This window comes from Pogona vitticeps, chromosome 3, assembly GCF_051106095.1.
Source record: "Pogona vitticeps strain Pit_001003342236 chromosome 3, PviZW2.1, whole genome shotgun sequence".
Classification (NCBI taxonomy): domain Eukaryota; kingdom Metazoa; phylum Chordata; class Lepidosauria; order Squamata; family Agamidae; genus Pogona; species Pogona vitticeps.
In genome coordinates this window covers 75,156,385-75,228,473 of record NC_135785.1, presented here as the reverse complement: position 1 = coordinate 75,228,473, position 72,089 = coordinate 75,156,385, and the positions used below count along the sequence as shown (strand labels likewise).

The 72,089-nt window shown below is 39.8% G+C and overlaps 1 long non-coding RNA gene across 1 annotated transcript; it reads left to right on the top strand.

The window, feature by feature from the left end:
* The first annotated feature begins 27,529 nt into the window (after positions 1 to 27,529).
* On the top strand, positions 27,530 to 46,397 carry LOC140705495 (uncharacterized). The gene is made up of 4 exons (XR_012084889.2): positions 27,530 to 27,594; positions 37,589 to 37,703; positions 40,195 to 40,249; positions 42,457 to 46,397. It is a non-coding gene; the product is annotated as an uncharacterized LOC140705495 (long non-coding RNA).
* The last annotated feature ends 25,692 nt before the right edge of the window (positions 46,398 to 72,089 follow it).

Genomic DNA, 72,089 nt, shown 5'->3' with positions numbered 1-72,089 from the left:
TGCCATCAGCCTAATGTGGTGTAGCTGTGTGGACAGCATTTCAGCCAGTGTGCAGAAAGACAAGAATTCTGTGTTAGTTGGGATTTTACATTGTTAGTTTTCAAAATTATCACAATGGAAAAAATCAAGAGATGGGATTGCTGCCGATGCCCCTGGAAGGCCCATCTGCCATCTCCCCAGACCCCCTCCCCAGAAGGCCTGTTGGCAGATACACTCCCCAGGTCTGAGGTGGACACAGAGGAGAGACAGCAGACCTTGGGATCTGGGGAAAATGTATTAGGAGATGAGCATCAGTCAGGCAGGGAGGTGGGCTTGGGTTAGCAGGCAGCTGTAAGAGATAAAAGGAGAGGATGAGGAAGGATGGACTCAGACCCACTTTTAGCCTTCCGGCATCCCTCCCCTCCCCTCATAAACCCTTGAGGCCTCAAATGTCCAGGGGGGCTCCCAACCTCCACCCCAATCCAGTGGTGCTGCTGGAAGTGCAAGCATCAAAAGGACCAGAAGCAGTATCTGGGAGGGACCAGGAAGACACACTGCCTTCCCGCCAGCTAGCTTTACAAGTGGTCCTTAAGAGGTGTCAGGTGGCTAGGGATGGTTTTGAAGCCTCAACACCACTCAGATACTTTGGACTCTCTGATGCCAATGGTAGCACCATGGGATTGAGCTGAAGGAGGCTTACCTGTGGGGCTAGTAATGACAACTCAGACCCCACCGCCATGACTGAAGGGGCAAGGAGGGGGAAGTTGAGCCTACTATGTTTGTACCCCATTCCCTGATTTCAATAAATTCAGGTTCAAACAGCAGAGATAATCTCAGGTTTATAAGGACCTAGGCTGCAGGCGTGGTGGTGCTGCGGGCTAAACCGCAGAAGCCTGTGCTGCAGGGTCAGAAGACCAGCAGTCGTAAGATCGAATCCACGTGACGGAGTGAGCTCCCGTCGCTTGTCCCAGCTCCTGCCAACCTAGCAGTTCGAAAGCATGCAAATGCAAGTAGATAAATAGGGACCAACTCGGTGGGAAGGTAACTGTGTTCCGTGTCTAAGTCGCACTGGCCATGTGAAGATTGTCTTCGGACAAACGCTGGCTCTATGGCTTGGAAACGGGGATGAGCACCACCCCCTAGAGTTGAACACGACTGGACAACAAAAATTGTTAAGGGGAACCTTTACCTTTACCTTTACCTAGGCTGCAGACACTTTGCCTGCCAGCAACAAGGGGAGGTTGTGGGTGGGAGTTGCCTCTTTTTTTTTTTTTTAAAGGTAAGGTTAAGGGAGAATGTGTAACTGACAAATCATAAGTGTAGTTCTAGGGCTTTATGTCTTTGTATATTCAGTCATGTCACTGCTCATCTAGAATTGCTGTTTCTTTTATTTTCTTTCCTTTTCATAAGAGGCTTCTCACCTTTGAAACAAATATGCCAGACAGGTACAACATGGCCCTTTTCATGGTGTGAACAGCTGTACCTACTGAATGTTGTCAAGACCTATGGGTGAAAATGTTGCTTCAGTTAAGTTTTTGAAGAATTTGCCAACATCCTCAAACCACATAATTGGGACAGAACCCACTTTACATGTTTTATAAAACGTGAATATGGGAAAAAGCAACAATGATAGATTTCCTTAATATAAGGGATTCGTATCCAACTGCTAAAACATGGAGCAGAAGGACAATCACATTTGCATCCCACTGACTCTTGACAGGCTTTCTGTCAGATGACCAGCTGCATGACTCATCTCACAACTCGTTCAAGAATGGACAAGCGCTGGGAGGCTTCCAATCAGCATTTAGACAATATGACACTGGCCAGGATAGTTTACCTAATATTTAATACAGAGCAAAATGTTCTGTTATTTAATTCTAGCTTGCTTTTCATCGTTATCACTATTGTTCCCTCAGCAGTGGTTCCAGTGCAACACACTAAACCCTAGTTTGACTTTTATGTTAAAAAAAAAGGAATTCAAGATCTTTAAAATCAACAAGGAAGAAAAAGTCTTAGCATTTTTTTCCGTCCCTATTCCTTCTTTGTGCAATTATTTCCCTTAATTTTTTTCTTTAAATCCCTTGCTGTTTCACTAAAACCAGCAAACAATGATTTGCTCTCGCTGTGCAAATTACAGTCAAATCCTGCTCTGCATATTTGCTGTACGAGGCAATGATGAACCATATTGGTAAGGTGAGAGTGGGGGAAATGGCATTTACCTCCAAGGGGGCTTAGAAGAGAGGAGTCACAGTGCATGGGGGTGGGGAGAGAAGGATGTACAGTGCCAAGGCTTCATACGATCCCTAGTCAGCTCTTTTAAACATAAGCCTGTGGCTTCGTTTAGAGAGTCAATCCATCTCATCCTGCTGCCTTTACCCTTTCCCAGCATTATTTCCTTCTCACAGTGTGCTCAAAGTAGGACAGTCTCAGTTTTGTCATTTTTGCCTTTGGAAACAGTTTAGGGTTGATTTGCTCTAGGACCCATTTGTTCATCTTTCTGGCAGCCCAGGGTATCTGCAAAGCTCTCCTAAAGCACCATATTTCAAACAAATCATTTATTCCCCCCTCCCGCCCGACAGCATTCTTTTATACTTTTAAAATCACCCTGCTTATCTTTCAATAAATATTTTGAAGATAACGATATTTGTCTCAACATTTTAACAGCCTTTTCATTTTTAGATATATTAAAGTTTCTCATTAACACAAATTTAACTAGATAGGTTAAGAGACACACACCCTGTGTAAAAGTAAACAGCTGTGTTTTTAAGCGGGTGTCGGTGGGTGCTTAGGTACAGGATTGTATCTATTTCAGTGTTGACTTTCCTTTCTGAAAATACAGTGGGAATGACAGTGTCAGGAGATATAAAGGTATTTTAAAGAAAAAATGTTGAGCGTTGTATAGGAAAAGTTCCTTAAGTAGAGGGGAGTAGATTTAAATCTATCCATTTGAGCCTTTCATTACATATCAATATATACTGTTAATATACCTAAATCTAACAACAGAAGCTTAACAACCCATGTAGGGCAGGAAAAGTAGAACTACCTCCCTTTATCTCTATGCCTATCTGTGCATTCTACATAGGCATGGAAGGAATGGCAGCTACCTGGCTGTTCAAGACCAATCTGACTGGTGACTACCACTGACCATTTATGAAAAGGCAGATATATATATATTCATTAGAGATGCCACCCAAAGTTATGCATTTCAAAAATATGCACTACGTGTTTAAAAAGATTCTTGTTGTGGTATTATTTTAAAAGCCTTCCTATTAGCTCTGTTTCTTTTGTTTTAATATCTACATTCCAAAAGATTTCCCATTAGCAATCAGCATATATCTTTTTAAAAAAAGAAAACAAAAGGATGAATGGACAGAGAGCTGTCAGAAGGTTATTAAAAATATTCTGACTGTTGGGTATTGACTGGCTTTTTAACGCACAGTTCTCTAATTCTTAATTAGCATGCCATAGCTAATTAATAAGTTTTTTCCAATTATAAATTAACTTAGGATCAGAACTCTGGCTTTGCATGTAATTTCCTATAATCGCTAAAGCTACTGCAAAAACATGTCTCCTACCAACCATAACTTTTTTATTTAACACAGGCAGACAAGTTCTCACTAGGTTTAAATTTTGCAGCAAATTATATCTTTTGGGATTTATGGTAGAATTTTTTTTTTTTTTAAAATAAAATTGTAAATGGGGTTTTCTTTCTTTTCTTCTTCTTCTCCTTTTGTGTCCCAACCTTTTCCATTCTCTAACAAAACAGCATCCTGAGTGGACTATTTCTTTTTTGAGTTTTTTTTTAAAAGAGAAAAAGAATTCATCTTAATATTTTAATGTTATTACAGAGAAGGAAGAAAGGGAGCAGGTGATAATTCGTGTGTGTGTGTGTGTGTGTGTGTGTGTGTGTGTGTGTGTGTGTGTGTGTGTGTGTGTGTGTTTTTCCTTTCATAGCCGTTACCACCTTTTCATGGTTTCTTCAGAAATGATTTGGGAGGTACCCTTGTGCTGTTCATTTATAGAATCTTAACTGGAGAGACACTTATCTCTTTAGTAATGAACCAGTATAATTAAAGGTGGAATGTGGAAGAGTGCAGGCTCTGGCAACATGTCACATAGTTGGCTGCTGCAATTCCTCCGTGGTTTATCAAAGACTACTCCTTTAATATGGAGATTACACTTATGTACTTGTCTGAACTTGAAAGGCATTTGCCTAATTTACTTATTAATGAGATGTAAATCTATTTGTACGGCACGTCACAAGTTTCCTGAAATCGCTGCTACTTAACTGGTGATAAACCCTATGATTTAAACGAAAAATAATACATTTAGCTTCCACATTCATTCTGTTAAAAATTGATATAGTCTATGTTAAATTTATTAATATTGCTTGCTGTCATTCAGTTTGCAGCTCTTACTGAAATATGACTTGACAGCGGCCGCATTAAAGATGTATGCCATTGTATTCAACAAAGATTAATGAAGCCCGGTAAAAATAGCTGTAAAAGAGAAAGTGATCCGAATGTAAAATCAGTGAATTAAATGAGGCCTTGCATACCATTTGTTAATATGCATGAGGAGGGAGGCAGCGAATGAAAATGTCTCACTGCAAAGTTCATTTGGGAATGTTTCAATATTGTCGGAATACCTCCAAACTACTGAACAGTAGCCTAATAGTACCCATGTAGCAGTAAGGTCTGACCATCTGCCCTGGGAAACAGAGGCAGACAGATATGCACCTCTGCATGCCAGGTTGCTTGTGTGTGTGTATGCACAGGCTCACACACAAGCACATATAACTTGTTCCTAAACAGATTTGGAACTGAAATCTTAATAATATGATCCATACCAAAGAAAATCCATTTAATATATATGCAAGCATAGATGTCTCTTCTCCCCCACACAGACTTCTCAGGCTGTCTGTAAGTGTTGGCTTTCAGTAATAAAGCTACTTGTGATATAAAGCTTTAATGTTATATGCCTCTTTTATGGGAGAATTGTATGAAGTAATACTTAAAGGGATTAGATGCCAAGGATTTATAAAAGGTTAATATGTCTGTCTGTCTTGGCTGTCATGCCTTTTCATACACTGAGGTCTATGAAGTGATTTCTTTCCCTCGTCCCAGAATTCTTCAGAATATTTTTCCCAGGTACTGATTTATTCCAACACCACTCATTATCAAATGCTAGTGAATTTATAGCCTAACAAGTTGAGACATTCAAATAAATTAGCAGGGGCATAAAATACTACACCGTAATCACAGGGTAAATATTGCATATTTATCAATCAGGATGATGGTGTGTTTGTATAGAGCTTGAGCTACTACTGGCAGTCTTGCTATAAAATTAGAATACATTCTGCAAGGTCAAAGGTTCTTCACAATAGGCTGTGCTGAAGGTTTTGTTTCCTTTTCTTTGGGGATTATTTTTAATTTGTCTGGGTAGATCTTTGGCAGCAAAGTCATAATGCACCAAAAATATGAAGTCAGTCTGGAGGTATAATATGCAACATACAGTGTCAAATCTTATACAAAAGCTCTGCCTAAAGTATAAAGTGTTCCAAAAGGATGAAAACAGTGTTTAAATTGAGAACAACATAGATGGGTTTTTCTTCTATCTCTTCTTTTATGTCATGAACCTCATCTGCAGTACCCATATTTTACATTTGCCCCAGTAAGTATTCTTATTGTGCCGTACTATGTATTAAATAGAGGGACATGGTGGTGCTGCAGGTTAAACTTCAGAAGCCTCTGTGCTGCAGGGTCAGAAGACCAGCAGTTGTAAGACTGAATCCACGTGACAGAGTGAGCGCCCGTCACTTGTCCCAGCTCCTGCCAACCTAGCAGTTTGAAAGCATGTAAAAATGCAAGTAGATAAATAAATACCACCTTGGTGGGAAGGCAATGGCGTTCTGTGTCTAGTCGCACTGGCCATGTGACCACCGAACAGGCTATGGACAAACGCTGACTCTACAGCTTGGAGATGGAGATGAGCACAGCGCCCTAGAGTCGGACACGACTGGACTAAATGTCAAAGGGAAACTTTACCTATGTATTAAATGGTCTGAGGGTTAAAGCTGGCATTCACACAACAAATCACCTGCAAGGGCCTGAACAATCATGAGAATGGTGGTATAATCTGCACTGGTTTCACCTAAAGAAACAAAAAAAATCTTGTGCAGTCAGTCACCCATTCCGAAATCCCAACTGGCCAATCAGGAACAGATAATTTAAGATCTACCATTTATTCCATCATACCTAATATAATAGATCCTGTATCAAAGCACACATAGAAGCAAACTGTATGAGTTCCACTGACATCAATGACCAAACCTACTGGGATATTTCTAGATACATGGCAATAGAGAAGGCTTTAACCTGCTGGAGACTAAGCGTGTTCAGATGGCTCTCATGGGCAGGGATTAGGACTTGAGTCAAATGACTCACTGTTCAGTTGGACTTAAGTTGCACCCACAACCGGACGCCAACTCGACTCAGGGGTTTTCTCCAATGATTTGGACTCAACTTGCAACTTGGATGCAGCTTTCTGAGTGATGTTTTTGAGTCCCTATTATTTAATGAAGGACACCACAAGTCCGAAAGAAGCTTTGCAACGCTCAGCTAGAGAGGCAGGCAAACAGTGGGGGGAGGAGGTATTGACAGAGAGGGAGAGTTCTCCAGAAGGTGGGGGAATGGAGGGATTAAAGAAGGCGAGGCAGGCAGGGCAGATGGGATCAAAAGTAGGTGGTTCACAAGCCTCAGATCTCCACACACACACCACAGAACCCCACACACCCCTAACCTTTTTCGGGGGGGGGAGCTTATTTTTAATAGGGACTCAGACCTGGGACTTGGGACTCAGGACTTAGTACCTGAAGGCTTGCCAAAATTCCTGCCTATAGGCAAGGTTGCTGCTGGCCAGAGATGAGCATTGTACATGCATCCTAAGAGTTTACATGCTTTTCTCTTGTTGACCTTTGCAATAAATTGGAGTCCTACTGACAACTGCTGGCACAGGGGATATTTGTAGAGATCCAGTTGGAGGATGGATCTTTGGAAGGTGTAGTAAGTGCAGCACAGCAGAGCTCAACAGGGTGTTCGGAGAATGGTTGGAAGGGTTGGAATCTTGGCTGCCCATATTTCTGTGGGAACAAATATATAGGGATAGGTGAACAACGGGTCAGCTGATCCTGTGGCAGATGAACTATTCTTCCTTTGCACTTGCTCTGGGACTGTGATTCCAATTCTCAATGCAAGCATATCACAGAACTGGTTTGTACCTACTTTTGTATGTACATTAACTTTAGTGGTTTATGGACTGATCTGTATAACTCAAGTCACTTGGGCTGCATTTCACACACCTGTAACTCAATGGTTACACAGTATAACTTATGAGCAACAACAACAACAGAAAGTCTTAGGGCTTGATCCTGACAATCACTGGGAATCTACAGAGTGCAATATTATTTTTGAATCTTAACTGCCATTACCTTGTTGAGTATCCATCCATCAAAATTCAAATACATAAATGGGAAATGAGAATGTATTGCTGTTATTGAAACAAATAATCATGCATCTGGTCTGTTTCTGTTCTTCTTTCTTTCTCTTCAGAGTCTAATACAGATTGTTGCTAGTGGTGTACATTAGTAGGTATATAAGAGGGAAATACACTAAACTTGCAAAATACTAATAGTTCCCCTTGAACTCACCACCTTGTTAATCAGTACTCTTTCAGCATTGACACCTTCTGTTCCTTTAATTCTTTAACACTGTAGTCCCTTATGCACAATGCAATGCATCTTTCCAGAGAACTGGCTGGTTTCCAGTTGTCAAGTTGCTTTCCTCTAGCTTTCTAAGATGTCCATCTGGGCAATCAGAGGTAGGGAGGCAGGCTAATTTCTTAGTAACATACTGCCAGATAGCATTTGGAAGGAATAAGATAGCAGAGGAAAATACAACGCTGGCAAGAAGCAGAGCTGTCAAATTGCCTGTAAAAGAGCAGACACAACTGGCATGGTCTTATCCACATTTTAAGATCAGAAGCATTTTTGGCCATTAATTGAGGGGAAACAGATTCTGACAACAAAACAATGAAGAACTAAGTCAACATGGTCTCCTTTGTTTAAAAATAAACACAGCTTTAAAAAAAAAATCACTGGAAGCAACTCCTTTAAAATCAGCCAGCCACTGGAAAGATAAATGCATGCCTCTTGTGAGGACTAGATTGATTAACATGCTAAATATGTTACAGAGGGAAATCTTAACTCAGTTAGGAGATTTTTGTCTGTGTGTTCTGTGTTGTCAAGTTGGAACTGACTTATAGTCACCGTAATAAAGGTAAATGAGATATTTAAGGAGTGGCTTTACCAGTTCCACTCCCCCATTGAGTTTCCATGGCCAAGTCCTAAATCTGTCACTTTGTCCACTACACCACACCGTGAATCACAATGGATTTTGTAGCATCACAATTATGTGTCAGTGCTCTTTCTTGAAAAGTTCTCTCACAGCTAGAGAATGGTTATTATTCTTCTTTTGGCAAATACTGTAAAAGGAAACAGCCATACTCTTGGTTTTATGGAAATATAACACTGACAAGGTGAACAAAATATATATCACTAAGAATGTGATGAATAATCACAACATTTCTTACTTGGCAACCTTCTGAAAATTGGAATGTGAGACTCTCCATCATGAGCTACACCTCTATTAGCCAAGTTTCCTGGATTCCTGCAAAAATGAGACCCTGATTTCTCCTCCACACCCCCAAGGCTGGCCTTTTGTTCTGCACAGGAAACCCTTGAATTCTGTACCATTTAATGCCTTTTCCAGTGAATCCTGCACAGGAAAAATGTTGCAGAAATTGTAACAATCCTGCATAGCTTGGAGTTGCTTTTGCCCTCTTCAGCTGAATCCTGGACAGGAGAGATGCCATTTTGTACAGAAATTTCAACGCTGCTACCCATTTTTGCATTTCTTCTTGCCCTTCCAGGTGAGTTCTATGAAGGAAAGTTGCCATCCTGTGAAAGAATTTAATAATCCTGCACAGCTTGACATTTCTTTCAGAAAAAAAATATGATAAAATTGAAAGAAAATTTCAAGGTAATCCTGTTAGGCTTCTTGTGAGATTTCACAAGGAACAGAAAATTCACACAGAAATACCTTGCAGGATGGAGAAAAGAGGGATTTCCCCTTCTTAATTTCTTTTCAAGCACAGGAACCTATAAAGTCACATTTGTGTCAGAGGGACCAGATACAGTACATTTCAGTCTTTGATTTATAAGAGCAATCTTCACTTTATCTCTTTGTGGAAAATACCAATTTTGGTACTACTTTGAAGTTTGACAGAGAAAATTTTCTTGTTCTGTTGTTTTGACAATCAACAACAGGTTTCTTTCGGAATATTTAATTCTGCAAGAATTTGGCAAAACAGGTTATGCACAGGGAGATTGCTAGTATGGACATATTTCATGTAAAGAGACGATAATGATACAATTTAGTGTTTATCAAACTGAAACACCAAATTCTGAAGCTTAAGGAACTGAAATTTAACAGTACAAAGTCATGAATGAACACCTAATTGAGCAGTCTGATTTTATTCTTTCTTATTTCCCTAAAATCGTGGCAAGACTGTTGTAGGATACTGTGTGTTGCTAAATGAATGAATGAATGAATGAATGAATGAATGAATGAATGAATGAATGAATGAATGAATGAATGAATGAATAACTAAATAAATAAAAGTGAACACTAGTATTGTGGCATGAAATACTGAACATTTCCTTGATAATAATTTGCAGCCTAAGTAATAAAATAAAATAATAAAAATTGAATAAATAAATAAATAATATATTTCTGTGAAGAAATGTATATCCTGAGGAAATGGAGATTGCCCTTCTTTCATCACAAACCAGTTGAATCTTCCCACCACATACTCAAGATCAAAACAGGTATTTCCTATTTTTACAATGCTTTCCTTCTAGCACCACATCTCCCTTCTTACATGCTTCCATTCACATACTTCATTTCACAGACTTACAAAGGAAGCTAGATTTACATTCCAATGAACAGTCACAATTGCTCTTAATGTGGATTAACAATTTGATGTCTTTCTCCATTTGAGGGAGCACTGCTTCTAACTATGTAATCAGCAGTTGTTCTGGGTTTTTCGGGCTCTTTGGCCGTGTTCTGAAGGTTGTTCTTCCTGACGTTTCGCCAGTCTCTGTGGCCGGCATCTTCAGAGGACAGCAACCTGTGCTCTGGTGCACAGGTTGAGGTCCTCTGAAGATGCCGGCCACAGAGACTGGCGAAACGTCAGGAAGAACAACCTTCAGAACACGGCCAAAGAGCCAAAAAACCCAGAACAACCATTAGATCCTGGCTGTGAAAGCCTTCATGGTGAAGGCCATGAAAGCCTTATTTGGTAAGGTCTTTGGTGTTATAGAGTTTCTATAAGGTTTTGTGTGTGTCTGTTATTGATATAAGATATGAGACAGAATTACTTCCCCTACACTCATGGACTGGAGAACACAGTGTATTCTTATTTTGTTTAGAAAACAAATAGGATATATTTACAGACTATTGTTAAACTTAAACATGTATAGAACCTAAACAGAACTGCATAGAAATCCAAGCTATGCAGGATTGTTTTATATATATATATATATATATATAAAACAATCCTGCATAGCTTGGATTTCTATGCAGTTCTGTTTAGGTTCTATACATGTTTAAGTTTAACAATATATATAAAAAAATGAAATTTTATATAAAATTTTAAATGAAGATTTAGTAAAATGATGAGATAGATTTTTTGTATTCAGCTGTGTTTGTTTGCTCACAAAACTACTCTGTGGGCATCAGTAAAGAAAATGCTATGTTAGCTAAGTTCCAATAGTTTCTTCACACTTACTTTCAGACATGCTGCTAGTTGTGCAACCAGTAGTGCTACTTGTTCAGGCAACTGATTGTGCAATCAATTGCACAGTAGGAGACTGTGCTGGATGACCTCTTTACACATAAGATCTAGCTCTCCATCTGGGAAACCTGATTTACATGTGAAGAATAAAACCACTGAATACGGGCCATCAATTGTAGGTCACCCCCACAGCCCCCCCCCCAATTATGGGGTTTATAACATCCTGCAATTCCTTAGAGGCTCCCTTCTCTTTTCATGTTTCAGAGCCACTAATCCCTTTGTTAAACAGTGGTACAAGCAAAGAAATGAACAAGAGAAGGGAGCAGTCATAGTTGTATCAAGGTGAAATATGTGGCACTGAATGAGGGAAGGGGAAAATGAGCATCAAATTATTATGGCAGAGACTGAGAAATGAAATAGCTATAGAAAGAGATGCAGCAGGACTGCAAATTTGCACATGAGTTCTCAGTACCGACTTTACTGGGAGAAAGCCAAATTCAGAGTGCCCTCCATCATCCTCCTGTAGCATTTTATAGTCACTAATGACATTTTATTGCTCAAAGAGTCGTTCAGTCATATATAGGTGGGAATTTTCCTTGACTTATTTTACTGTATCTCTGGTCTGATCTGGTATGGAGTCTTTTAGCTTCTGCAAGTTCTGCAGAAGGTGTTATGAGCTGTAAAGGAAGTAAAGTGGCCAAAGGCTTTGATTTCTGATGGTTAAATAAGAATAATGCATGGCCTTTTTTTCTTCTTCAGAGCTTGTGGCTTTTATAGCCCAGTGTTTACCCAAGAAATCATGAACGATCAGCTTAAGGGAGTGTGCAAAACATGCAATCTGAACATTTTTTTCCTACTCTTGATGGTACAGTGGCCACAACCTTTGAACCATTATTTGAGGCAGTAATACCAAGGTTGAAAGAACAAGCAAACTCAATGCTTGAAAATCTGGCATGCACTACTTGTCTGCTTTTTTGAGATTTTAACTTTGAACAATACTTAATTGCCATTCAGAGAAAGGCTGGTGTTTCAGATTGCTCTTCAGATTTTTTTAAAGAGGAGGGGGGGGGGGGAGGAAAAAAATTCATTTTTGCAACCAGGAAATGAAAATTTGGCTGCCTGATTATCCAATTATATGAACTGTAGAATTGTGTTTCATGTGTTTAATGCATTCCAGATGCAAATCTCAAGGGTTGTGTCTGTTTATTTGGGAGGATTTAAATTCTTTTACTCAGAGATCCGTACAGGGTGGTGAAAAGATAGCAAGGGCACATAAGAACAATATACATCAGGAAAGGATTAAAGGTCTAGGAGACATTGGGAAGGACAGGACGATACAGACAGTTGAGAAGACCTGTCCTCTCATTATTACAACTGTTTTCACAATTCAAATATGATTGGGGGGGGAATCACAGGATGTAATAATTATTCCCTAGTAAGTCTGAAAATTTGTCTTGTAAGCCAGATAGAGTTTGGAATGGTTACTTGTCGAGGCTACATCTCCAAAAACTTTTCCAGCCTGCTTGGGCACATTCTTAACTCACTAGGGAATTGTAGGAGTTTTCATTGAAAAAGCAGTTTCCAGATGCTAGTTCTAGATACTACCACTCACATGTGGAAACAGACTGCAGTTCTTATGCAAAGATATATATGTGTTGCATTGCAAACAAAAGAGATTGGCCTGTTTCAAAGCCACAAAAATGGTACTGCTTCCTGCATGAGGAATAGTATGCATTAAATGAATCAAAGCTGCTTCCTCAATGCTTATGGTCACTAGGTCTCAATGGTAATAGTTTTAAATCTGTGTCATCTCTGGATGGATTTGCTTACTTACAAGACACTCCTGTGCACAAATACTGAGAGATTTTGCTTCCCCCTTAAGGGTTCTTTGTGAAATGAAAGCCGATAAACAGAACCAAGCAAATGGAACTTCGGGGTCCAATTGATTTGTGTTTCTGAACCTCACTGTACATTTCATCTGTCATTGCTATGAATTCCAAATATGTTCCTCTGTTATTTAAGGCTGTAGAAGCCAACTGCATGAGTCATGAGAGGAAAATATGGAGTTGTTAAGACTGTGGGATACAAGATGAGAAAATACAGTAGGCCTTTCTAGTCCACCATTCTTCTCCAAAATGGACAATGTCTCTGGGAAGGCCAGGATAGAGGCAATGGCACCTTCTCACTTAGAAAATGACATATTTGTGACTTTCAAATGTTGAGTGATACACTGATAAATCAATAACGTTCCACCCCAGTTTGTAGTTAATTGATTTAAGGCTTCATCAAAGAATAATTTTTACCAATCATGGTGGTCTGTGTTGAATTCCACTGCCTGTATTCTACTTCAATGTAGCATATAATAAGGGAGGAAGAAGTTTGCTGAATACTGTCACCACCACATAAAGGAGAAAACTAAGTTTCAAAAGAGCTCTGAGACTTACCACTACTTTAATTTTGCCTCTATAGAACAAAGTAAAATCTACTTTTTAAATCCTCCAGTGAGCAGCAATAAAACTAATTTTTACACCTTTTTTCCCTTCCTGTTTTTAGTCAGTGTGAGAGGCTCTGGCAGACGTTGGTGTATCAGAGCATCAAACAACTCTCCATTTTACTGTTGCTGTTTTTATTTTACTTTATTTTTATTTTTTATATCTCAGGATGTTTTCACTACAGAATGCACCATCCAGAAAGCAAGGGTATAGTTGTCTGTGCTAAACCATGAACATAACTGCAACCATAGTTACCTCTTCTGTTTATTTTGTTCCAGCAATTTCATTAATTGTAAACCTGTTCACTGTTTGCCAGTGAGCTATCACTCTGTGTTGTTTACTAATAGATTTAGCTCTGAGGATTTCTGAGTACACATGAAGGGTCTTTTGATATAAAAGGGGGGCGGGGGAGTGGAAATCTTCCAGGGAGGAAAAAAAAAGGAATGCAATTTTTCAATATGTGGCACATTTACTATAAATAGCAGAAATCCGTCAACTCAGCTAAGCATTTCATGGGAGCGTCCATATCAAAGGAGACCATTTGGAAAACAGCCTTTGTCTTAAATGTGTCTATAGACACTACATTTGTTGGTTTTTGAGTAAATCCAAGCCTATTTATAAGCTCATCTGTTACATGAAGGGATATGGAAATAGCTCCCTGTTGCATGAAAATTATCTATATTCTACTAGAGACAATACACTTAGCCCACTGAAAGCAATAGAGTGAAGTCAGCTTCATAGTTTATTTTAATGGGCAAAGCCTCTGCACATCATAATATCAAATAAACTCCCCAGAAAACATCATCCTTATATAATTGTATTATACAAGAGGAGTGTCACATTTTCTTTGGAAGAGCACCATTACACTTTTATGATATACGTTAAGAGGAATCTAGATGGTACCATTGATTCTTGCTCTAGTATTTTTACATCAAAAAACCTATGTCTGCCGTCCAGGTCACTGATATCACAAATGAAGGGAATTTAATGGTCTAAGTTTGGTCCCTGGAGAACAACAGAATAGTTAGTACCATCATAAAGTCTGACAATGTAGCCCCTTTGGCAGGTTTTTGTTGATAATAGGCTTGAACTGCAATCTTTTTGCCTTGGTATAAGGGATCTTTTACAGGAGGCTTGAGATGCATTAGGAGAATAAAGCTGGGGAAAGGAAAAGCTGCTGAGTACATGAGGCTGTGTTTTCACCTGCACCATACCTAGGGTAAGGTTAATGCAGTGCTATCTGTGTGGAAACTGCCTCACCCTCGCATTAAAAGGAGCTTATCATTAGGGATTACCTAGCTGCTGCACCAGCTGCAAGTCTTTACTTAAAGACTTAAAGGTAAAGCTCTTTCCATTCCCTATCCAATGACATTTGCAGCTCACTATAATTTATTGAATATCTTCCAAAGAGCAAACACAGGATTTCTCCTGGTACTGTTTTAGTTGGGTTGTAAACGTTTGCCATTTACCAAGCAAGGAAAAGATGGCGGTGGGGACAGGTTGGCAGGAGGGGGACGTGTTCACACTCTTGCAGAAGACTGTAATATTTCGAACTTGCCTCCTTTCACATAGGCTCCTGTTTCTGCCAGTCTCATTAGAACAATATTTCCTAATGAGAAAAACATAACCTTGTTTTCAATTACAATTACAAAAAGTACTATTAAGGAGTACCAAATTCTAAAATGTTAAGAGAAACAGCAAATTATTCTTCAATATATCACACTCATATAAATATCCTAATTGTGTACAATAATCGCTGTAAATCTAGGAACTTAACCACTGAATATAAAAATTAGAACAAAATAATTACACCTATACATTATTTTAAAGGCACTGTTTCTGAAAAAGAGAAGACAACTACGTAAAGCAAAAAGTATGGCTATATATACAGATGATGAAGCACAATAAACTGAAGGAGAAAGAAATTTCACCAACTCTTACAATTCCAAGATTTGATAAGCAAGGCCTGTTTTTTAAATAAACCAAATATTCTGTTGATAATATATCTCTTTTTCAGACAGGTAGCTTTAAACATTGGCATCACATTGTCTTTAGCCAATCAATTATTGTTGAGCTATTTTTATTCTGCTAGAAGTGAGCAAAATATACTTGAGCAGTTGAAAGTAATGTATCGATAATTTGTACATCAACATTCTGTACCATAGACTTCAACGTGCATAGTAATATAACTTTTGCATTTCTTGGAAATTTATATTCTGTAAAGACATGTATTTTCAATTACTCCCAACTGCTGAACAACATTTTAAAATTCTTATGATAACTGTGTGATGAAGGCCTGAAAATACGTACATCTTTCCAATTCTTTCCTGAAAGTAGACTTTTTTTTCCATTGTCTCAAGAAGCTGATCTATATATATAATTACATCTCCCTGTTTCATCAGCAGTTTCCTCACCCAGTATTCTGATACCTGCAACTGAAAAATCCAAGTCCTCAGAGGAGTTTCAGTACTCACACCTGCACCTTGGTAAGTCTCCCTCTGGTGTTACCATTTGCATGAAGAAGACGAAAATGGGCAGGAGTACCTCAGCTTCACTGGAGTCACAGGAGATTAAGGGACTGGTAGTTTTTTTCAGAGGAAGCCATTACAGAGCCTAATGAGCAGAGAGACTACCAGTCTCCAAATCCCTTGTGGCTCCCATGGAGCTTAGCCACTTCCACCCATTTCCTTCAGACAAATAGTGGTTCCAGAAGAAGATTTGCTGTTGTGCAGGTGTATATGCTGAAACATCTGAGGACTTGGATTTTTTGTTTACAGCTACTAGAATTCTATCTAGAGTAATTGTTGGTCAATCCTTGGAGCTGTAGCTAAAAATAAAAAAAGGAAAGGTGTCATGCCTATGTAGGCACTCCAGTCCAGGTGCACCACCAGAACTGTGGAAATAATGACTGAACAGGGCTCTAGCTGATCTTGGATGCAACACAGCTTGACTTCCAGGTGGGATGTGGCACACAAAACAATTAAATTTCCTATAATGATAGTGGTTTTTTTCACCAAGAAGTGCTTATTTCATAGTCACATTGCCTGTCTCAAATTCTAGAAAAGAGAATTTAGTGGATTATCTTCATTTATTAAGGCTGCCAATTTATTGATGAAGATGATTAAATTTTTAAAAAGGAAATAGTTAAAGAAGGCAAATTACATGCTGAGTGGTGAAACATTTTCTTCGCCTTCCGGGTAACATGCATGCAAATTATATTAATAGGCTATAATTATGTAAACTTTATTATGTGTGTTAAAGATAACATTAAAATTATAAGACAAATGATGCTTAATCACCAAAGGAGGATAATGATTTAAAAAAATCAGCAAAATGAATGGGCATCATAAAAATTGTTGTGCTTCTTTCCACAATAACCTATCCCCTTTATATTATAATAAAAATAATAAAAATAATAATAATGAATAATGCTCTGCACAATATGCTTTGCCTTCAAATAGCTCTACAAATATTGTCTGATAATTATTATACAACCATTTGGGGGCCTTCATTTCAATCAGTCTGTGCAAATTTGTGCACTGTGCATGCTCTGAAGGCCTTCTCCTTAGCCAAACATCCATTTGATACTCATTCCTTTCCCCTCCTTCCTTTGCTCTACAATATTAGATTGAATAAGTTAGCATGAAATAATGTTTATTGTGTGAAATGCCAGTGACTTAAAATCAACTGAATCTCTTCAAAATGCAGGAGGTAATAAGCTGAAGTGTCATTAGGAGTGTCTTAATTACCAAGTAACATAAAAATGGATAGGTATTATCTTCTCCACCTGTTACTCCCTATAGCACTCTGGGTCAAATGAGGCATCATTGATCCCTGATGAAAGTTAGTCTTACCCTTTCTATCTAAGCCTCTGCATCTGTAAACGTGGCTGCCTGCAGTGTAGATGAAAAGCCCTTGAATGTTGTAGGACAGCTGGGATTGGTCAGTTTTGCATTCCCCTGCTTTTAATTTTTTCCCCCCAAAATCTGATGATTTTCTGTTCCGAATATATGGTTTGAAAATGTTATGCAAACTCAGACAAAATTATCATCTCTCTGTATTGGCCATATTTAGTCGTTATCACTATTTCTGTTATAGAGATGGCCCTATTGAATCTCCTTGCTATACCAGTATGAAAGATGAGATGCCTCTCAGGTAAAAATATGTTCCGTCCCAGTTCAGAGTCATTAAATGCACAGTGATCCTAACAGAGATGAAGGAACAAATCTGTTAGTTCCAGTTTCTCCCATATTTATTTGTGTATGTTTTTATTTCAATCTCCTTAGATTCTGAATACAAAGTGTTTTTTTTTTAAAAAAAATCTTATGATAAAAGAATTGGCATTAAATTCTCTCTCTTCCCTAAAGACAGCATTCTAAAAGAAAAGGTGGCATTGATGACAGGACAGGGTGGCTACTGGCCAACCAGACTCATCTTGCAACTTAATAGCTATAAGCAAGTTGAGCCATAGTGGATATCTCTGCATAGATGTTCATCATTTCACGTAACACCCAGTAACAAACCAGTTTTCTGCATATTTTGTACAGTCAGACTTAATGCCTTTCCTTCTCAGGTGTAATCCCCAAAGAAAATGTATTTTCCATCTGTTATAGCCATGTCAACCTGCCTTGGGAATACAGCAGTCTTAAAGGGCTGAAGGCACATATGTGCACATATTTATTTATTTATTTATTTATTTATTTATTTATTTATTTATTTATTTATTTATTTATTTATTTATTTATTTAATATTCCCCCTATCTGGTCATTTTAGGACCACTCTAGACGGCTAATAATCCCAAATCCCACAAGGCACTCTTCCTCCTCTATTTGGCATTGGTTAGGCCATCTAGATATTGTGTCCAGTTCTGGACACCACATTTTAAGAAGGATGGCAACAAACTGGAACAGGTCAAGAGGAGGGCAACAAGGATTATCAGGGGACTGGAAACCAAACCCTATGAGGAAGGACTGAAATGACTGGGCCTTGAGAAAAGAAGACTGAGGGGAGATATTATGGTATTTTTCAAATACTTGAAGGATAGTCATAGAGAGGAAAGGCAGTATCCTAGTAATCAGGACATATAACAATGGGCTCAAACTACAAGAAGCCAGATTTAAGCTGAATATCTTCTTGTTAGAGCAGCACAATAATGGAACCAATTACTTGGTTAAGCATTCATGAGAAAATTAGACAACCTTTTGCCAAATCTGCTGTGATTTGGATTCCTGCCTTAATTAGGGTGTTGGACCCAATAGCCTTATAGAGCCTTTCCAACTCGATTATTATACGATTCTATGTACATGTCCTTCTTTCTTTTGGCCACTGTTAGAGCTCCTGAGAGGATGGTTCAGACTTCCTCCTATTGAGTCATATACTGACCTGGTGCGACACATGAAACCATTTCCATTCATGAGGCCTCAAGGAACATTCTAAACCCAGTGCAGTTTGGATAGGGACAAAGCTGTGCTCCATCATGCCCCAGTGTCTTCCAATGATGTGGCATTTCTTCTGTCCATACCTCCATACATAGGATGGCCATCTGTCCTCTTCTCTCTCCCTCTGTTTCAAGGGCTGTCTGAGGACAGTCTTCTCTTTGAGGGTTTTCTCTGTTTGAAGAGCAGCCATCTTCAAGACCAATTTGATGATAAAGAGTGACAAGGAGAAAGACTGGAGATCTTCACATTGCCCATCCCTAGTGTGCATCTGGGCAGGAAACCTTCTGGGCACACAGGTAACCTCATCACAGTCTTTCCCACCAAGGTCAAAATGTACTGTAACTCTGGTTAAATTATACTTGGGCTCTTTTTTTAAATGTGTGTGATAATTTCACATCTGTACATATAGATTACCATGGGCAGCTTCATATAAACCATTTGTGGTTTTAGCAACCCTAACAAGCAATGCTTTTTAAGAAACAACTGAAAACATGGATGTTTAGACAGGCCTTCCCTCCCGGTTAATCCCTGACCTCTCTCTTGCTTCCTTTATTGTGTTTTCCCTTTCCATCTTATAGAATTTTAATCGTGTACAAATTGCTTTTAATTATATATTGGTTTTGTATTTTGTGTTTTGTGCTGTAAGCCGCCTAGAGTGGTCAATATGACCAGATAGGTGGGGTATAAATGGAATAAATAAATAAATAATAAAATAAAAAAATTCATTGGCTGAAATCCAGCAACATAACTAACGCTACATATGGCTGAGGACACCACCAGCCTGGGCAATGTTTAGGTATAAAACATTTCAGATTTACTCTCCACCCAAAGATCCAAAGACTCCTGTGGAATCCCCTTTGTTGTTAGGAAGTCATCAGGGAGCCTAAGGTTGGAGCAGGGAAGTCTTTAATTAGCAAAAATTGCTGCTGACAGTGAGGTCATCTCCAGAGCAGTGATTTCTTGTGATTAAGGACTTCCCCCTATCCCAAGCCTCATATGGCTTCCCAATGAAAAAAAGAAATCCCAGAATAGCCTCAGGAATTTGGAAGGTGATGGCCATGTGTTCCAAAAAGTCACCACAACTGATGACATCTTCAGCTTTATGTCATCAGCTTAAATTATGGAACAGGATTTCAGGCATTTGTTTGTTTTTTAACTACCCTATCCCTGTATAGCTGGTAGCTCTCAAGGCCTAGCAACCACTGTTGCTGTGGAGAAAGCAAAAAAAAAGTAGAAGGGAATGATTTTGAAAATAATTTCTAGATGATAAATGTAAGGAGAGGGAGAGAAAAGGTGAGAGAAATTTCTGTTCCCATGCTCAACTCTATATTACTGCACAGGTCATGGGATATTCAGCAATTCCCAAGCATGTTACTATAAAACTAATGGAGGTTTTCTTTATTCATATCCTTGATACAAGTACACTGAGTCATGGGAGGGGATGAAATGTATTGTGGACCTCGTGTCTGACACCACAAATGCGCGTAGGGACCATGCAGCGCAATGCTAAACACTTCACCTCTAGCATTAACTCTTCTGGTTTGCAGGAAGGAGAAAATTCTTGCTGACCTTAATCCCACCTGAATCACAGTTAATAATAGTACATGAAGGTCATTTTCCTGTCAGACACATGTAAAATATTCTGGCTCCTTGCCATGCAGAAAGTAATCTGATGGCAGTTATGTGTTTAGCGATATTAATACACTATAACAGGACAGCATTCAGTTAGGCAGGATGAAGGCAGATGATACCCAATGCCCATGTTTCAGTGTATGATACCCAGACAAGTTATGTTATTTTAGGACCTGAGGTAAAAAGTTTCCACAAATATGCTCCATAGCAGCAGTGAGAGGGCCAACAGGCATGTTACACTGAGGATGTAGTCAGTAGCTATGAATTTGCTATTTTATTAATTGCCAATGTAGACAGGGTATCCTAATGGGGAGGGAGAAGGCATATCTGTTCCTGCTTCCGTTGCCATCAGAATAAAGATCATATTTCTTCCCAGAAAAAAAGTTCCTATTATTGTCAATGGAACCTTTTCCCCCATTAAGCTTCCTATTGTGTGGGCATGAATATGATTTCCATTCTGAATGTGGCTGGAAAATGAAAAGACAAGCTTCCCCTCCCCACTTGTTGTTGTTTAGTCATTAAGTCATGCCCGACTTTTTGTGACCCCATGGACCAGAGCACACCAGGCCCTCCTGTCTTCCACTGCCTCCCAGAGTTGGGTCAAATTCATGTTGGTTGCTTTGATGACACTGTCCAACCATCTCATCCTCTGTCGTCCCCTTCTCCTCTTGCCTTCACACTTTCCCAACATCAAGGTCTTTTCCAGGGAATCTTCTCTTCTCATGAGTTAGCCAAAGTACTGGAGCTTCAGCTTCAGGATCTGTCCTTCCAGTGACCACTCAGAGTTGATTTCCTTCAGAATGGATAGGTTTGTTCTCTTTCCAGTCCAGGGGACTCTCAAGAATCTGCTCCAGCCTAATGCCGAGGGAGTCCCAGAAAGAAAAAAACAAGACAACGGGCTCACAGTCTCTGGAACAAACTCCCCCCCGAGATCCGTTCGTCTCCCTCACTGGGCATTTTTAAAAACTAAATCAAAATCTGGTTATATAGACAGGCCTTCCCTCCAGGCATTACTTAACTTACCTCTTCCTTTTTTTTCTATTTTCAACTATCGTCTTTTGTATAAATGTTGAAAATTGTCAATATATATTAAATGATTTTACTCTGTGTTTTGTGAGCCACCCAGAGTAGACTATGTCTAAATGGGCGGCATATAAGTTTAATAAATAAATCAGATGTGGAGTCTCTGCCTCAGAATCTGCAGCAAAAGAAACAAGGCCAGCAACAAACCTAAACTGCAGGGAGAACATGGACATAACACCTGTAGCAACCAGAATTCCAGTGTTCTAACATTTTAATGTCCTCAAAACCATAACCAAGTGCTGTACTGTCGAGGCTGCTCCTATCCTAAATGAATGTGTGCCGAAATGTAGCCCCACCACACCAGACTGTTATAGTGCCTTGTCAGTCAATTTTGAAAATTGGTATTTGGTCAATGGTGACTCATCACTATGCACAAAGAAATAACCTGGGTGCTGGCCTCTGAATGTCAAATATGCTACCGTGGCCAGGACAGGGCATATACTGTTTATAGAGCACCTGCCTAGTGCAATATGCACCCCTTTTCCCCTTTGATTGACCTTTGACTGGCGTATGTGAATGAAGAGTGTGTTATTTTCAAGAAGGATGTCCTGTCTTTGCAGAGCCAACTGTGATGTATCTGTCTTGCTCCTAGCTACTGCCTCACTTATTCTAAGAGCTCCAAAGAATGTTACTAAAGATGAATCCTTCAACAAGGCTGCCTCATAAGCATCCGAACACATGTTATCCTGTTGATTGAACTTTTCCAGCATAGCTGGTGTTATGGGAGCTCTAGTGTCAGGTATTCACCCGTTTTCCTTAGACCATCCCTCTAACATCTTCCTAATACAATAATCTGAGGTGAAATCTTGATAACCCTGTAGCTTAGCATAAAATGCTAAGGCTGCCAATTTACCGTGAATTGAGCTGGGGGACAATCCTTTTCTATTCAAGAAAACTATATATTGCTGGCCAGGTTTGATCCTAGCCTATATCACCTCTAAATTCCTGGAATTCTCTACTCATGGCCATGTACCCTTTGCACATCCTTGGGGCCAGAGCCAAACCTATTGCTTGGTCAGCATCTTCTCTCCATTTTGCCAAATCTCTGGTGGCAGTAACTCTGGGTGCTCGCTGGCTCCTGGCTCCAATTTCCTGAACCGATTGATCTGTCGACGGGACAGGACATCAGTTATACTGTTGTTCAAACCGGGAACATGCCTAGCATGCACAGCAATGTTAAATTGCAAGGCTTTAAGCGTGAATGCCTTCAGAGCGAGAAGTTAGGTTGCTAACTATGTGCATGACAGCTAAGTTGTCACACCAGCAATGAGTTTGCCCATTCCTCAGACCATAACCACAAGGCACCCAAAATGGGGAAAAAACTCTAAGAAAGTCAGGTCACGGGAAATGTCAGACTGCAGCCATTCATCTAGTCATGTACCTGCACACCACTGCCGTCTGAAGTAAATTCCATAACGCAGGGATCCTGCTGCATCTGTATGCACCTGTAAAGCATCCCGAAGGTTATCTCCGATCTTCAGAAGGAAATACCATTAAACCCATACAAAAACTGCAGCCAAACCTGCAGGTGCTGTCTCATACCGGCTGTCAGTCTCGTCCAATGAAATGGCCATCTGGGGCCACTCATTGCATCACAAAGCTGTTGTAAGAAAGCAGTGCCTGGAGCAATGTGCCCTATAGATTAAGTCCAAATATTGAACTAAACACAAAGCCCTCCAGTGCTGGGCCCTCACTGTCACCACTTAATTAATAAAAAAACCTGGTAGCCAATTAGTCCAGGTGCACTCAGGTCTGTGCCTCCGGCGTCTCTCTTTTTCCTTATCATCCTCTTTCACCAATTCCTTACTGTCAACTTTTCTATTTAGACGCTTGAGGACATCAACATAATTAACCCTTCAATTTTTTTCTTTAGTCGCTGGAGTTAGATGATCCCCAATGGCATGGAATAATCACCAAAGAGTAAAGCCTTCAGAGGTACAGAATTCTAACCTGTATCTGGTACAGAAGGATATGGCTGCATCCCAACCCCAGGTGTAACCCCTAAAGATACCAAGAGTGACACCTTTGGGTAAGGTGGAATCCAACAAATTGGGGGTCCTTGTGGTACCTGAGGAGAATGCAATCCGATACCATGTGTAAATTGGTGAGAAGTAAATGGTGACATACCCATCTGCCCTGTGCCCAACCAAAGCCAGGCTACAGCATCCCTAAAAGTATCAGGTGCCGGTGTTAACTCACCTGGCATTCCAGTAGTCGATGACTCCTGCACAGCTACAACAGCCAACTCTAGGTCAGGACTACCACTTGCAGTTTCGGACTGAACACTCTGAGGTACCCTTTGTGGCACCTCCACAACTCTGGATGGTCTCTGAAGAGCAGATTGCTCAGCATCTAACACATTAAGGTGAGATAAGAGATTATCAGCTAAGGCTTTAAATTTGGCTCTTCTGTGACCCTTAGACTCTCTGGAAGACCTGCGAGGCTGAGACCCACTTGCAGCCAGGCCCAGCTGGGAAGAACATTCAGCCTCTAATGCAGTAATTTTATTCTGCAGCTCCTGACAGATATGCCAGGTCACTTCATCCGAGGATGACTCTGCAGGAGAAACCTGGGGGAGGCGCTTTTTAGCAGGCTGTTTTCCTTTACTTTTCCCCTGTCCTTTCTTTGGACCCATGGTTGTGTAGTATTAATAAATTCTTGGTTTGTTTGTTTCTTTGTTTAATATGACAGACAGACAGATAGATAGATAGATAGATAGATAGATAGATAGATAGATAGATAGATAGATAGATAGATAGATAGATAGATAGATAGATAGATAGATAGATAGATAGATAGATAGATAGATAGATAGATAGATAGATAGATAGATAGATAGATAAAATACCAAAAAGAGCAGAAAAGCCCTCAACCAAATTAAGCAAGACTTAGCAAGAAAGCAACACTTTTACTGCTAAACCATTTGAATAAATTATTACCCAGTAAAGCCCTGTGTGCTTGCAACAGTTTTGTTTATATATTTAGTAATTATTCAATTAATTATTTATGCACATATGCACTTCATGCACCTATGCACTTATTCCCTTATTTATAAAATAATTAGACCCCAATTTATGAAAATATTAATTAACATAGTTAATAATAATAGTATGAAAATAGCACCTTATTAAAGTAATAATCAAGTTCCAGTATAAGCCAATTAGTGCTAAAGCCACGAGGGGGGAGGAGGCAACCCAACATAATATTCCCAGGATACTGTGAGTAGACCACCCCTCTTTTCTTATCCCCAGTTTTGTCCCTCTCCTATTATTGTTATTATTAATTTTAATTTTTTAATTTACCATATTTTTCCATTTACAAGATGACCCAAAGTATAAGATGAACCCCCCTTTTTCTAACCCCAAATTTTAAAAAAGCAGGGATCAAAGGGGTTCCTTTTTGCTAAGCCCCCTGCCTTGCCAAAAGGCAAGGAAAGTGGCTGTCAAAGTGACTGCCGCTTTTCCTCACCTTTTGAGAAGGAGGTTAGCAAAAAAGGGTGAGGGCGCGCTGGGTTTAGCAAAAAAGGAAGTGAAGCCATTGTTACCTTTCCTTTGCTAATGAGGCAGGAAGAGGCGCCCCAGCAAGTACCTCCTGCTGCCTCCACCACAGGAGGGGACAAGGCAGTGGTGATCAGGTAGGCAGGGGGGAGGCAGCAGCTGGAGGCGTCGGAGCACGTGTGAATCCTCCTTCACCTATGCCTCCTGCTGTCTCTGCCCCTGGAGGGGATGGAGGGGACAAGGCAGAGACTCTCGCTCGAGGTGGTGATTGTGTGGGCGGGGGGGAGGCAGGCATCAAGAGGCGCCGGAGCACATGTGAATGCTCCTTCGCCTCTGTCTCTGCCACCTCCTGCTGCTGCTGCTTTGGCCACAGAGAGGACAAGCCATGAACTCTGGAAGAGACAAGTGGGAGACAGCGGCGGCAGCAAGAGGCACCCGAGCATGCACATGTGACTGCTTCCTTCATTTATAAAACAACCCTCAATTTTCCTCTAATTATTTTAGGAAAAATGTTGTCTTGTACACGGTAAAATATGGTATTTATTTTATTCTATTTACATTTATAACCCTGATGACTTTGGCGTGGCAGAAGCCATCCTGGACGGGGGCCAACACCTCGTTACAAAGCCCTTGATGATCAAATGATCAAATAATAAACAATAAAATATAACAATGAATGATTGACTGTACAGGCACAGTCAAACCAAACCACAGGGGTGTGGTCACAGCCCCGGATCCAAAGCCCATGAAGGCAATTTGAAGTGTGCTACAAGAGCGCCACAAAACCGAGTGCCGAGCAACGTGCGTCCTTCCAAACTGAGAGCCTTGAAAGAGAATCGAAATGGTGGTGGAGCTTTCTTTAAATGCAAACTCGCCCCCGCCCCCCACCCAGTGCAAAGCACTCACAATAGCCAGCTGTCTCACGCTACTCTGGAGGGTGAGGCAAAGAGGCTCCGTGTGGCAAAGAGATCTCCCCGTTGGTGCAGCCAGAAGTAGATGTTTTTCTGGAACTCTATGGCTTTCTCCCTAATCCAGCACACATTAGCAAAGTACAGAGACCTGGCAATCGAAACATCTTGCCTCTGGAAGAAATACACTTTAGTGGTCCCCATAGTCATTTGGGCTTTTGAAACAATATCCAGAAATTTCACACAGTACTACAACCAGTTGCAAATCTAAGAAATCACACCATTGGAGGTCCAAAAAATGGCAATATTTGGAACAGCATATATACTGTGTCAATATTTAATAGATACTTAGGTTTTTGGTTAAAATTTGTTTCTGTTATATAATACCAATCAATATTTTTATAATTTTGACTGTGCCTGGTGTTTAATAACAATAAAATTAACATTAACATTAACATTAACAACAACAATAACAACACCAATAACAATGACAACAACAACAACAACAATAATAATATCATCATCATCATCATCATCATCATCATCATCATCATCATCTTCATCATCATCAGTATTTGTTATTCCAGGCCTATATTGGAGGTCTTTTGTGGGCCATGAAATACCCTCAACAAACTGTCTCAGCATCTCCAAACATCCTGGCTTTTTCCAAAGCCATATGAACCATAAGATTTTTTCCCCCAGTTCAGTATAATGTGTCATTTGTTGCCCAATTTGCCTAATGGTAGGGCTGATCACCCTTCTCTGGATACTAATTATTATTAATAATTGCCAATGGTAAAAATACCAACAACATATTGTGATCTCTTTTCTTTGTGCCAAACATGAATTGTTAATGTTTTTACTGTCCAAAACACTCCTCTGTCTTTATTATGTATGTGTGTGTGCAAGCTGTGTGAGAGATTTGCTAATCTGGAGGCTGTAGTAAATATTTCTTTGTGTCAGCCTTTCATCTGTATTTCTAAACTTCATAACAAAACTTCAAGGGGAGGGAGAAAAGAAACTATTAGCTACAAATTAGACATTCTCAGGGAGGCCTAGAATTATTTTTCAGGATGGAGGGCTCAATTTCCCAATCTCAGGTGTATGATTAAAATCAATTAAATCACTCTTCCAATGTCAGCGTCAAGATTCTCCTGACAAATGAAATTATGCAAGAAAAGTGTTCTCTTCACTCCTCTACCCTTTCTCAGTATCGCTCACATCCACAAATGAGATCAAAATGTTCAGCTCAGGGATTTCAGAGATATTTTCCATAAGAACATGAAAAATCCCAGGAACCCTATGTAAGTAGACTTTATAGTCTCTAGTGGCAAGATTTTGATGGCCTCTGTATGGTTGGATATATTCATGACTAACAAAAATGAAGAATTACTGAGCAAAATTTAACCATTTGGACACCACACTCCATTTCCCCCCTCCCAAGAAATTAAAGTTTCATATGTGTTACTATATATTGTGCTGCAAGAATACATGTGGTAACCTTTGCATTTTTCTCTTTTTATTCACAGAGGTGTCCCTAATGACATTCTCTCACTGAAAAACCGAATTTTATCAGTCTCCTTCAGTTGCTTCCTAGTGAGTAGGGCAGAAAGCAGGGAGACTCAGCTTCAAATGACCATGACTTTCTCAGTGAGTCCTGAAGAGTTAATAATCATTCACAGTAGCATTCATCAAAATAAAGCCCTAAATTGCCATTACAGTATGAGTTGTGTGTGTGTGGGGGGGGTTCCCCTCCTTTTTTCTTTTCTTCTTGGTACAGGAAATAACCATTAAAGCAACAGATATATCTCATTTCCAGAGGTCCGTTCATGCAGCTGAACTATAACGCTGGCAAATTATTTACCTCTTAATTTGTTAAAACATATGGACTTGCGCTGAGATTTTCCCCAAGAGAGTTATGTCTATATTATTTGCTTGTTTGGTTTGACTTTGTTTTCCTTAGAGACGAACAAATGTTCTCTGCCTTTCAGAAGTTTTCCTGTTCTGTATATTTCTTCATCCATGCATTTGAGGGCAATTGGTATCACATGTCAGATTTTGGTCCTTGTGAAAGAAACCAGTCTAATTTATGCAACAGGAGAAAGTAGTAATAATTTTAGAGAAAATGACTGAGAAAGAGATAGCAGTGCTTAGACTTCAGAAGGAAATTCCTAGGTTCAGTTCTTAGATTAGTGTAAGTCAGTTTCCTTGGTCCTATTTTAAGTGTTCTTCTAGGGCAAGAGTGGAAAATTTTGGCTGGGCCAAGGCCAAATTTCCATTTGGCCACCAGTGCATGGATTGTACCCCTTCAGAAAGAGAAGCCTACAGAAGTAAGTGGCACAGGTCCCTAGTCATTTTCTAGGCTTGGCAGCAGATCTGCAGTTTTTATTTCATTCGATTTTAAGATGTGACATGAAAAAATATTGCTTACTGATTTCCTTATGTGTAAAAATGCATCCTTGGCTATTCTTGATCCGATAAGGAAGTTTCAATCAGAATGTTTACTTCAATTTTAATTTCTGATAGTTTGTTATTTCCTGTGGGCTTTCTTGATGGTCAGGAGGAATTTAGGCATCAGAAAACCAGAGCACTCTTGAGCGTGCAACTCTTTAAAGTTTCACGTGGAATCCCTGTGTATTCAACCATCTCCATCGTACTGAACTGTGGTTGTTTTCTTTTTTCCCTGCTTTAACAATTGTATGGCAACTAGGTACAATGTACTCCTCTCTGTGCTGGGAAATGATCTCTTCTTCCACAAATGGTTAGATTTTTTTTTTTTTTGAGTGACATGCCACAATTCACGAATCTCTTTATATTCATGGCAGGAAGAAATTGAGGTTAAAAAAATATATGAATGCAGGAGATGGCAAGATATGATTCAGCTTTCCTCTGCTGGTTTAGGATTTGTGCTCTCTGAGCTCTGTATGTTTAAAAGACCTAATCCTGTACATCTTACAAATAGGATAGCCATAGAAGTCACAACACTTCCAACAAACTACTCTGTGTCTTGAGTGCTCCAGCAATCAAAGTGGCAGAGTTGAAGCTGGTTTACTAATACAGACAGAAGATGAGTTACAGGCATCTTTGCTTTTCAGAGGTCTGGACCAGATCCCCTCATTGTCATTCACTGGTTAGTCTTGGTTATGTAGCATTGTGTCTTCCTCTTAATAAATTCATAATCCTCTTATTTATAAATTTTTATTCAGCTTAATCTGTGGTCTAAACCCAATTATTAGTCCCAAAAGAAGACACAATTGAATCAATGGAACCTTCGTAAGTCACCATGTATAGAAGTCTCATTGACTGAGTGCATCTATACTAGAGATGGACATGGACTGCCAGTTCATACCAGTTCTATTTTCAGCCCAACATGTTTCAGCACTTCCCAGCCTGCCTCCTCTGGTGGGTGCCCACTCTGAGGCAGTGCCCCAGCTTCTTGGCTGCTGCCTCTGAATGGGTGCCTGTCGGAGGAGGAAGAGCTGGGAAACGCTGAACACATCATCATCATCATACGCATCCTTCAGTCTCGAAAGACTATGGTATCGTGCTCTGCATGGAGGACTTGGAACAGTCTAGTGTGGCTGAGAAGGCCAATTCGAGAGTGACAATCCCTTCCACACTTAGGACAAATACAATCTGTACCCTGTCTAGCTCCCTGATTTTGCTGCTTTTGTGACTGCCTCTTTGCCTCAGCATGCTGGGCGAGGGTCTCTTCAAATTGGGAGAGGCCGTGATGCAACGCCTGGCTCCAGGCTGAACACTCAGATGTCAGGGTTTCCCATCTGTTGAGGTCCATTCTAAAGGCCTTCAGATCCCACTTGCAAATGTCCTTGTATCGCAGCCCTGGTCTCCCTCTGGGGCGATTTCCCTGCACTAGTTCTCCATACAGGAGATCCTTTGGAATCCGACCATCAGTCATTCTCACAGCATGCTGGAGCCAACGTAGGCGTCGCTGTTTCAGTAGTGTATACATGCTAAAAATTCCAGCTCGTTCTAGGACTACTCTATTTGGAACTTTGTCCAGGTGATACCCAAAAATGAATCAGAGGCAACGCATATGGAACGTGTTGAGCTTTCTCTCCTGCCGTGCATGAAGGGTCCAGGACTCACTGCAGTACAGGAGTGTGCTCAGGACACAGGCTCTATAGACCTGGATCTTGGTATGTGCTGTCAGCTTCTTATTGAGCCATACTCTTTTTGTGAGTCTTGAGAACATGGTAGCTGCTTTGCCAATGTGTCTATCCAGCTCGACATCTAGGGAAAGAGAGCCAAGGTACACAAATTCATGGACAACCTCCAATTCTTGCACGGAGATGGTAATAGAGGGAGGTGAGTCCATGCCCTGGCCCATGACTTGTGTTTTCTTCAGGCTGATAGTTAGTCCAAAGTCTTGGCAGGCCTTGCTAAAACAATTCATGAGTTGTTGGAGGTCTTTGGCAGAGTGGGCAACAATGGCTGCATCAGCGGCGAGGGTCTAACCATTGATTTTCACTCTGTATTCTTGAAGAGAGTATGGTCTAGGATATGAAAGCTGTAGGGAGAAAGAATATTGCTGGATATATTGATAAATGGAGACTGTATATTGGAACAGTAGTGCACATTGCCCTAAAACAACATTTAGGTATCAGCTATATAAATTATGCAACTTCCAAAGTTTATATTATATACTGTTTTAATGAGTACTTTGAAATTAACTGAAGTGATTTCTTTCTCTGCATTTTTTTAAGAACTGCAAAATGGATACCAGAGTTTCACCAACCCCACACTGTAAATGCACAACTACATATTCTAAACACACATACCCTTGCTGTACATAATGTATCTGTATAACTGAGTACAAACGGAGGGCTGGTGTTGGGAGTTGTGTACCATATTTTATTACTAATCTACAAGCGGGGACATGTGAAATAAAACAAGTTCTTGGGGAGTTATTTAGGGCCTATAATGGAGTTGTTTAGGATCATATACGCTCACTGCTCCTGATACCCGTAAAGCAGTTTGACACAAGGTGACAATAAAAAAATGGGGTGAAAATTAAGAAGGTGTTTTTGCAGCCCTCATCTGAGCTGCTGGAAGTAGGTTGGCATAGCAGTATTCTGATAAGATCAATTACCTTTTAATTTTATTGTCTCTCTGGTCAGGTTTCTAGCACCAAGATTTTCAAATTCTCATCAGCATTCACAATGTTTATAGCACACAAGAAAGAGCTCACCAGACAAAGCTAATTCAAGGTGGGATTTACCCAACTTTGTTTAGTTCATGTGTCTTCTTTTATTGTAGTATTATTATGGTATTGAGGAACTGCAATGAAATTTTATTTCTTTGGAATTGACACACAATGATTGAAACTCCTGGGAGGCAAACCATGGAAGAAATCCACCAGAGGCAGTTATGCACTAGAAGTTATCTCCTTTCTCATGTGCTTCCTTCCATCTTTCATTTTTCCCCTCCACAAAATCAACACCTCAAAGTGCTTTTTGGCTTTCATTTTGTTTATTCCATCCATAAATATTTTATTGCTTAAAAAGGGAAGCAGTGCTTGCTCCTAATTGTTTTTGATTAAATATGCTAATTACATTTTGGAATATTAATGACACATACGGTACTAAATGTTTTAATAATGCAATGAAATAAGCTGGCAAATATAACAACAAATTAACCTGAAACTGCTACATGATTTTCGGAATTTTATATTGTACTAATACAAACAAGAGGGTGAAATAAATAGTTCTTCATTTCGCCCTGGCTACCTAAAGTCCGGCTTTTTAGAATAATACAGAAATGAGACTTGACAGGCCTACATTTTGTGAGTCTTTAGGCCTAGTTTCTCTGACAGGCTTTGACTATCAGATTAGGCTGAAGGAAATTCACAAACCACAGTGCTTATGGGAGGATATGAGCAGCCGAAGCATCCGTCCAGGACAGCTCAGAGCAGCTTGCTTTGCTCCCATAGTTTCTGCAGTGACACTACCATTCCTATTTCTGCCTTACCCTTTTGGTTGAAGTGTACAGTACTTGTGTTTCTGTGCACCTTTATAAAAATAATTCCTGTAACTAGACAGAAAGTGAGGCAAAATAATGGAGGAGGTGATATGACAAGCTGAAACTACTTTGAAGAAGATACGAGGCAAAATTTGTAGAGGGTGGGAGTGGGTATAAAACTCTGTCCTTTTTTGAGCAGAGTTATTTGTTTTTAAAATACAGATTGATTTTATAAAATATTGACTAACTATATGGGGCAGGAAATATCTTTGTTCCGAATATGTGCAAAGCAAGGGAACTGCTCTATCAACACCAAGAGATCTCTTCCCACCAACTGCTATGTCTGTCAGTAGACCTTCCATTTCGGTTGTGCAACACTAGAGCCAGCCACAAGGGGAAATTTCACTGTTCCATTGCTCTGGGAATTCTTTGGAACACTGAGATTTCTTTAGATCAAGGAAAACCAAAGGAGGCAGCTGCAGGTCTGGGCATGGGACATTAGAAAGCCCCCATTAATTTCATTGTATGAATGGAGATCTTCCTGGTGAAATCTTTACTATTAGTTTTTGTGACTTGCTCCAGTATATAAGCCACTCATGTACTCTCCAGGGAAGACAATAATCCATTTCTAGAAAATAGCAAGTGATTTATGGGTTATTCTGTAAGGACACAAACCACGCCTCTTCTTCCAGACTCATCTTGTAGGCTGCCTCCAGAAAGTTCGTCCTGCTAACACAAATACTGTGTTGGTGCTCCTGGACTTCAGGGCCTGCTTCTACCATTAGGAATTGTCTTTGAAGATACATACCATACTGGCTGGTTCTGTTGTATTCTTCTACAAATTAACATAAGAACTAGACAGATATTTAAGACATGGTTAATTAGAAAATGTGAAGAAGGGAAAGATTTCAGGAGACAGGGACAGCCTGAAAAAGATGCTTCAGTTGTGTGGAAAGGGTTCATGTACAGACAAATATTTACTGTTTCATACAAATTCTTGCATGATGCAGACAGTCTTCTGCAGAAGCAATCCAATGGTAGTACTTCTGGAGTGAAAAGATCTGCTGACAGGGTGCTGTCATTTTCCAGGGAGTGTCCAAATATGTTCACAGTCCTCATATTCTTTGTGGAGGGTTCCTTCATGTTCTCCAGTGAAGACAGTGATATTCAGGGAGAAGAGTTAGACTTCTTTTCCTGCTCATATTGCTAACTAACCTCCTTCTTTCTTTTTTCTTTTCTTTTCTTTTGGAATGCACAAATAGGACTTAAAACTAATTTACAGAAGTACTGTTTGTATTTTGTTTGTTTGTTTGTTTGTTTGTTTGTTTGTTTGTTTGTTTGTTTGTTTCAGGGATCGAAGTATCTTTGGCCAGCTCTCGCATTAGGAACACTGAAAGACTAACAAGGAACAGAAAAGGCATTTGATGCAACTGACATTCTCAAAGTAACTATAATGGAAGTCCTGAGACTATTATGACACAAAGTTCAATCTGCCTTGGAAATCCATGCATTTGCAAGAGCTGGGCTACATTTCAGTACAATGCAACACAACGCAATACAATACAATTCTCACAAAGCCACATGAATATTTTTAACATCAATGGCTAACAACGCTTACACTTGAAAAATGCACCAAAAAGTCCCCCCCCCCACTCAGCTAAATTGTATATGGGGCAGAGGAGTAAGAATGCATTCCCTTGAGAGAAATAAAAAAAAACCACAGATGTTTGCAAATTGATATAGGAGAAGAATGAAAATTGGACTTGGAAAAAACAAAAACTTCAATTCACCATTGCCCACATGATCTAATGTTAAAGCTGAATACTTCACGGTTCAGGGCAGATAAAAGAAAATACTTCACACATAGTTACACCGTGTAATTTGTTACCACAAGGTGCTGAAACAGCCACCAGTTTGGTTGGCCTTCTAAGGGGACAAGACAAATTCATAAAAGAGAAGAAAGCTTTTTATGGCTACTGATCATAATAATGGATATATTTCCTCCAGTACCAAAAGCAACAATATACTGAAAACAAAATACTGAAGAAGTGCACAGACAGGTTCCCTCAAAAGAGAAGAATATCTTGGTGCAGAAACTGTAATTTCAGAAGGTGAAAGTTGCTCTTTCCAATCCAGAAGAAAAAAAACATGTCAAAGTTGCAGTAACTATAAGATCATTGTACTAATTTCCTGTGCAAGCAAAGTGAGGCTCAATATTTTGTAACTGAAACTTTCACCATATATGGAATGAGAAATGTTGGATGCTCAAGCTGGATTTAGAAAAGGAAAGGGCACTAGAGATTATTTTGCAGATATATGTTGGCTACTGAAGCATAAGGCAAGAATCCTCAGGGAACCTGGGTTTGAATCCCTCCTCAGCTATAGAAATTCATTGGGGGCAAGTAAAACCACAAGGAACGTGGTGGCACTGTGGGTTAAACTGCAGAAGCCTCTGTGCTGCAAGATCAGAAGACCAGCAGTCGTAAGATCGCATCCACACGACGGAGTGAGCTCCCGTCGCTTGTCCCAGCTCCTGCCAATCTAGCTATTCGAAAGCATGTAAAAATGTGAGTAGATAAATCAGTACCACCTCGCTGGGAAGGTAATGGTGTTCTGTGTCTAGTCACACTGGCCATGTGACCATGGAAACTGTCATCGGACAAACGCTGGCTCTATGGCTTGAAAACAATGATGAGCACTGTGCCCTAGAGTTGGACACGACTGGACTAAATGTCAAGGGGAACCTTTACCCTTACCTAAAACCACTCCTTAAATATCTTACATACATTGAAAACCCAATTAAAGTTGCTATAACTCAAATGCAACTTGACAGCACATAACAAGAAACTGTGATATAACAAAAATTTCAGAAGAAAATCCATGTGCGCTTTATAGATTACAGCAAAATCTTTGACTGTGTGGATAATGAAAAGCTATGGGCTGTATTAAAAGAAATAAGTGTGCCACAACATTTGATTGTCCTGGCGTGTAACATATACTCCATACAGAAACCAATTTTAGGGCAGAATACTATGAAACGTAATTGATTACTAGTAATATGAAATATTATGGTGCTAAGCCACTGTGTTCTTTAAAGTCTAGTGCTAATTTTTTTTCAATTAAAAATTAACATATGTATTATTACTAATGAGGGGCAAGTAGGAAAGATAGACAAGAAGTTACTGGGGGCATCATACACTGTGAAATGAAGACACACCCATTGAAAGTGCAAAAAGTACAAGAATATTTGATTACTCCATGCAATACCAATATGAACCAGGAATGATGGCAAAAGCTGTAGTCTACATGAGAAAAATATAGAGCAGGGAGGATATTGGCATGACCCTTGTGAGACCTAGACCTCAAAGCAAGACAAATACCAGTCTGGACAAAGCTGAGTGGAAGAAGATGGAAGCAGAAAATACTAATTCTTCTATATACCGTAAAACATGCTAGAAGTTCTATTGTGCCAAATTCTTACCACAGTCCTCTGTTGGAAGCCATGTAATATTATAGGGTAAACCAAGAATGCTTGCCTTGAGAAATCCATTTCAGCCTCTGTGGTGAAAGAAGCATTTTCCAGTGAAAAGGATCAAAAAAGGCAATTTCAAATTCTTAAAAATCAGGATTTGATCCTCCTTATCTTAAAGTGAAAGTTCAAAATAAATACGGTGCATCCATATTGCCACAAAATTGAATTATTCCTGTTTTGTGGTAGAACACAGCTACAACTGGAATATATACAGAACTTAATATGTGATTCCCTTCATATTCGTGCTGCAAAAAGAGTGAGCATTATTTTCTTTTGTTTACATCTGATTATCCCTCCAGCCTTTTTTTTAAAAGGCCGCTAGTTGATATTTCTTAGTTTTGCTACAAAGCTATGCTTCTTTGCTTTTTAATTGCAATTCTTTTGTGGCCAGGGGGAGGGTATTTGTTTGCAGTGCTTTAATATCTATGTAGGAGAATTTGTAAAATAAACAGAATCAAACATAGGGTGAAATAAATACACAAATGATTATGAAGTCCTATCAGATCAATCTAAATTAGAAGGAACAAAGCAGTTTATTTCAGTTAAGAACTAAAGCCAAGCTGAGAACTTGGCTATATATGCACACCCTCTTCTCTCTCATAAATACACACTTTCCCTTAGGACTGCCATATTTGAGTTCAAATCTGTTCAAATCTTGTAGCCTTTTGGAGAGTGGGATTTGAACTTTGAAACCATCTAAACAATAAAAACTTTGTTAATGACAACTCAGATAATAATAATCAGTGTATGAACTTTCCATATTTCATTTCCCTTTCCCCATTGGTTACATCCTCTCACCCACAAATATGAACAATGACCTGCCAATTGATGCAAGATCCTATACATCCCATGAAGTGAGCTGCCATCCTGAAACTCACCCGATAAATAAACCTCATTGTTTTTAAAGAGGTGCATTTTTTGTTTCAGTTTTTGTTACAATAGGCTAATATGACTACATTTCTAAAAATTTTGAAATGTATTCCTTTTTGGAAGAAACGATGGCTGAAATCCTATTGCATATTTTCATCAGTGTAACTTTCAGTGGCAAAATGCCACAAGTTAAGAATTCATCATAATCATTTCCTATCACAACTAGTGTGTGATAGGAAATGCCTATACTGACTTAGCTTATGGCAATTTGCTTCCGAAAGTTACACCAGTGAAACTACACAGCTAGGTGCAACTAACAGGATTGTGGCCAGTAGATATTCAAAGCAAGCACCAATGTCATGCAGCAGATTGATTTTCCCTTTGAGCACAGCCCTCCCATGTGCACATGTACAAGTTGGCTGAAGTGGTTTGAGCTCCCATTCAATTTGACTTAAGCTATGATCTGAATCAATTTGTACATTTGATTTCTCCAGAACCAAATCAAGTCATCCTACTTTATTCTGAACCTATCAAGCAAGCCAATACTGTTTTGAATTTGGGATTTGTCCAAATCCAATGTACATCCCTTATAATAATCATTATCCTTTGGGTTGAACTAGGGCCTTGGACAAATATTGTTTGCAAAAACAGGGCAAATTAAGGTTTTATCTGTAATTCCGTGATGACTTCAGGGCAGAGCAGGTAGTTTGTTGGTCACACCCAAGTGAAACAAAGCCACAATGCCTCTTTCATACTGCATTTGGCATTCATAGATAGTCAGCAATTTGAATCAACGAAAGAGGAAAAGTAATAGAGTAGACTGAGCTAATGGTGCCAAAGGAGAAATCAAGTGACAAATGGACCCCAAATAAATGCCCTGAAGGCTCCAACTACTGAGGCGTTAGGGATGATTCAGACTACAGTCATTATGCAGTATATACCACTTGTCCCCTTCAAGTTAATCTGTCAGCCATTTTATGGAGGTGTGGGGCAAAAAGAAAGACTTGCATCAGACTCTGATAGCTTTTATGCATTTCAGCACATTCTTTTTATTTGTTGTCTCATTTACTTTATTAAATGTCCCTGAAATATTATTACTCTGTTAGGACAGAGTCTATATGCGATTGTGGAAGTATGATTGTGTCACCTTTGACTGGACAGGTCACACTATTAGAACATAGCCCCTCAGGTCATAGCTGTTGTTTTTCTCTCTCCCCCCCCCCCAATTTATGAAATTGTTTTGTTTTGTTTTTCAAACAGAGATCCGGAAGAACTCAGTTAATGCAATGGATCTGGGGATGGAGTGAGTTGGAATGTCTCCTGAGGAACAGACAGTAGATGGCACCAATCTGTATGCCCTTTATTCAGGTTCAGAGTAAGTTGAGTAATTTGAACCTAAAAATATACTGCATAATATTGATACATTATATGTCAATCATACATTCACTGACATATGTTTAGACAACATTCTCAGCTTTTATTTGCCACATCTAAATTGTACTGACTCAAAAAGCTGGAAGGATAAATTGAGCTAAAAATGATAGAATGCCATATATAGTAGAAATGCACACACATAAATATTCATAAATCTGTATCTAGTCTCACTTATTTTGATATTTATCAGATACATGAGTACACAACTAAGGACAGACCTTGCTAGATTAGACCAGCCGTTCTCAATCTCTTTTCTTTTCTTTTCTTTTCTTTTTTTGCCCTGGTGCTCTTAGGAGCTCTTCCCAGGTTTCGGGGCCTCCTGTCAAGCAAGGGTGGTATTTGGTTGTGTGTAAACAAGGCTACAACATGAACAGATGAATCAGTGGCCCTCTTCAAATCTGCCAGAGCCCCTCAGGGTGCCATATGGCCCTCATTGGAAATGGCTGGATTATACCAAAAGCCTATCCAGTCCTAAACCCTGGGCAAACTAAATGTGTACACCTTTCACTCATACCAGTCAGATAACCTTGAAAGCTCACTGGTTGGATGGAAGGGCAAAAGCCCTCTCAGACTCTTGCTTCTCCAAAGTGTCCAGCTGCTGGACGGGCATTCGCGCCCTGGAACGGCATGGCTGTGCTTTGCCCCAACGTCCCTGAATGGCGCGAGATTGTTGGAAGCCACGTGAGGGGGAGCGTGCTTATTTAAGAAAGCACTCCCCTTTGCCCTCTTTTCCTGTTCGGGCCCCCACCCACCCTCTCTAATTCTAGTGTGACTTAGCTGGTCACCTTTTTAGGGGCCAGATAGGAATTTTTGACCTTCAGCCTAATTGGCTTTTGGCTGGGGGGATTTTTCACCTATGCCACACTGGAGAAAGGGTTGTTGGTATTTTGGTGGTTTATTTGTTCACACGGGCGGGTAGTGCAGAAAAACAGGTTGTCTCAGTGTGTCCCGTTTGTAATTTAAGTTTGCCAACAGCGCATCTAACCTCTTGGCTCTGCAGATCATGCGTTTACAGGGCTGGTGCGGGGAAGAGGCGCTGGGCCACTTCTGGACCAACAGTCATCAATTAAAGATGTCTGGAGGTTCTTGCTGTTGGTAAGACAGTGGGGACCTGGAGCTGGGGACTCACCCAATGGCGTTTCAGGGGGTATTTCGATACCCCTGGCTTTTCCTGTTTCCGCACTACAGCAGGTCCCCTCTCTTTTTATAATAGTTGAATAATTGGTTGAATTGATGGGATTAATTAAATAAAGTGTGGCCCATATTTAAATCCATATTGTTGTCTCCCGTCCTTATTCCGGGGCTGGGGGGCAAAGTGGTATTTGGACACTCGTGGCTTCTGATCTTGGAGGTAACTTATAGCTTTTGGGACTAGGCCTTATTGTTCATGAATATGTCTCCTTTGAAGGCATCGAGATATTTTAGCTGGCACTACCACCACATTTTGTGAAAGCAAATTCCATAATTTAACTCGTTGCTATTTCAACAAGTGCTTTGGTAACCAAACCTGCTACCATCAGCTTCGCTGCACGCACCCAGAACACTGTTATGTAAATAAACTCTGAACTCTATTTATCATGTGAAAAGTATTAATACGTTTATCACTATACTATTTGCCACTTTCTTGGCCACCCATTTAGTTACTGTTTTCCTCTGCATTTTTAATTTTGCTGGGTATCCATTAATCCTACAAATCAAACTTACACATTTTTTAATAGATTTGTGCATTCTTATTAAACACCATCATCTCTTTGCATGCCCATGCACAGCCTCTAATCTTGTGACAGGCATGCTACTCATACAAACATGGTCTGCATTTTCAAAATGAATCGCATAAACCCATAGACAATAATTTATTAGAGTGATTTTCCTCTGGGTTTAATTGCTTATTGATTTTAGGATCTTAGATGGTCAAATACCACTATATAGTTAGCTCACAATTGCTATGCAGGTACAATAAAACCGCAGAGTTACAAATACTATGGGGAATGTTCATAAATGTGAACAAGCACAAGTGGTAGATGAAGGATTCGACAAAAGGGTCTGAATGTTCACATTTATGAACATTCAGACCCTTTTGTTGAATCCTTCATCTACCATTCATATATGCTTCCAAGCACAATTAGACATACAGCTCTCTGTATTCCTTTCAGTAGAAAAGCTGAGGAGCATCCTTATTGTTTGGGATTGTTCTAGGAAAATATAAAGGATTATATGGCCTTTTTAGAGCTTTTTTAAAAAAAATATGGCAAAATATAGTTATTTTTTAAAGCAGCTCAGATTAAGCCAATTGAGGGATTGTGTGAAAAAACAGTGTAAACTTTTTTTTTTTTGATAAGGTAGGATTTTGCAACAATTAGTTCCAAGTGAGCCAAAATCAGTGGATGATCTCGGGCCACTTAAACTCCTTCTCAACCCAATCTGTCTCATAGGACTGTCAAGGAGAGCCAAGCCCTGAAGTCCCAGGAAGAAAGGAAGGATCTAAAAGTAAGAGATAATACTAATACCATTTTTAAATAAAGGAGAAGCATGAATATCTGCTTGTACATCTCTCGAAGGCAGGTTCACTGCCAGCAACAAACAGACAATAGGTCTTGTATGCTTTCTTTTTCAAGCCCATTTTGACATTTGTACTAAATCCTTTGCCAAATCATGCTGGCAAGAGGACTGGCATTCGACTGCAAGATCCAGAACAATATCATCATAAATACATACATTAAGGAATCACAGTAAATGTATTAATGTAATACGAACTCCCCATCCCCACTCGGTTAAGCTAGAAAGATATATCATGACAGTTTTAATATGTTTAATATGTTTGAAATGAGCAATTTTAACCATCACAATGTAGATTGAATGAGTCAAAATAGCATCATCATTGTTTCACTGCTAAGCAGGAATGAAAGGATAGGAGGGGGAAAAAAAGGTTTTATCCTACTGCTCTTTTAGTGGCTTTTGATTCCCACCCCAGGGACAGCCCACCTCTTGGGCTCCATCAATCCAGTCTCTTTCTATGAACCCTCTGCCACCTCTCAAACCTGAGAGTGATGAATTAGTAGAGACAGTGTGTTGCTGTATACATGTCTGCCCAGGGATGAGTTGGGAATATTCATCTCATTTCACTTGTGACCTTTTTCTGTTCCACAAACCCAAAAGGTCTGGGCTGCATAATAGCAGCTCAGAAGAAAAGCAGAGACGCACACTAACCTATAGATACTTCACCATTTGCTTGACCTTACACTTTTAACAGTCTGTGCTAATTTTTCATTGCATAGTCAATATCTATTATACAAATTAAGTGGTAATAGGTATTTGTATTTTTAAAAAAAAAACAATTAAGCTGATTACACAAATCTTTAACCAAGCAGTGACTAATCCAAGGCACAAACATTCCTTTGATAAGATACATTCAAGCAAACATTTTTGTGGCAAAATGTTATCAGATAGCAAATAATTAGGTCAAGATGCTCCATTCAGATCATTAAGCGATGGTATTCAGAGCATTCCAGAAGGGACCACTGTGGAATAAGTACTTGGAGTTCCTTTGTGGCTTCTGGTTAGGTTGCTAAATTCATTGATGTTTCTTTAAGTAACCATATTCCCACACTGTGATCCAGAGGAAATCTTTTATCAGATTGGTCACAAACAAATTATGGCATACTGTGTGTAATTCATGGTTACACTGCATTTTGCATCCTCCTGCAGTTGCAAAGTAACATTCGCTGGAAAGGGATAATATTCTGAATTCTCTAAGAATGTCTAGGAAGTTTATTCTGACTGCTTGTCAACCGAGGAAAACATTGAAGAAGAACTGACACAGTGCCTGAAAACCTGTTGCTTAATGTATTTAGTAACTACTAAAGTATGCCTATTGAATCAGTGAGGATTTAATAAGTCAACTCCTCTGTAAATTCCAATGATTCAGTGGGCCCAGTCTCTACACTAAGCAACAAGATTTCAACTGCTAACATATAAAAAGATTTTACAGAATGTTCCAAGCTCTGACAGAACTCCATCAACGACATCCTGTCTGAAGACTTTAGAGACAAGACTTGACCAGGAAAGTTCTCTGAATGTAACCCCATTTTAATAAATGTGGGAGGTAGTCTTGGTCTTCTGCTTCATATTCCCAGGAGCAGCTAGTCTGTGGCTCCTCCAGTTCCTCTTCCTCCTCTTCTCTTCTCATGTTAAGCCAAAATAATACAAGGAACTATTCAAAATGTATAATCTCCTTAATTCAGTTTCTCCATTTGTGGTATATGATCCTGTAGATATAAACAGTTTGGTAGAACTACAGAATAGAGGAGTACATCTGAAAGAAAACTTACTGGTTAAGTCTGCTTACATTTTAAACTGCCACTAGTGAAAAGCTGCAATTTCAAAAGTCACTAAAGGTCACTTGCTTGAAAATACATGGCAAAACGTCCCAAGTCAAGTTGTAGTCATTTGCAAGCTTTCTCTGATATTCTGTCACCCTACAATCTGATACTTTTCCTTCAGTGCTTATAAAAATGGACAACCACTTCAGAATCCCCCAGTCAGCATGGCCAGAAGGCTGTAGTCCAAAAAAGTAACTTTTCTAAATTCTAATCCTTGTGACAAATGGCAGATCCAGATCCCGATTTGTGTAAGGGTCAAAGGTACTTTGTATTTTGTTTCTGTTCTAAATGATATATTCTTCTCTGATGTTTTAGCCTTGAACATATCCCAAATTTCGACATTTGAAATCTGCATTCAAGAAAGTGCTCAGTGTCTGTATATCTGTATAATGTCAAGGGTTAAGTAACCACATTTCTCAGTGTGGTAAGTGTCATTTGAAAAGTTCTCATGAGCAAACCAATTGTTTGGCTTTCCACTTTCAGTGTTTGGTTTCTTGTTACATGAAGCATGGAGAGTTTAACTAAGCTGTTTTTCATTGTTTAAAGGAAAGTAAATTGCATATCCCCCAGAGATGATCTCCAGTTTGGTTTCCAACATGGCTATTTCTTGTTTCCACATTAAAGGTCCCATACAACAATATTAAAAATTAGAGACCTGTGGAGCTTTGTTTTTCTGAAATATATTGCATTTTATAGGGCTGTTGTATTCTGGAATTAAGAAAAGCCAAAGCTTGTGATTGCATGGATCCCTGAGAGGGAGCGAGGGAGGGAGGGAGAGAGATTTACATGGCCATTGCGTGGACACCTACCATTCTGTCTTGAGAATATTGTAATATTCCACTAATTTTATATTTGTCTATTTTTTGCTGGTATGAGGGGAAGATGAAGGAGGAGGAGGAATAGGAAACAGAGGACTTTCATCTCTTTTATGCTATTCATTTCATTTGAATAGCAACAGAGGTATTTTACTGCTATAATGTAATAAAGTAACATTTTAAAAACGCAAACATTGAAACGATTCTTAAAATTGAAAATAGAAAAAAATATTTACAAAAATTGTGTGCTATCTTAAAGCAATCAGAAATGGAAATTATTCTTGATACATTTGAGGGTGTGTTGCTGGTGTATGTGTTATTGCTTTTTTTGTTAGAAGTGGACAGTTACATAGGGAGTGAGTACCATTTTCATTTGCCTCAGTAAGCTACAATCATCTCTTTTTAGGGGCTTAAATATGCCCTGAGGAAAGATTTTAAAATGGCTAATCATTTGTGGGATGTGAACCACCATTCTTCTGGGATGTGGTTGACCATTTTTACAAAGTATGTTTATTTGGTGGAGGTATTGGGAGGATCTGTGGGGCCCTGAAGCTGCATATGGGCCACAACCCTGTTACTCCTATCTGTAGTTTAAAGTAAGAACAATGGAAATGGCACAAATAATTGTTGGACAAAAGTTCCAGGCTGGGTATCTGTCACTGATTTGCAAAGACCAGGCTCCCTTTATTATGTTACATCTGTGCAAGAAAAGCAAATCACTATCTCCAAAGCAGCAGCAGCAGCAAGAAACTCTAGAACCCCTGCTTTTGCAGATTCTGTAACTTTGAGCTAGTGTTCCAGGTCTTCATAACCTATCTGACACCAACCAACTATTGCACCGCATTGCCTTATCTCCCTCTGTCCTCTGTTCCTGTTTCACTTACCAAATTTCCGAACTTCTATATTGAGAGTTGGAAAGCTCCATCTGATGGTAATAGACAGATGTGTAAACAATGAAATAGCTGTGTGGAAATTCTTTTGCCCCCAAAAAGTTTCCAACAGTTTCACTCTAGCAGCACAGAAATTTATTTATTTATTTATTTGATTTGATTTTATTTGTACCCCGCCTATCTGGACCACCGGACCACTCTAGGCAGCTTAATGACAATATTCAGATAAGATGAGGTTGAAAAGTTATTTTGCTTTATGAAGAATCAGTTAAAAGTAAACAGAGATAAAGCAGAAAGATCCCAAGCAGCCACACCCAGGCAGCAACTGGAACCTATTTTCTAACAGGCAGATTGTAGTTGTAACCCTCTTATGACACATATGTATTTCACAAATTAAAAGCACTCCTTTAGGAGGACAAGACAAAGGACAAAACTGAAGCCAGGGAGAGGTAATAGAAAAAGCAGCAATAAAATATTTAAAATGTATAGAAACAGAGAATAATGTAAAACTGTGAGCAAAATTACCTGCTGAAGTCCTTTGTAAAAAAAGAAGGTCTTCATCAGCTTCTGAAAAATGGTCAATGAAAACATGAGAAGGGCTTTCATTGGAAAAGAGTTCCTCTTCCAGAGCACAACAATTGAAAAAAGTCTTCTTCCTGTTCCCAAGAAAACCCCTCTCCTGAGTTATTGGGACATACAAGAAGGCCTTTGAAAATGATCTCAGTATATATGCAGTTCTGCATGGCATCAGGCAATCCTTCCACTCTCCTTATCCTACTCTATTCAGAGGGATAAAAAAACCCCACTTTGAATTGAACCCACACCAGAACATGCCATTCCCATGGAAACTAATACAATGTTTTTAAATCCTGGTCATTCAAGGACTGAGTGGGGGTGTTTACCATAAAATAGTGGGAATGGCTCTCCCTCGTATTCAAGGTGCTCATGGTTTCAATAAGGGAGACATTTACTCCCATTATAAAGCCCCTATTGAAAATAATATATCTGTATCTGTGATTTGAAAACTCTTCATATGCAGTCCTATGTAGGACATATTGCAGTAATCAGAACATGAGGAGACACACATTAACTGGACCAGATCAATATTCTCAGAAACAAGTAATGCTGCAATATGATCTTCAGATATGCAAAGGCACTCTTTGCTCCTGCCAAGACTTAAGCATCCCAAGGTGAAGGCTGGGTCCAGAGGAATATCCTCAGAGCCCAGTTTTCAGGGACCCTCTTATCCAATTGTTCCTTGAATCATTGAGGAAGGAAGGAAGGAAGGAAGGAAGGAAGGAAGGAAGGAAGGAAGGAAGGAAGGAAGGAAGGAAGGAAGGAAGGAGATTTTGGCTGGATCCAGCATGGCCCTTCTTAAGTTCTCATAATACCTGCAGGCTAGGAATGTGTACTATATTTAGCCAAATGTGTAAATACAAACTGAAGCAAGGGTATTTCTGCATTTCAAAGGTGATCCAAAGGTATTAAAGGACTAGAGAGGCACCCCTCCCCCTGATCCTTTATGCCAAATCCAACATTTACATATCAAAGCAGTAGATAAAGAGAAGGGAAGAGTTGGACACAACTTAACCACTAAACAACAACAACAAAGAGAGGAGAAAACTGTCATGCTTCACCCAGCTGAGTCATCTTCGGAAGCCTCAGAAGCTCAGAGAGAAGGCATAGGCCATACCAGTCAGAGAGAACAGGGAAGACCAGGGGAGCTTTGTAAATATGCAGGCTACTATTTGCCTAAAGCAACAAAAAGAGCTCTTTTGTTGGAGTAGAAACAAAGATGGTCTCAGGATCCAAAAAGCTCCTGGAAAAGCTGGGTGCCTGGAGGAGGCATGCTGAGAAGAACTATAAACTCTCAGTTAGCTGAATCTGGAATACAACTGTCCAACCTGATTCATATCTGATTCTGATTCTGCTTGTCCAGACTTTCTGGAATTCCCTGAAAGTTGAATTGACAGACAATCTTACTTCTGCCTGCTTCCTGGTTGAGAAGGTGAATCGTCTACAGCACTGAACTTTCAGCTTGACCTGCAGACTTTTGAACAATAGCCCCATGCTCGGAAATGGACTGGCCTTGATGGCACAGCCCCTGGCACAACCTATCAGGATTACACGACTCACACACTCTCTCTCTCTCTCATTCAGGTACTTATGTACTGCCCCATACACAGCATTAATAGGGTGGTGTAAGAGAGAGTATGCTCTTTACTGTATAAATGAACCTTCCTTGACTTTCTGATTGCAAAATCATTGATTAAAATAATGAAGTGGCCATAGCACCACTAATTTCAGATTCAGGGAAGATGAAGGGCAGGAGAAGATAAAAAGGACAGCGAGTAGAGAAAAGAGCAAGCTACATGCTTTGCTCTTTTAGGAAGGAACTAAGGAGGGCTATACCATTGCCCTTTTAAATTCTTTAACACACTCCCTTCCCTGTGCCTGCTTGAGGAACCTGCTCTGCTCACTGTTGAGATCAGAACTTTCTTCTGGAAACTGGTGGAGGGGGAAGGAAGTGGAGCGAAATCTAAAAATAAAACAGAGCACTGAGTTCTGCAGAAATCCTTCCTTTAATTTTGCTGCAGTCGGTCTATGACCTAGTCTTGTCATCTGTATTTACCCATTTGCAGGCATGGATTTTCATGGAGAACCAGAAACACACAAATACATCAGCAAGGACCAAGCAAGATTAGGTCTGTGTATCTCCAAAATGATACAGGGAAGGTCTGTCACTAATTTAAGGGCGATTAATTACTGGATAGCTCAGTAGTTTGGCTGTTGAGCAAGAGGTTGGGAGTTCAATTCCCCACCATGCCTCATAGACAGGGGCTGGAATCTATAGGGTCCCTTCCAGCAAACAATTAGAAGCCATTAGCTCCACAAAAGACCATCTCCTGATAAATGATTTTGATAATGCTTTAACTGATTTGTTGATATGCATTTTTGGACTCTCCTTGAAGCATTAACTGGGGACTATAATAATAACCAGCTGCACTTTAAAAGATAGCAGTCTTGTACTACTTCTGTCTCCAGTGAAAAAGGTCAAGTTTGTTTGTTTGTTTGTTTGTTTGTTTGTTTGTTTGTTTGTTTGTTTATTTATTTATTTATTTATTTATTTATTTATTTATTTATTTATTTATACCCCACCTATCTAGTCATTTCAACCACTCTAGGCGGCTTACAACATAAAGGATAACAAGTTCAAGAAAAATTTATAACAATTAATTAATTAAATGATTCAGCAAGATGGGAAAAATACAAAATAAATCAAATAAAGAGAAAAATATTAAAAAAGGAAAGAGGACAGGAATTAACTGGAAGGAAGGCCTGCCTATACATCCACGTTTTTAGTTGGTTCTTAAAAGTACCCACCGAGGGTGCAGCGTGAATCTCCGGAGGTAGGTTATTCCAGAGACGAGGAGCCACCGCTGAGAAAGCCCGGTTTCTAGTTCTTTCTTTCCGGGCCTCCCTCAGCATCAGACTCCTCAGCCTCACCTCCTGGCTCACGCGGGTGACATGGGTAGAACTAGTTGGGAGTAAGCGTTCCGCCAAGTATCGAGGTCCTAAACCGTTTAGGGCTTTATATGTAAGCATCAACACTTTGAAGTCAATGCGGAAACGGATGGGCAGCCAGTGCAGCATGGCCAGAGTAGGAGAGATATGTTGGTATTTTCTCACTCCAGTAAGGAGTCTGGCTGCCGCATTCTGCACCACTTGAAGTTTCCACATCAGCTTCAAAGGAAGCCCCACGTAGAGCGTGTTACAGTAGTCTAATCTAGAAATTACGAGCGCATGTACTAACGTAGTGAGCGGCCCCGTGTCTAGGTAAGGTCGCAGCCGGGCAATCTGCCAAAGGTGGAAAAAGGTGGTGCAGACTACCAACGCCACCTGCGATTCCATGGTGAGCATCGGGTCCAGGTGTACCCCACGCTGTGGACCCCACTCTTCGCAGCTAGGGCCATCCCCCCAAACATGAGGGAGTTTCCCAAGCCACCATCCACAGGGCCACCCACCCTCAGAACTTCCGTCTTGTCTAGGTTCAGCCTCAGCCCGTTCTCCTGCATCCATTGCTGTACGGCCCCCAGGCAGCGCTGGAGGGACAGGATGGCATCACCTGCAGTTGGTGAAAAGGAAATATAGAGCTGCGTGTCATCAGCATATTGATGACACAATGCTTCACACCCCCTGATGACTCCACCCAGCGGCCTCATATAGATGTTAAACAGCATTGGGGAGATGATCGACCCCTGTGGAACCCCACAATTGAGATTTCACAGGGCCGAAATACTCTCCCTAAGCTGCACTCTCTGGGGGCGGTCCTCCAAGGAAGGAACGGAACCAGGCCAGAGCCAAGCCACCGATACCCATCTCAGAGAGCCTCCCCAGAAGGATACCATGGCCGACGGTATCAAAGCCCGCCAAGATGTCGAGGTGGGCCAACAAAGAAATTTTACCGCTGTTGGCCTCCCTCAACAAGTCATCGTACAGGGCGACCAATGCCGTCTCTGTACCGTGGCATGGCCTGAAGCCTGACTGAAAAGGATCCAGGGCATCTGTTTCATCCAGAAGTTAGAAGGTGATACGAATGACCTACATCAGCATCTAGTTGGAGAGGATAATATTGGGTCAGAGGGAAAAGAAAATTGACGTGGTGATATATATTAAAATCTAACAAATATAGATGAATAAATAGCTAGATATGCAGATATATATTAGATGTCACTATATTACAGGCTACCAGGGACCAAGTGCACAAGTATGAAACTTTCTTAAGCTTACACAGTAAGAGTCAAAGCCAGAAATCAGAATCAGTTCTGCCAATTCTTTTTCCTGTCCTTTGCAAATCAGTTTTGCAGCTGTGAAATATAGAAGCATTGCAAATATACATGTGAAAGTCCAGACTTTGAATTGCTGAGACTCAGTATAATACTGCATTATCCTTTAACACTGGATTTTTTTTTTTAAAAAAATCCTTTTCCAGAGTTTTTTAATGTATGAAAAATCACTTTGCAATCACTTTCTGTATTCAGTTCAACTAGAATAGTAATAGGCAAACTCCCCCTACAGGATTTCTCTGACAATTGCCATCTAAAAAGATGCATTCAGGCTCTAATTTTTCCTGCTAAATATTTGGTAATCTATAAAGACTGCTCAGAATGCTCTCAGTAGCTTCACAAAGACAGAAGTATCTTCATCAGAGTATTATATAGTTAATTTCCTTTACGAGATGAATAATGCAAGAAGAAAACCCACTCCCTTTTCCTCGTTCCCCCAGGCCAAAATAGACAAGTTCAACTACAAATGCTATAGGGGGATTTTTATTTATTTATTTATTGCAAACTGCTATCAATTATCTGACTTTTTATTGGCAAGGTTCCACTGGGCAAGAAGAAGAAGAAGAAGAAGAAGAAGAAGAAGAAGAAGAAGAAGAAGAAGAAGAAGAAGAAGAAGAAGAAGAAGAAGAAGAAGAAGAAGAAGAAGAAGAAGAAGAAGAAGAAGAAGAGGGTGGTGGTGGCAGACAGAATAAAGAAAAATGTTTTGATTAGGGGTCTGGTTTTTAGTTCTTATTAAAAGAAATGGTTTAAGAGAAGAAATCAAGAAGATCAAATTAATAAGGAATTAGTCTCTTATTTTGTGCTGAGAAAGATTGGTACTGCTTTTTTCAGCAAATGCCTTTGTCTTAAACCATTCACCAGGAACTAACAGTGAGGTTTAATGCCAATGAATACGAGGGCTGCTAATGCAAACGGGCAGCCCATTATTCTCGCAAAATATTCTCAGATGAGATGAAAATAGGAACAGCAACAATTCTTTTAAAACATCAGACTTTATTTCTGTATGTGAAATGGAGCACACAGATCAAAACTGTGACCAATTAGCTCACAGCTTTATTAATAAACATTATTTCACACTTCTCAATTGTCACTCCTGCCACTCCCACCATACGTCCTTCTGTACAACTGTCAATCAACCCCAGTCACTTAGGATGCAAGCCAATACAAATCTACACGCAACATACAATTGCCACAGAAAGGATCATCCTTCAATATAGAGACAATCTGGTTGGCTTATTTCTACATCCATGTAGTTTATTTTTAAATCCATTCATTCAACTGAATTTTAGATCTCCTAGTTCTCCAAGTTCATTGTCCATTTGCAATAAATATGTCCTCCTTCATTTCTTTTTTTTTTCCTATCATGCAAGTTCCCAGCGCATTTCATGCCCAATTTTGAAGTCATTGGAAGCCAGATTACCTAAAATATTGCATTTTTACAACCTGAAACTAAAAATAATCCATGGTCTCGTTTCCATGAATGGAAAGGCTCGGGTCACTGATTTGGGGGAAATACGCCATTTCCCTCATCCTTCCTGCACAACAGTGCACCTTCCTTGTAGTATGTTGAGGAGTTTGGAGTGGCTGCTGTGATTATGAGGATGTGGGAGGTCTGCTTCCATCAATACATATACTTAAATTTGAACACAATCATAAGCTTTCCATCAGAACAACTAAATATTTGAACAATCTCAGATTCACAATAGTTTCTTAAACATGGGAGCATCACTGGAATGCTTGGATTACAATATAGGCCACAGTCTTTAAAATACAAGCGCACTGATATCATCTGCATTAATCACAATGGCAGGGATCAGATCTCACATGGCCTCTGTAAGAGTAGTTTTTCTGACTCCTGAGATGACTTTTCTTCTCTCTCAGCCTACATAAAGCAGCTGTTATATTAAGTATTCTGCAGATGGATGAGCTGCAATGCTCATACAAATATGTATTACTCTTTTATCAGCTTACATTTTTTGGCCCACCAGGCCAATGACCACAAGTGGGGAGAATATCTCAGCTGGAGGGAAAACAGATCAATGTCTCCTCATTCTGTAAAAAAAGGGGGGGCTCTCTTGGCCACTGGTCAAACATATACTACAAAGTGTTATTTATTGAAGAAAATTGATAACTTGAAGGGGGATTCATAAATGCCTTTTTGGAGAAACAGGAAACCTGTTGCAGTGGTTTCCAGTACAGAATCCACCACACATTACTCATTCCGTTAACAGCACCTGACCAAGGACCTTTTGTGTAGATGAAAAATGTGACATCAGTGAAATAGTTCAACACTATGAAAATGAAATATTTAAATACATGAAACTGACAGCAAGCATTTATTTCAGGCTATTTGAACATTTATTTCAGATTTTTTGAAATGACAGCATAAATTTCTTCTTCTCTTAGAGGAGTAGGATGACCTGACCATGTTTCCATATTCTTTTAATTTCTTTCCTTTATATTTGGTATTTCAAAATATTTCTACTTTCTACACGTTGAAGTTTGCTTCGTGGTAGAGTTCTGTCTTCTGTAAGGTATGTTTTACTTTGTTGCTTATCCTGAAGTATAATATCCATCTTATTAAAATTAGCTGTTTATCTATTATAACTTACTTGTCCAAATATTGTTGTTGTTTAGTCAATAAGTCGTGTCTGACTTTTCATGATCCCATGCACCAGAGCATGCCAGGCCCTCCTGTCTTCTGCTGCCTCCCGGAGTTGGGTCAAATTCATGTTGGTGGCTTTGGTGAAACTGTCCAGCCATCTCGTCCTCTGTCGTCCCCTTCTCCTCTTGCCTTCACTCTTTCCCAACATCAGGGTCTTTTCCTGGGAGTCTTCTTTTCTCATGAGATGGCCAAAGTACTGCAGCGTCACCTTCAGGATCTGTCCTTTCAGTGAGCACTCAGGGTTGATTTCCTTCAAAATGGTTTGTTCTCTTTGCAGTCCAGGGGACTCTCAAGCACCACAATTCAAAAGGATCAATTCTTCAGTGATCAGCCTTCTTTATGGTCCAGCTTCCATACATCGCTACTTCTTCGGTGGTCATCCTTCTTTACGGTCGAGCTTCCATACATTGCTACTAGAAAAACCATAGCTTTGACAGGGACGTGGTGGCGCTGCAGGTTAAACTGCAGAAGCCTCTGTGCTGCAAGGTCAGAAGACCTGGAGTCTAAAGATCAAATCCATGTGACAGATTGAGCCCCTGTCGCTTGTCCCACCTCCCACCAAGCTAGCGGTTCGAAAGCATGAAAAATGCAAAGTGCGAGTAGATAAATAGGTACCACCATGGTGGGAAGGTAACGGCATTCAGTGTCTCACTCTTTGTGACCCCATGGACCAGAGCACGCCAGGCCCTCCTGTCTTCCGCTGCCTCCTGGAGTTGGGTCAAATTCATGTTGGTAGCTTTGGTGAAACTGTCCAACCATCTCATCCTCTATCGTCCCCTTTTCCTCTTGCCTTCACACTTTCCCAACATCAGGGTCTTTTCCAAGGAGTCTTCTCTTCTTATAAGATGGCCAAAGTACTGGAGCTTCAGCTTCAGGATCTGTCCTTTCAGTGAGCACTCAGGGTTGATTTCCTTCAGAATGGTTTGTTTGCTTTGCAGTCCAGGGGGCTCTCAAGAGTCTCCTCCAGCACCACAATTCAAAAGGATCAATTCTTCGGTGATCAGCCTTCTTTATGGTCCAGCTTCCATACATCGCTACTAGAAAAACCATAGCTTTGACAGGGACGTGGTGGCGCTGCAGGTTAAACTGCAGAAGCCTCTGTGCTGCAAGGTGAAAAGACCTGGAGTCTTAAGATCAAATCCACGTGACGGATTGAGCCCCTGTCGTTTGTCCCACCTCCCACCAACCTAGTGGTTCGAAAGCATGCAAAATGCAAAATGCGAGTAGATAAATAGGTACCACCATGGTGGGAAGGTAACGGCGTCCAGTGTCTAGTCGCGCTGACCATGTGACCACGGAAGATTGTCTTTGGACAAATGCTAGCTCTATGGGTTGGAAATGGAGATGGGCACCGCCCCCTAGAGACAGACACGACTGGACAAATTGTCAAGGGGAACCTTTACCTTTACCTTGACTATGCAAACCTTTGTCAGCAAGATGATGTATCTGCTTTTTAAGATGCTCTGTAGGTTTGCCATCGCTTTCCTCCCAAGAAGCAGCCATCTTTTAATTTCGTGGCTGCTGTCTCCATCTGCAGTGATCACGGAGCCCAAGAAAGTAAAATCTGTCACTGCCTCCATATCTTCGCCTTCTATTTGCCAGGAGGTGATGGGAACAGTGGCCATAATCTTAGTTTTTTTATGTTAAGTTTAAGATTATGTTTTGCGCTCTCCTATTTCAGCCTCATTAAGAGGTTCTTTAATTCCTCCTCACTTTCTGCCATTGGAGTGGTATCCTCTGCATATCTGAGGATGTTCATATTTCATCCTGCAATCTTAATTCCAGCTTGGAATTCCTCCAGTCCTGCCTTTCGCATAATGTATTCTGCATATAAGTTAAATAAACAAGGGGACAATATACAGCGTTGCCGTACTCCTTTCCCAATTTTGAACCAATCAGTGTTTCCATATCCAGTTCTAACTGTTCCTTCCTGTCCCACATATAGATTTCTCAGGAGATAGATAAGGTGGTCAGGCACACCCATTTCTTTAAGGACTTGCCATAGTTTGCTGTGGTCAACACAGTCAAAGGCTTTTGCATAGTCAATGAAGCAGAAGTAGATGTTTTTCTGGAATGCTCTGGCTTTCTCCATAATCCAGCGCATATAAGCAATTTGGTCTCGAGTTCTTCTGCCCCTTTGAAATCCAGCTTGCAATTCTGGGAGTTCTCAATCCACATACTGCTCAAGCCTACCTTGTAGGATTTTGAGCATAACCTTGCTAGCCTGTGAAATAAGTGCAATTGTACGGTAGTTGCAGCATTCTTTGGCACAGCCCTTCTTTGGGATTGGGAAGTAGACCAAACTTTTCCAATCCCCTGGCCATTGCTGAGTTTTCTAAACTTGCAGGCATATTGAGTGTAGCATCTTAACAGCCTCATCTTCTAAGGTTTTAAATAGTTTGACTAGAATTCCATCACCTCCACTGGCCTTGTTGTTAGCCATGCTTTCTAAGGCCCACTTGGCTTCATTCTCCAGGATGTCTGGCTCAAGGTCAGCAACCACAGTATCTGGGTTGTCTGGGACATCCAGATCTTTCTGGCATAATTCCTCTGTGTATTCTTGCCACCTCTTCTTGGGGTCTTCTGCTTCTTTGAGATCCCTACCATTTTTGTCCTTTATCATGTCCATCTTTGCACAAAATGTTCCTTTAATATCTCCATTTTTTTTTTGACAGATCTGTTTTTTCCATTTCTATTATTTTCCTCTATTTCATTGCACTGTTCATTTAAGAAGGCGCTCTTGTCTTCCCTTGCTATTCTTTGGAAGTCAGCATTCAATTTCCTGTAACTTTCCCTTTCTCCCTTGCATTTTGGTTCCCTTCTCTTTTCTGCTATTTGTAAAGCCTAGTTGGACAGCCACTTTGCTTTCTTTCATTTCCTTTTCTTTGGGTTGTTTTTTGTTGCTGCCTCCTGTACAATGTTACGAGCATCCATCCAAAGTTCTTCCAGTGGTCTGTCTACCAAATTTAGTCCCTTAAATCTGTTCTTCACTTCCACTGTGTATTCATAAGGGATTTGGTTTAGATTATACCTGATTAGGTATAATCTAAACCAGCGGTTTCTCCTACTTTCTTCAGTTTAAGCCTGAGTTTTGCTATAAGAAGCTACTTTGCTATAAGAGCCACAATCAGCTCCAGGTCTTGTTTTTGCTGACTGTATAGATCTTCTCCATCTTTGGCTGCAGAGAACATAATCAATCTGATTTCGGTATTGCCCATCTCGTGATGTCCATGTGTAGAGTCACCGCCTTTTGTGTTATTGGAAAGGAGTATTTGTGATAAACAGCTTGTTCTCTTGACAAAACTATTAGCTTTTGCCTTGCTTCGTTTTGAACTCCAAGGCCAAAATTACCAAAATTACTATACTGTACTGTAGTGGTGTGTGTGTGTGTGTGTGTGTGTGTGTGTGTGTGTGTGTGTGTGTGTGTGTGTGTGTGTCTGTGTGTCTGTGTGTCTGTGTGTCTGTGTGTCTGTGTGGTGTGATGTATGTATGTGTGTGTATATATATCTATATATCTATATCTCTATCTATATGTTTAGATAGATATAGATATAGATATAGATATAGATATAGATATACACAAAGCAGCAGTCCTTTGGCGTGGCAGCAATATAGAGGCAAAGTGCAAAGAGGATAGCAGTATAGAGCAGTGGTTCTTAACCTTTTTGAAAGAAACGCCCCCTTGAGCCATTGAGGAAGTTATCATCGCCCCCCTCTTATTTCTTATTATATCTTATTATATCTTATTATAGCTTATTTATTTATTTATTTATTTATTTATTTATTTATTTATTTATTTATTTATTTATTTATTTATTTATTTATTTATTTATTTATTTATTTATTTATTTAAGACACTTAAATCCAATGACCCCTGAAAACAAAATTCAATTCCAAGAAAATGAAATGCCCCCAAAAAGTAACATTTAATGATTTAGTTGCAAAAGAAATATAAAAAGGGCATAAAATGCAGGAACTAAAAATTTCAAGACAAAAACTCTGAAACTAAATTAAGATAGGAGGAAAATATATATTCATGCACATTGTAAAAAGGCCGCAGCCCATCTTCACAGGTTTGGCTTGCTCCAGCGCCCCCCTACCGCCCCCTTCTGCTCCAGCGCCCCCACGCCGCCCCTTTTCGTTCTACCGCCCCCCTGAAAAATGAAATGGCCCCCTGGGGGGCATTATCGCCCAGGTTAAGAAACACTGGTATAGAGTATAGAGGAAGGAGAAGATACATCAGATACACATTGTTCACTTATATACACTTAAGCAGAAGCCTCTGTCCAAGATGCAACAGGTGTTGCATTATCTTCATACATGGGTGTTGCATCATACACAGATGTTGCATCATCTTCACAGTTACTGTGACTCAGCACTTCAGAGTCTTGCACAGGTGATCATTATGGCAGCTCATTAACATTACCGTCTGGACCTGTTCAGGCCTATAAAATTCTCAATATTCTGACACTCCCTACTTTACCATTACAGTCCCCTATAATGAGAAGATCTTTATTTAGTGTCAGTTCTAGAAAATGTTATAAACCTTCATAGAATTGGTCAATTTCAGCCTCTTTGCCATTGGTGGTTTGGTGCATAAACTTGGATGACAGTGATGTTGAAAGGTCTGCCTTGGATTCATATTGAAATCATTCTATCATTTTTGAGATTGTATACCAGGACAGCTTTTCCCACTCTTTTACTGACTATGAGGTCTACTCCATTTCTTTTACGGGATTCTTGCCCACAATAGTAGATATGATAATTGTCTGAATTGAATTCACCCATTCCCATCCATTTTAGTTCACAGATGCCCAGGATGTCAATGTTTATTCTTGCCATCTCCTGTTTGACCACATCCAGCTTACCAAGGTTCATAGATCTTACATTCCAGGTTCCTATGCAGTATTTTTCTTTGCAGCATCGGACTTCCCTTTCACTTCCAGGCACGTCCACAGCTGAGTGTCCTTTCGGCTTTGGCCCAACCACTTCATTAGCTTTGGAGCTACTGGTACTTGTCCCCTACTCTTTCTCAGTAGCATGTTGGATGCCTTCTGACCTGAGGGTCTCATCTTCCAGCATAATATCTTTTAACCTTTTGTTTCTGTCCATGGAGTTTTCTTGGCAAAGATACTGGAGTGGCTTGCCAGTTCCTGCTCCAGCTGGATCATGTTTAGTCAGAACTCTCCACTGTGACCTGTCCATCTTGGGTGTTTAAAGCAACAACACTTATTGGGTTTTTGGGGGCCTTTAGAATAAGGGAATTGGTTGCTTCTGCAAAAAATGACAGATCCCTATCTTATTTGCAGAGGAAGAATGTACTCTAGTGGTATCAAAAAGTCAGTTAGTTATTAATTTACACAGGTCAAAAACGGACCAGCAAGGAAAAAGAAAGTTTATATTGCTGGGTCAATGTTCCATAACTGAAATTTGCCCTTTAAGTGCCACACGGGACTATTTGCAGCTTAGAGGGGACCGTGACGGTGGATTTTTTGCAGCATGAGGATAAGTCGCTCCTAACAAAGTATCAATTTTGCAAAGTCACCTCTCAGGCCTTATGCAAGGCTGAGATAAAAGGTTGGCACTTTGGGACACATTCCTTTCATACTGGTGCCGCAGCTACAGCAGCAAACCTTGGTTACAGAAAGGAGGACATCAAGAAGGTGGGGATATGGGCCTCACCCAGATTTCGTGATTATGTGCACCCCCTGCCACAGTTCTAGGTGCTGCTGTGCTTTGTTTGGTTCTTTCTCACTGAGGGCCACAGAGACCTTTGGCCCATGTTTGTATTCTTTGGCACAGTTACCTGTTTGGGCCAGTAAAGTACACCAGTTGGACCAGTTGGGGACAGAACTTGGGACTTCACACTTTTGCTGCATTGGAATGGAGGGGATGGAGAGGTTTGCTATGGGACAGGTTCCTGGACCTGGTGTCCTAGGATGCTCTGTATGTGATCCCCGATATTTTGGTTATTCATCTGGGAGGAAATGACTTGGCTCAGAAGTCAGGCAAGTCTTTGATCCTTCAGATCCTAGCAGACCTTGAGGTCTTTGCAGCTAGCTGTCCATCGACATGCATTATCTGGTCAGCTATCATTCCAAGGTTAATAAGAAGAGCTAGTTGTGACCTAAGTGCATAAATACGGCAAGAAAAGGAGTTAACAGGGAAGTGAGCAGAGCCATTATGCAGGGCTTAGGGTCAGTCATAACACACCAGACGATTACAGTCTCCAGGCCCGAGTTATATCAGCCAGATGGAGTTCACTTGTCTGACAAGGGGTTAGACATTTTCTTGAGTGAGTTACAAGGGGGCCTTTGGGCTGAAATTTTCGGCTTGGTGGGAGGCATGGGGCATACGTTGCAGCCCCAATGCCATGGCAGGTAGTGCATAAGGAATAGGTTCAAGTGAGTTCAAAAGTGGGCAATCAGGGGGTAGCACCCTTCCTCTCAGGTTAGAATTAGCGGAAGTTAGCTGAGGGGAGGGGAAGCAAAGTACTCCGGTTACATTATGCCTGAAGGTGTTCTGTAGGGTAGGACAGCACGCTTGCAGAATAGGAATTCACTTAAGCGAGGTCTGGACCAGAACATCAAAACAGACTCCAGGCACAGACCAGAATTGCACTACGGTAGGCCCCCTTGTGAAAGGGGAATTAAAGTTAATAAAAATTAATAAAAATGTGGCCCAGTTACCCCATGTCATGTATCTCGTCTTTTTATTCTGGGCTGGGCAGGCAAAGTATATTTTATAAAACTGAAACAAAAGAACCTTTTTTCACTTCAAAATAAGACAGAGGGTGCCACCCACAATCATGGCCAAACCACACATCTACTTCTGCACATCAGCACTAATATGTAGAAAGAACAATTTCTCAACTCCGTACTGGAGTGATCTAGAAAACTATGTTTGGACTGATCCCAATTGTTCTAAATAACAGTAATCTCCAACCCTAGATCAACCTGGGATGGTATTTAGTTGACATTTTTAGAGTAATCCCAACTGTTCCATCATGGAGCTACAGAGCAGGATAAACTTCTGTGTAGCTGGCCTCTAGGCTGAGAGGGGAAAGGGAAGCCAATTTGGGGGGGGGGCAGCTGAATTGTCCTGTTACTTCCACTGATGTCCATCTACTGCTGTGCCTCTGACAGCAGTTTTTGCAGGAATCAAAAAGTGAAACTTTTCATGGCATTAAGATAATGCCTGTAATCTTTTAAACTGCTAATAGCTGTCAACAAAGTTATTCCTAAATACACAGGGGACAATGATGGTAGAGGATGAGAGGGAATGCAGCCCAGGCCAAAGTGGTCAATATTGTTACCTTCAAAGACTATTCCTTACACTGCTCCTCCTTTCTCTTTTCTTCTACCCATATTTAAAGCTCAGTGCTTGTTGACTAGCTCAGTGGTTCTTAACCTTTTTGAAAGAAACGCCCCCTTGAGCCATTGAGGAAGTTATCATCGCCCCCCTCCCCGCAGTGAAGATATCTTATTTATTTATTTATTTATTTATTTATTTATTTATTTATTTATTTATTTATTTATTTAAAACACTTAAATCCAATGACCCCTGAAAACAAAATTAAATTCCAAGAAAATGACATGCCCCCCAAAAAGTAACATTTAATGATTTAGTTGCAAGTGAATTTTAAGACGCAAAAGAAATATAAAAAGGGCATAAAAACAAATGCAGGAACTAAAAATTTCAAGACAAAAAGTCTGAAACTAAATTAAAATTGGAGGAAAATATATATTCATGCACACTGTAAAAAGGCTGCAGCCATCTTCACAGGTTTGGCTTGCTCCATCGCCCCCTACCGCCCCCTTCTGCTCCAGCGCCCCCACGCCGCCCCTTTTCGTTCTACCGCCCCCCTGAAAAATGAAATCACCCACTGGGGGGCATTATCGCCCAGGTTAAGAACCACTGGACTAGCTCACTGGTCAGCTGATTGCACTGAGGATATCTGCAGCAACTCAGTCCCTTTTTACTGCAAATTCTTACTGTAATTTCACAGCTGTCAGCCAAAGAACCATTAATAAAGAAGATGTCATAGGAGGAGTAGGCAGGAAATTTCTGACAATAGCGTGGTCTCCATATGACAAGTGGGAAGTATGACATGGCAACAGAGGGGCATGACAAAAGAACTTTTGAAAACTGAACATTTTATGGACAGTTTTCAATGGGCTTTGAAGTTCTTGCTTAGGCAGGGAGTTTTTTTTAAAATCTTATTTCAATCATGGAGGCTGTAGGATCTTCATGCTATGGACCAAATGGCATGTAATGTGATTTGCACATCATCACCATCATTTAATCTCCATGAAGATAATTGGAACCAGGTTATGGTTTAGACTGAAGAGGTCACTTCCATAAATTTACCAAAGTCCCCTCTGGGGCTACTGGTTGGTAAAACAAATAAACTAAACATGGCTGAAGATTCTAATCACACAGTTCCTACATCACAATTAGTTAGGCTGCTACCTGTGCATTTCAAAAATGATTGCTTTTGCATTTGTCTCCTTCAGAATTCTGCAAGATAGTTGGTAGGCGATGGAAGAAAACATTAGTATGGCATGGAAGGCAGCAAGATCCTAATCATGTCATGCTGGGTTCCAGGAGCAGTCATTTCCAGAAGGTCTATGGAATAATCATGTTCTGTTATGTTGTATGGTGGTGGTGTTCATGGTTAACAAGTATTTTCAATAAGCATCTTGAGTAATATTAAAACATACACACCATGCCAGCCACAAGAGGAAGATAGGAAAATATCCCAAGGTGAAGCTCATAGAGTCCACTGGGTTTAGGTTGCCACGGAGCAAAGGAGAGGAGTATGTGACATGAAGTATTTTACAAGATGCTTAACAAGAACATGGGGGAAGGGGCTTGAAATCCATGAAATCAATGCCATAAACTTATATTGTTTATTCTGGGCAGTTAGTGAAGCGCAAGATGATCAATGTTAGAACAGCATTATTCACTTTAAATATCAATGGCTAGAAGAAAGAAAGTGAATGGGTATATATGATGAGTATACCAACAATGCTACATGAGGAGGGGGGGTGGCGAGACAGTCAATACATAAAACAAAGAACTATACAATTTTAAATTACTTGATTTGGCATACAAGCAGTGATTAGTGATGAATACGGTTCAATATGACAAAGTGAAAAATAATGAGATTAGAGCAGGAGAGCAACTTGGGAAAGAAATCAACTGCCATTCATCACACACATCCACATATGATTCAAGACATTTACTGAAGTTGTCAGATGGAGTCTTACCTGTGTGTCTACTTCCTGTGTCTGATGTTCAGCTAGCCACAAATGGGAAATTCCCACCCCTAGCTGAAATTGGGTAGACTAGTTCCAAACTTTCTTGAAAGAGTCTTGTTTTCTGAAGGAGGGGGCTATTAATATCTGTCATTCCCATCTATTGACAAATCACACAAAGTTGATTAAGACAAACAGTTCGACATGTTGACCAGAAAGGTGGAACTATTATAACTATTTGATAAGACTGAGAAGTGCTATGTCCTGGCCATCCCACATTTGTATATTTATGCAGCATGTGGTCTTGGGCAAGTCCCAGGATGCCCCTAGAAGAAGAGAATAGTAAACCAGCTCTATGTAGAAAACCCTGAAAGGGGGCCTCATGACTTAGAATTGACTGCATGGCACACAGTTACTATTATGTTACTTTTTAAAAGCAGCAATCCAAGCTCTGTTTAATGCAAAATAATAAACACTTTCCTCATGCTTTGAGCAGGATAAATGTAAATAGAAGTACTCACAGTCATATTGGGTAAGGTGCAGCATGTTAAAACTATGATGAATGTGAAGAATATTTTTTTGAAATGCCTGGTTTCTATGTTAGCTTAAAAAAAGCTTTCTGAATTGAAATCCAGGCTCTTGTCAAGTGTTTTCTGACACAGTTGGAACAGCCACATCAGATCTGTATTTCTTCCATAGGAGGCGTGAGATAGGGCCAGAGGATGTTTCATTAGTGTAATAACACTGTCTTTGAAACTGCTTGGTCATGACTCATGAGCTGTAAAAGGAGAGGCCTTGTCTCTTACTGTCTTCAACATTCTCAAAAAGGAAAGAACGACAGTGCTAGTCATTTCTCCTATGGGTCAGAGCTCAAGTTTTACTAAGCTAAGTTTGCAATGTTCTATTTCTTGGCCCATTTTAAGTACAAATGAACCCTAGTGCTACCAAAAAAAACATTATGAAAAAAATGAGCAGCAATAAATCTAAGAGTTGACTGAGTACTGAAACTATTACTGGCTAAGTTTGCAGGGTTGAAGGTTGGGTGTGTGTGCTGATTATAACATGATTCCCCACCTCCTATCCTGACTTCCCATGTTCTGAACTTAGCTGAAATTCTCAGAGTAGCTGAGGGTCCAATGGATTTTCTCAACGGCAGCATATGCCTGTGAACTATTCCTACTACAATGCAAAATATTTGGGAGTGGCTTGGTAATGGGCAGGTAAACACCTTCAGCTTGAACAAACATTGCAAATTTTTGCACTACACCACTGAGAGTGAAAGATATCAACGCTTCACAGAAGGAAATGGGGAAGAGTGTTTCCTTCGCCTTAAGAGGACACAATTTTAACAACGCTTAACTCTTGTTCTTACATAGAAAATGTAGCTTTAGTGGTAAGCTCTGTAGCCAGGGTGTGGGGGGGGAATGGATCCTTCCCCCTAGAGCTGTACTTTACCCCTGATTTTTAAAAGCTTTTTACATTCATGAAATGCTGGACAATGCCAGCCTCCATTTAAAGAAGGACTGTTTTAAGAACAGGAGCAATTTAAGAATAAACTCAAGTAAGAACATCACTGAATAAGGCATGACAAATGCCCAACTGATGCTTCAGACTCTTCCCACACAGGTCTGATGGTGGGTTTTCCATGACCACAAGTGGCCTAATTAATTCACTGATCTTGAAGAAAACAAAATGTATGCTCCTTGAGGAGTTAAATAATAGAGCTTTATATCATGGCCTACAGTTAGACTCCACCCCTTAGATTTTTTTTCTTTGTTCTTTTTTCAGTTTTAGCTTCTCTATTGAGCTACCACTAAAACAAACAAAAATATTTGTGGGCAGTAAAAACAAAGAGCTTGTTTATTCTGCAATTATTAAGAGTAAAGCAAATTTAGCTGCTTACTGCTGCAGGGTGAGATAAAGAGATTGCTTTATAAATAATCTGAGAATATATTTATCCTAAGCCACCTTTTATTCTTTTGAAGCACTTGATATATTCATAAAATATAATGGTTGTTTTTCTTCTTCTTCTTCTTCTTCTTCTTCTTCTTCTTCTTCTTCTTCTTCTTCTTCTTCTTCTTCTTCTTCTTCTTCTTCAGTGCTTGATGGTAAAAATGAAAACAGCACTACAGTTTTTGCTATGTGCCATTATGTCACTTCTGCTATACGGTGACCATTCGAATTAATCACCTCCAAAAGGTCCTGTTATTAACAACACTGAGGATGTCAGTTTCGCTTGGGAGGGATGAGCAGCTTAGAACTAAACCTCTGCATCGCCGATACGGTAAACAACTTTTAAAATGCATTTCTTCCTTCTGAAGACTGCTTTTTTCTGCATAAACCTTCGGAGGGAAAGATAAGAAATGTATACAGCTAATTAGACTCTTTAAAGACTGCGTTGATTTAGAGTGGAATACTCTTTTTGTTTTTGAGACTGATAAGCTGTTAAAGTTTTTTAGAGCCTTGCTTCTAAAGAAAGCTCCCAACAACAATATTCACTCCTAGTTATTCTTCTCTATGCCAAAGAAGAAGGATAAGGCTGTTAAAATTCCTGCTTGGACAAGAGATAAAGCTTTAGATAAAACTTCTGGCAAACCATTGGATCGCAGCCTGGAGTGCTTGAGGAGAGAGTAGGCAGTAGTCCCACCAACCCAAGCTGTAGATAACCAGGAAGCAAAGGGCAAACTGACATGGATTGTGAAGGACATGTCCTGTAAAAAGGAGAAGATGTGAAAAAAACTGGAAGAAGACTTGAGAAATTTGGAAAGCAAGGTTTTTAGAAAGAGATAGAAGGCAGAAATTCAGGCAAAGAGAAAGGAATTAGAAAACTTGGAGATAGAGAAAGTCCAGAAAGATTTGATGTAAATAAAGTGGATTTTTTTAAAATTAAGCGATAAAAATTCAAAATTATTAGCTAGAATGTGCAAAAATAGAAGATTAAAAACATGACTGGGATAATTAAAAATAGAACAGGTAAGAGGTGTAATATAATGAAAGATAAATTGAAGATTTTTCAAGAATTTTATCAGAAATTATATAAAGGAAATATTGTACTGAGAGTATAGAAAACTATATAAATGAGAATTTAAAAATCTAAATTATTGGAATGTGATAAAAGAATATTAGAAGAAGGGATTAAAGAAGAAATTGCTGAAGTTATTAATAAACTGAGAAATGGTAAATCACCAGGCCCTGATGGATTGGGTCCAAATATTAGAAACATTTTAGTTCCATTTTGATATATAAGCTAAAATGTTTTATAATAAAATATTGGAAGGAGAGACAATGCCACCTTCTTGGAAACATTCATTAATGATTCCTATCCCAGAACCCAACAAGGATCTAACAGATCCAGGATCTTATAGGCTTATATCTCTAATAAATCAAGATGCCAAGATTCGGCCTTGGAGTTCAAAACGAAGCAGGGCAAAGGCTAATAGAGTTTTGTCAAGAGAACAAGCTGGTCATCACAAATACTCTTTTCCAACAACACAAAAGGTAACTTTATACATGGACGTCACCAGATGGGCAATACCGAAATCAGATTGATTATATTCTCTGCAGCCAAAGATGGAGAAGATCTATACAGTCAGCAAAAACAAGACCTGGAGCTGATTGTGGCTCTGATCATCAGCTTCTTATAGCAAAACTCAAGCTTAAACTGAAGAAAGCAGGAGAAACCGCTGGGCTAGTTAGGTATAATCTAAACCAAATCCCTTATGAATACACAGTGGAAGTAAAGAACAGATTTAAGGAACTAGATTTGGTGGACAGAATGCCTGAAGAACTTTAGATGGTGGCTTGTACCACTGTACAGGAGGCAGCAACAAAGACCATTGCCAAAGAAAAGGAAATGCAAAAAAGCAAAGTGGCTGTCCAACAAGGCCTTACAAATAGCAGAGAAGAGAAGGGAAACAAAATGCAAGGAAGAAAAGCTGACTGCCAAAGAATTGATGTTTTTGAATTTGTCGGCAAGGTGATCTCTCTGCTTTTTAAGATGCTGTCTAGGATTGTCATCGCTTTCCTCTCAAGAAGCAGGCGTCTTTTAATTTCGTGGCTGCTGTCACCATCTGCAGTGATCATGGAGCCCAAGAAAGTAGAATCTCTCACTGCCTCCATATATTTTCTTTCTTTTTGCCAGGAGGTGATGGAACCAGTGGCCATGATCTTTTTGTTTTGTTTTGTTTTGTTTTTTTTATGTTGAGCTTCAGACCCTTTTTTTGCGCTCTCCTCTTTCACCCTCATTGATAGGTTCTTTAATTCCACCTCACCTTCTGCCATCAGAGTGGTATCATTTGCATATCTGAGATTGTTGATATTTCTTCCGGCAATCTTAATTCCGGTTTGGGATTCATCCATTCCAGCCTTTCACATGATGTATTCTGCATATAAGTTAAATAAGCAGGGAGACATTATACAGCCTTGTCGTACTCCTTTCCCAATTTTGAACCAATCGGTTGTTCCATATCCAGTTCTAACTGTTGCTTCCTGTTCCACATATAGATTTCTCAGGAGGCAGATAAGGTGGTCAGGTACTCCCATTTCTATATTGAGTTACCATCCTTTAAAAAAATATGAATAGGTCTTTATAATATTCCAGATGATTTTTTTTCTGATGTCACAGCAGTCACTGTCAACATTTATACTTACACACTAGAGCACAGTGCATCATGTCTAGCATATTATTCAGTGAACATTTTAATACCGAAAATATTTATTTAACCTTTGCTTTCTCCCACTAGTCTGTTTACATCACACAAGGAAGCATATGAGGAAGCACTAGGTTTTGTTAGCATTTCAAAGTCTTCTTGATTTTATACTATTTCATTTGTTCTTGCTTAAGATTCTTTTGGAAGAGCAAATGAAAGAATGATTCAGATTTGTCTTTGACACATATGGGCTAAATGTAGCATAAACTGTATTCTTTCATTTAGTACTTGTTACTTAAATGAATATTTGTGGTGGTTGCACAGCAAGGCTTCAGAATAATGTAAGCGTTAGTAATTGATTTTCTTTTTAATTAATGAAATTATATGATGTATTATGGCTGTGCTGCATGTAATACAAGATTTCACAATACAGTAGATTTACTTTAATAATAATTTTTTTATTGTATTAACTCCCCAGAATATCATTTTTCAGCCCTGAACAGCAGCTGTAGGTTTTAAAATGTGGATTTTTCATTTCTCTAAAATATTGGTAATGTTTTCAGAGTTGAACATTAAGTGTCAATACAATATAATATGCATAATAGACTGGGAACATGGTATATAAATTTACTTGTCCCTTGCACCAAAAAAAAAAAAAGAGTGGAAGACTTTTCAGAGTAAATCTTTATCCTTCCTGGAAATTCTTTGAACTGCTCCCAACTGTGGAGTGTGGTAAATGAAGCACAGTTAGTAATTCTTTGGGCCTTCCATATGAGACAATGGGAATGCATAGATAACTCTCAAGTCTCTCTCCATCCCCCCCCATAGAGGCCACATCAGGAAGGTTGGGAGAGTAGCATTTCATAGGAGTGGGAGTAATGTACATATGTGTATTTTATAAGCAAGACAAATAATTTGAGGGTATCTTCATTAAGCAAAAAGGAGTAGGGAAAAGGTTTAATCTGATTCTACCACACCATAATCCCAGTGAAGATTACCCATCCCACTCTTGTGCTATGATTTGAGCGTACAGTTGTGCCCTGCTTAACGATTACCCCGTATAATAACGAATCCGCTTCACGACGATGAAATTGCGATCACAAAATGAAGTTTTAATGCATTTTTTTTTTTGTTTGACGATGATCGGTTCCCTGCTTCGGGAACCGATTATTCGCATTATGACGATCAAAACAGCTGATCGTTGGGGTTTCAAAATGGCCACCGGCTGCTCAAAATGGCTCCCTGCTGTGTTTTTGGCACCGAAAATGGCTGCCCCATGGAGGATCTTTGCTGGATGGTGAGTTATTAAGCCCATTGGAATTCACTGAAAACCTTTCAATGGGCTTTTTTATTTCACTTTATGACATTTTCGCTCTACAGCGATTTCGCTGGAACAAATTAACGTCGTCAAGTGAGGCACCACTATATTTTAAAAGGCAGGGCATTCATATATGTCTGTGTTCTTTTCTGGCCCTGAAATATCAAAATATAGAAAAGTGAAATCCACAGCTGTCATTTGTGCATGACCTTTAAGTTCTCCTTTTCTGATTTCAAGGGGGCACATTCATTCCACAGCAGCCAAATGGGACCACTTTGGTCCAGCTTTTATTCGCTGCAGAATGAATGCAAATGGGATGAAATGCTGTGGTCATTCTACTGGTACCAATTTGTCACTCGCTGGAGTGATTGGGTTTTATGTTCTGGGTCAATCACAGGAGTCCTCCTAGCAGTTGATTCCTGCTAGTTATTAGAACTAGCCACACTAAGAAACAGAACGAGGCAACTGCCTCAGGTGACAGACGCCGGTGAGCAACAACCGCAGCCACTTGGCTATTCCGTTTGAATCCTCTGGCCACTATGTTGGAAGACATAACTGGGTGTGTCATGTGACTTATCCTGTTCTCATAAATCAGCTTGCTGCTCAGAGGTGTGGTGGGAACTACTGTTCTATGCTATTATTCGATTGGCAGTCCACTCAGCTGCTACATATGATAGGGGAGAAGAAGTGCCATCTTGTTCTTCATCACAGGAAGCAAAATGTCCAGCCTTGTTGGCCACTACATAACTTCCTCTCAGTGTATTGTCAAGATACTCTAGAGCTTGGAAACAGCAGCTACAATGGGAGGCCACAATCCCCAAACCCACCACGTCAATGAAAATAAAATAGCAGCTACAAGTAAACTGCTTTTGAGACGATCTTCACTCCATTGTTGTGAAAGTAAATAAATAAGTAAATAAAGAGTAAAAGGAAAGAGAGATGTTTATTCATAGAGATATGTGTAATGAAAATCAATTGTCCTCCCAACCCAAGAATAAGGACACGAAACAGTGATATGGGCTAAATACGGGCCACACTTTATTGATATAAATTGAGATTCAAGTTTGCCATCCTTTGGCAAAAGGAGGGAGCCTGCTGTAGTGCAGAAAAAGGTAAATGGCAGGGGTATCCAAATACCCCTTGATCAAGAAATGGGTGAATCTCCGGGCCCAGGTTCCAGCAGTCTTAAATAGAGCAGGAACCTGGCCAGCCACTAATAAACACCCCCAGACCTCAAGCCATCTTTAGCTGATGACTGTTGGTCCGCAAGTGGCCCAGCGCATCTTCCTGCCACAAGCACTGTAATTGCATAATCTGCAGTGCCTAGAGGTCAGATGCGCTGTTGACTTACCTGAAATTACAGTGGGACACACCAAAAAGACCTGTTTTTTCTGCACTACCTGCCAGTGTGACCAAAAATTTCCACCAAAATGCCAATGGTCCTTTTCCAATGTGGGATAGGCGGAAAATCCCCCCATCCAAAGGCCAATCAGGATGAAGGTTAAAAATTCCTATCCGGCCTCTGTAAAGGCGACCAGAAAAACTCACACTAGAAATAGGGTGGGTGGGTGCCCAAAAAAGAAGAGGGTGGTGTGAGGGGGGAGCTCCCTTTCAGTAACCTGGTGCTCCCCCTCCCACTTACAAGTCTTATGAGACTAACCAGACTCACATTATCCAGAGTGTAGGGCAAAGAGCCAGCCTCACTGCTCAAAGTCCGTAGACTCATCAGTGGCTACAACATAAAATGTACAAACAGGAAAATAAATGTGGTTGTAATGAATGGATACCAGACATGTGTTTTAAAACATGAAAACAAATGAAAAGCTTAAACAAAAATTCTGCATGTGCACAGCTATGTGTAATCTTGCTATTTTCAAGCTGCAGAGAGTTTTGAAAAAAAAACCTCTGTATTTAAATATTATTTGTAGAATTAAACTGCACTCTCAAAAAAGAGAAGAAAAATCCTGCCATACAGATGTATCGAATCCCCTGCCTCTGCCTGTATAGCCCCACAGCTCCCCCTGTTTGTGAACTGTGGCCTCTGTCAAAAGAAAAATGCGAACCTTCAACATAGCAAGGCCTCATCAATATTGTATGAATTGATGATTTTGCCATATTATATGCACACATACAAGTTCATTAATCCACCCCTAGGGTTGAATATCCTAAATTTTAATTCTCTCATCATTATCCGTGGGGTCTGCCCAGCTGTGGGCCTCACTGGTACAAGCTAAGGCTGAACTCACAGACACAAAGTGTTTTTGAGGGGCTGGATTCTTACCGGTCTCTCCCATGACTTGTGGCGTTGAAAACAGCACTACAAATTCACAATGTGGAGGAACGTTTCCGGTTTTAATACTGCAATTATTTTTGGTTAGAAAAGTCTTCATTCGTTTTCTCATTCTTCAGTTAAAATAACTGAATAATTCGCAAATATGGCTTTATTTGTTGGCTTGTTTTTGTTTTCACTCACTGGCATTATTATGTAGTGAGTTTCTTTCTTTGCCTGTATTTCTGCAGTGGTAATATCCTAGCCTGAGGACTGAGGATCAGGTCAGTTCTTTTAGGTGTTTACAAAGTAATTTTTTTGGGCATTCCTACTTCTTTTATATTTGGCTTAACCCTGTTATCATAGTTGAGACTACAGACTGTCATTAGAAAACAGTCAAGGAACACCTTAGATCAGAGGTGAGGAACTTTTGACCCTCCACATGTTTTGGCCTACAACTCCCATCAGCCCCACTCAGCATGGAGCACAAAGAGATGGGGGGAAGGTGAAGTCTAAAATATCTGAAAGGTCAAATGTTTCCAACCTCTGACATTAAGTGATTGACAAGATCCTCCCAAATCATGTAACATGACAGGACGGGATGTTAGGATTGGAACAGAACACTGGATTCAAAGGTGGAGTTCAACTTTACAGACAAACAGGGGGTCAGGAATGCCAGCTACAGCTACTAGATAATGCTTTGGAAGCTCAGGTACCTTTCATTGCTGAGAAATGCAACAAATAAAAGAAAAGAACATCAGTGGTGATTAGGGACAAACAGTGGTCGGTTTGCCTCCTAGGAGATAATAATAGTCTTCTACAGTAAAATGAAAAGGAAGCTAATGAGCATACACAATGGCATTTGCTGGCCGATCACTAGCAGCTATAATATTGGAATAAGAATGTGGAATTAATTGCAGTGAGGGAATTGAATCATGATTTATTTACAGGCAAAACCTGTCATTTGCTAAAACACCATGGATTAGCTTCATGAAAGCAATGGGCTACTATAACTAGACCAAAATTAAACTCATTTATGACAGAGTGTTAAAATATATTTTAAGAGGAAATCATGTTGAAAATGAGTCACAACTGATCGAAAAACACAAATCCAGTTTGTTGTGCAAGATTGTTCTCAAGGGCAGCAATGAAAAGTAATGGCGTTTCCTGTATCTAAATATAGAATTGGTGTACTCTCTACATCTGTTACCTGTAAAAAAACCCATGTACACCTGCTTTATTTTCATATAGAAAGTACAAAGGCATTATTATGTAAAACAATGCAATTTTGAAACCTGTTTGAAAACTAAACTGATTTAAGCACCTGTCCTTAAATTATAGGACTTTTGTAGGGAGTTTTTAACTTGACACTCCTGTTGATGAGGCTTCAATTTTTAGTGCCACTGTATTTTCCAAGCAAAATACCAGTCATGTAGAAGCACCCACAATTACCTCAGGTTTTTCTGACCCTTCTGGCACTTTCTTCATGCATGCAGAGGAGAAATGAACAGAGCTGGAAAGAAGTAAGAATAATCTCTGTGAGACAAGCCACTTCATGAACAAGTTGACCTTTCGCTGGCAATGGATCTCTTGCTGGCTCCTCCCATCTTTGACTTCACAAAGGAGCACATATACAGTATTTCACTACTCCCTTGCTCCAATGTCAGCCTGGTGACATACTCACTGCTTACATTGTGATTCCTGAAGTCTACATTCCACTCTATGAAGGTCTGCCCTTAAACATCACAGAGAAATTTCAATTTGGGCAGAATGCTGTGGCCAAAATTTTAATAAAGATCAAGTGGCTGAACATTGTAGACTCATTGTTGTCAGTTTGTTTCCAAGTGTAGTTCAACATGCGATTACCTTTATAGCCCATATTACCTCATGACAAGAGTCCTCTTGCACACACCAAGACTTTAAGGTAGAATTCTACATTCTCAAGAACTAGGAATATCTTGTTCATTTCTGGTTATTTGTTATGCTGTTTATTATTGTTCAGTTATGTTTTAATGATAATGATGATGATAATTTAATTCTATTTGTTAGATTCTATTGGCTTTTTTGAGTGCTTCCATAGGGAAGAGCAAAATAGAATACCCTTTAAAAATATATATGAAACCCCTGGATTGTGATATATATCATTGTTTCACTTACAGTATATGAAATGTTTTATTGTTGTGTATGCTTTATTGTGTATTTTATTGTTGTATATATATATATGTATTAACTCTGTGTTGTGGGTCTCTTTGGAAAGAAAAATGGCACACAAATGAGAATGAATGAATGAATGAATGAATGAATGAATGAATGAATGAATGAATGAATGAATGAATGCCAGCATTTGTGAGTGTATTTGTGGATGGCTACTGAAATACGTATCCCTGTTTCCCCATCTTCAATCTGTAATGTGCTGACCAGAAATAGCAACAACACATGAGGCTGTTAATTATGTGGGTAGTGTCTGTTTCTTTCATTACAGCTCTGTGTTGCTGTAACCCTGCTGGCTGGTAAAGACTTCCTACTTTCCCCAAAGAAGAACTGTCTTACTGTTGGACCCACGCATGCAAAACTCAGGACCAGTCATGAAGATAAGTGGTTGGCTTTTATTTTTTATAAAACTTTTGTCTTGTGTATCTCCTCCCCTGTATCTCCTCCCCCTCTTCTTTCTAAATTGTTTAACAGTCCTTTAACAATACCAAATATTCCAGTAGCCTTCCCCCGCCCAGCAGTGTCATTTTGTAATCTGCTTTGGATACCCAAACTAGGAGAAAAGACAAATACAAATGAAACACAATAAATAAATTCATTTTAGGAGAGGATACTTCTAAGGACACTCCTTGAAATTGGATTTTCTGACCTCCCAGATGACCAACACACATGAAAAGATAATAGAGATCATGAAGTCCCAAGCATTTTGGGAGCATAAGATGAAATTAAAACAACTTTTTATCCATCAAGATCTTGTTTAAAACTCTACCTGACGTTAAAAGTCATGCAAGAAAAACGACTGGAAGATGTGTCCTATGTATGTCTGCAATGTGTATCAGAGCATTAGCACATTTCATGCCATCTCTACAGTATTTCACAATTCATGCTCATCCCACGAAAGAGAGTCAAAAAAATTATCTAATTTCAGATTTACTATAAAAAGAAACACATTTCTGCTATACAAGCAACTTGGAAGATTATTTATATTGAAAGGCATCCTGAGGCCAAACTGTTAAGTGGGGAT